Below are 72,089 nucleotides of genomic sequence, written 5' to 3' on the forward strand. Positions count from 1 at the left end.
GTCCCTACGCGCATACATAAAACATGACGCTGCAGCACAACACAGGAACAATAAACATAGCACAGCCACTTAGAGATCATAATTGTTGCACGCCCTGGCGGGGCCCCATACTTGTCTCTCTCTCTTAAACGCAAGAAGGAAAGGAGGAACGAAACAAAAGCGGAACGTGCTCCCGCGGCAGGTCGCGAGGACGGGCCCATGGCGCTCTCTCGAGCTCAGCTAGACCCCTCCTCACGCTTCACCGGAGTGCGGCGACGAGATGACCTATTGCCGCCTTCAAAGCGGGCACGGCGGCTGGTCGTAGCCGCCGCTTCTAGAGCTATCGCTGAAAGAAGAGTCGCCGTAGCTGGATGAGACATGGCCTACGCCGAAGGCGGGCGCGCCGTCACTCCCGCCGCGGCCGTCGCCAAGGCCGAGCACCTCGTCGCCATCATTGTCCTCGGGGCAGCATCCGACGCGGCGACCATCTTCCCCAAATACCCTCACGGAGAGGGTCGCATCACCGTCTTACTTGAAGTGGAGGGCACACTGCCTGCCTAGTGCGCACGCGCGGGCGAACGTCTGCCAACTGGGAGCCAGGACTGCGTTGCCTGCGGCAGAGACCTCGACCGCGACCCAAGAAGCCTTGCTGCAATAGCCGTCCGCCTGCAGCCAAAGACCGCCTGCACCAGTGGCTGGCAGCTCGCTGACAAAGAAGCATGGGAGCTGAAGCCAAGTGCCGGACGGATTCTCAGACCACACGATGAACTCCGGTAGCATTCCCGCCGAGTGGAAGTGCGGCCTGGGAGGCCGCGCGGCCATGACGCGCCTCCCTTCATCGATAGGGCTACCGTGACTTGGGCGGCCACCACCGCACGAAGAGGCGCCACCGCGGCCGTGAGGTTCCGCGGCGCGGGTCGTAGGGTGTTTGCGGGGGCGGCCGCGCCCCCTCTTGGGCGGTGGAGAGCCAGGTCCCTCCTGGCGAGCCTTCCCCTTCTCCGCCGCTGAGGGCCTCTTCGTAGGCGCCATGGGTGTCACTGCTGGCAGTGAAGCGAGGAAGAAGGAGCCATAGCCTATCGGCGCAGATGCGCCTAGCTTGCTCTACGGTGTGCCATCGATCAAGTTGTGCGGCGAGCTGCAGCCTGTCGGCGCTGACATGCCTATATTGATCCGTGGCGCTCAAGCGCCATGCGCCAAAGGTCTGCTCAACCCTGGCGATGATGCGCATTATGGCATCGTCCATCGCATAGCGGGGGAGCGCCTCGGCCTCGACGGGCCGTGGCGCCTGCTCATTTTCCTTGTCAACGAGGTTGATGGCAGAGACATAGCTTTGGTGGCTTGGCATGCTTGGAAAAGGTGGATGTGCTACAGGCTGCTCTTGTCGCCTCCGTGCGTCGCACGCCGCCTATGTGCAATATAGCTGGGTGGCGAGAAACAGGTGAGGAAATGGCGGGAAACGGTGGCGTGTTAATAAAATGCCATCAATTAATGGAAACTTAGCATAGAAGGCACATCGACCTAGCACAAGAAGTAGATGATGATCAGATGAACATGGACCACACTAGGGAACCCGGTAGTGATGAATTCATCAATCCCAAATGGTTGAATACTAGCAAGCGTTTGCCCACAACACACACGGCCTATTCCATCACAAGCAGGTCGGATGGATCAACTGTATGCCACGTATCGCACATTATCAAAAAGTAATGCAATAGCCCTTCTTTAACATGTGTTAAAAATAATAATAAAATAAAAAACAAGGACCTCGAGGTTAAATTAACTCATGGATGGGTCGTATCAGTCATTTAATTTGACAGATATGACCCATCCTATCAGTTAATTTAACATCAACATAACTTCCCGCCCAGTCACCCATCTGATGGCTACTCCAGCCCGAGCACACTTAACTTGAGAGTTTTCTTAGATGAGCTACTGGTGGAACAGCTAGTCCTTACTGATAGGATGCCTCTTCGGATCCTTATAGTGTATCCGGATCACCGCCCGTCCCCCAATGGCCAATAGATGTTGTGTAGACAGAGCATATCACATACGTCTTATTAGAAGCAATCGTCTGTGTTATTATCGGCCTTCGCACACATTTCTGATTACAGACCTGTTTGTCGCGTATCACACACATCTTGTTATATTGAACCGGTGTTGTTCTCTTGTCTCAACGCAAATAGTTCATCTGAGTGAACCGCATGCCGTATATTGCAACCACACCTTCATCTGGCTGCCCGTTTCTTTTGTGTTTCCTAATCACAAACAGTTCATTCGAGTGAACCGTATGCTATATATCGCACACACCTTCATCTGGCTGCCCGTTTCTTTTGTTCCTCCTCATCGCAAACAGTTAATTGAGCTGAACCGTATGCCCTGCATCGCACAAGCAACTAAAATCTGAACCGTGTTTGATGCATCCTCCATCGCAAATGTTTTGCACCTTTTTTGTCGGTTATTTAACACCATCGTTTGAGATTATGGTATCACAGACAGTTTCGCCGAACGGTGTCTGATCGTAGTGTCGCGTTAGCAGCAACCTGCAGTAGTGAATGACATGATGTAGAAAAGATCTATTCATGTAGGAATAGACCCCATCTTGTTATCCTTAATAGCAACGATACATACGTGTCACATGCCCTTCTGTCACTGGGATTAAGCACCGTAAGATCGAACCCATCACAAAGCACCTCTTCCCATGGAAAGAAAAAATGATCTACTCGGCCTAACTAAACCAAAGATTCGAACAAGAAATACGAGGATATAAGCAATCATGCATGTAAGAGATCAAAACTCAAATAACTTTCGTGGATAAAATAGATCTGATCATAAACTCAAAGTTCATTGGATCCCAACAAACACACTGCAAAAAGAGTTACATCAAATAGATCTCCAAGAGACCATTATATTGAGAATCAAAAGAGAGAGAGGAAGCCATCTAGCTACTAACTACAGACATGTAGGTCTACAATGAACTACTCACGCATCATCGAAGAGGCACCAATGAGGATGATGAACCCCTCTGTGATGGTGTCCAGATTGGATCTGGTGATTCTGGAACTTGTGGCGGCTGGAATTGTGATTCGTCGACTCCCCTAGGGTTTTGGATTTTCAGGGTATTCATAGAGAAAAGAGGCGGCGCGGGAGGCAACTGAGATGGGCACAACCCACCAGGGTCCGCCTGGGCCCCCACGCGCGCCCAGGTGGGTCGTGCTCCCCTCAGAGCCCCCCTCTGGTACTTCCTTGGCCCAACTTGTGTCTTATGGTCCAGAAAATATCTCCAAAACATTTCGCTGCTTTGGACTCCATTTGGTATTGATTTTCTGCAAAGTAAAAAACAAGCAAAAAACAACAACTGGCACTGGGCACTATGTCAATAGGTTAGTCCCAAAAAATGATATAAAGTTGCTATAAAATGATTGTAAAACATCCAATAATGATAATATAACAGCATGGAACAATCAAAAATTATAGATACGTTGGAGACGTATCAGCATCCCCAAGCTTAATTCCTACTCGTCCTTGAGTAGGTAAATGATAAAATAAAATTGTTGATGTGGAATGCTGCCTAACATGTTCATCACATATTCTTTTCTTTTGTAGCATGGACATTTGGACTTTTATATGATTCAAAGCAATAGTCTAGTTTTGACATGAAGATTTCAATACTCAAGCATATCAATAGGCAACCATGTCTTTCAAAATATCAACACTAAAGCAAGTTATACCTAGCCTATTATGCTCAACCATTGATCCATTCATGAAACACACTCGCATATTAGCTACACCCAATGCTCAAGTACGATCATAGTGCCCCTTAGTTGGTGCTTTATAAGAGAAGATAGAGACTGAAATAAAAATAAAAATTGCATAAAGTAAATAGAAAGGCCCTTTGTAGAGGGAAGTAGGAATTTGTAGAGGTTCCAGATCTCAAAGAGAAAAAAGATAGAGATAAAACATTTTGGGTGGCATGCCTTTCCTATCAACGAAAACGATCGAGTAGTTCCCAATACTTTCCATGCTAGATATATCATAGGCGGTTCCCAAATAGAAAATAAAGTTTATTCCTTCTTCCACCATACTTTCACATTCCACGGCTAACAGAATCCACGAGTGTCGTCCATACCAACACTTTTCAAGGAATTTATTATTTGACAACATAAAGTAAATTCATTTTTCATTTCGGGACTGGGCATCCCTAACACCTTTGTCATACTCTCGTGCAATGACAAGTGAATAAACACTCATCTTGAGAATAACACATCTATCATGGAAAGATATCAGCCACCCCCTACCGTTTCATGAGTGGTACTAGCACACAAAAGGAAATTTATTTTGAAGATTAGAGATGGCACATACAAATTTGCTTAGAACGGCACGGAAATACCGCATATAGGTAGGTATAGTGGACTCATATGGAAAAAACTGGGTGTAAGGATTTTGGATGCACAAGTAGTAATTCCACTTTGTACAAGTGAAGGCTAGCAAAAGATTGGGAAGCATCCAACCAAGAAACGAAAAATATCATAAGCGAGCATTAAGCATAACTAACACCGAATAATGCACCACAATTAGGATGTAATTTCATTGCATAACTATTGACCTTCGTGCTTGCGTAGGGAATCACAAACCTTAACATCAATATACTTACTAAAGCATAATTACTCATCAACATGACTCACATATTATATCATCATATCGCAAAACTATTACAAAGAATCAAGTTTATTTAGTCCAATGATCTTCATGAATGTTTTGATTATATCCCTCTTGAATATCTATCACTTTGGGACTAATTTCATATGTTTCTTTTGATAGCTCAACAAATCTAAGTGAATAACATGAGCATAAAAGTTTCTTCTCTCAAAATAATGTACATGAAGCATGAGAGAATTTCTTCAAAAATACTAAAGCACAACGTGCTAAAAAATATATAAGTGAAGCACTAGAGCAATTCCATAGCTCAAAAAGATTTAAGTGAATCATAAAGAGCAATTCTAACAAATCGAAGCATAATTTTGGCTCTCTGAAATAGGTGTGTCCAGCAAGGATAGATGACACAAAATAAAAAGCAAAACAAGCAAAGACTTGTATAATACAAGACACTCCAAGCATTACTCATGATATGTGATGAATAAAAATATAGCTCCAAGTAAAATACTGATGGTCGTTAGAAGAAAGAGGGGATGCCACTCGAGGGCATCCCCAAGCTTAGTTGCTTGCTTCTCTTTTAGATAATAGCATGGGATGCCATGGGGCATCCCCAAGCTTAGCCTCTTCTTATTCCTTATTCCTTCATCCATCGTGATCTCACCCAAAACTTGAAAACGTCAATCACACAAAACTACACAAAATCTTCGTGAGATCTATTAGTATAACAAAGCAAATCACTACTCTAAGTACTGTTGCAAACCCATTCATATTTTATTCTTGCATTATATCTACTGTATTCCAACTTTGTTATGGCTCATATGCCCCGATGGAGTCCATTCATTCATCAAAATAAGCACACAACGCAAAGAAAACAGAATTTTTCAAAAACAGAACAGTGTGTAGCAATCTAAAAACTTTGTATACTTATGTAACTCCAAAAATTCTGAAAAATTAGTATGATGTAGGAAATTTCTATATCAATCTTTTTTAAAAAAGTCAGAAGCTTTCGACAATTCTGTGATTTTTCAAAATGGTTTCACTGGATGCAAAAGTTTCTGTTTTCCAACAAGATCAAATCAACTATCACCCAACATGATCCCAAAGGCTTTGCTTGGTACAAACACTAATTAAAACATAAAAACACAATCATAATAGATGCATAATTGTTTAAACACTCAAGAACAGATATAAAAAGAAAAAAATAAATTTTATTCATTGGGTTGCCTCCCAACAAGTGCTATCGTTTTACGCCCCTAGCTAGGCATAAATCATAGATCTAAGTGTTGTTGTATTTAGTTTCCAACTCCTCAATCAAACACTTAGAATTCTTCAAGGATTTGGCATAAAAAATTTCAATAACAATACTCCTAGGAAAAAGTTTGAAGAATTCATTTTTGCAAGTAGGGTCTTTTATCACTTCAACAAAATTAGGGTGAATACTAATCATTTTAAGATCTTCTTTGTTAGAAGTTGTACCCTTGTTTTTAGTGACTTGAGTACTCTTGCAAATTTTTACGTGAGTTTTTTCAATAGTTTTAGCGGAAGAAAAATCCATGCTTAAATTACTAAAAATTTCTTCCAACTTATCAATTCTAGTGGGGCTCTCCTCTATTCTTTTGTTCAATGCGGGTTCTTTTTTTAGTATTTTAAGAGCATCGCCCGCTTTTGACCCGATTCTATTAGCAAGATTGTGCATCCTTTTATCTAATTTTTCAATATTTTCTTCGATGAGCATTTTCTTTTCAATAGCATCAAGCTTTTCCATAACATTCTCGAGAGTTATAGTTGTTTCATTAATCATAAGAGGTGGTGAACCCACTAAATTCCCCATGGCATTAAAATCATGTAAAGAAGGACACATCAAGAAATTCCCTCCAGTAATCATATCAAGGACGAATCTATACCAAGTGGTGATGCCCACATAAAAATAGCGAAGAAGAACAATGGTAGATTGCTTACGAATAGATCTATTACTAGCATTGCAATCCTATACCAAGCATCTTTTAAATTCTCCCCTCCCCTTTGTTTCGAGTTGAGAACCTCGTTCTCGGAGGTGCACGCAATAGAGGGAGAACTATCCATAGCAACAAAAAGTGACAAACAAAATTGCACACGAAAAAAAGATCTGACGAGAAAATGGCGAACGAGAAAGAGGGCGAATAAAACGGCAAATTTCTGTGAAGTGGGGGAGATGAAAACGAGAGGCAAATGGAAAATAATGTAAATTGCAAGGAGATGAGATTTGTGATTAGGAACCTGATATATGTTGACGATGTCTCCCCGGCAACGGCGCCGGGAATTCCTATTGATGCGGCTTGAACTACATCGATATTTCCCCAAAGAGGAAGGGATATCAGCACAGCTACGGTAGGTATTTCCCTCAGTGATGAGACCAAGGTTATCGAACCAGTAGGAGAACCACACAACACTATGTAAACGGTACCTGCACACAAAGAACAAATACATGCAACTCGACGTGTAAGAGTGGTTTCAATCCCTCCCTAGTAAAAAGATAGAGAAAGTTGTGGCAGATTGGATAAATAGATCTCGCGGGAACGCGAGATAAAATAAATAATAAAAAATTACAGCAAGTTATTTTGGGGGTTTTGGATTAATAGATCTGAAAATAAAGGCAAATAAAAATAGATTTCAAAGGCAAATATGATAAAGAAGAGACCTGGGGGCCATATATTTCACAAGTGGCTTCTCTCGAGAAAAATAGAATACGACGGGTAAACAAATTACTGTTGGGTAATTGATAGAACTTCAAATAATTATGACGATATCCAGACAATCATCATTATATAGGCATCACGTCCAAGATTAGTAGACCAACTCCTGCCTGCATCTACTACTATTACTCCAAACATCGACCGCTATCCAGCAAGCATCTAGTGTATTAAGTTCATAGAAAAATGGAGTAATGCAATAAGAACAATGACATGATATAGACAAGATCTATTCATGTAGGAATAGACCCCATCTTGTTATCCTTAATAGCAACGATACATGTGTGTCATGTCCCCTTCTGTCACTCGGATTGAGCACCGTAAGATCGAACCGATCACAAAGCACCTCTTCCCATGGCAAGAAAAATCGATCTAGTCGGCCTAACTAAACCAAAGAATTGAAGAAGAAATACGAGGATATAAGCAATCATGCATATAAGAGATAAAAACTCAAATAACTTTCATGGATAAAAGAGATCTGATCATAAACTCAAAGTTCATCGGATCCCAACGAACACACCGCAAAAAGAGTCACATCAAATAGATCTCCAAGAGGCCATTGTATTGAGAATCAAAAGAGAGAGAGAGAGAGAGAGAGAGAGAGGAAGCCATCTAGCTACTAACTACAGGCCCGTAGGTCTACAATGAACTACTCACACATCATCGAAGAAGCACCAATGAGGATGATGAACCCTTCCGTGATGGTGTCTAGATTGGATCTGGTGATTCTGGAACTTGTGGCGGCTGGAATTGTGTTTCTTCGACTCCCCTAGGGTTTTGGATTTTCAAGGTATTTATAGAGAAAAGAGGTGGTGCGGGAGGCAGCTGAGGTGGGCATAACCCACCAGGGTGCGCTTGGGCCCCCACGCGCGCCCAGGTGGGTCATGCTCCCCTCGGAGCCCCCCTCTGGCACTTCCTTGGCCCAACTTGTGTCTTATGGTCCAAAAAAATCTGACAAAAGTTTCGCTATGTTTGGACTCCGTTTGGTATTGATTTTCTGTGAAGTAAAAAACAAGCAAAAAAACAGCAACTCGCACTAGGCGCTAGGTCAATAGGTTAGTCCCAAAAAATGATATAAAGTTGCTATAAAATGATTGTTAAACATCCAAGAATGATAATATAACAGCATGGAACAATCAAAAATTATAGATACATTGGAGACGTATCAGGCGCCCTTGCATGTGCCCCTGTCCAGAGGTAGGGGAAAAGGCTAGCCATGTGGGCTGGGCCTTCCACAGTGTAGGTGCTGGGCTTCACACTGTAGCACTAGGCTTTAGGTGCACAGTGCATGCTTTTTTTCCTTTTTGTAATTTAAATAGTTTTTGCTTTGCATTTAATTTGGGCACCATTTGATTTTTGTTAGATGTTATATTTACCACAAAAATACTTGGCTACATTCTTGGCTAGCACAAAAAGTTTGCGGCTAAATCGAATTCATCTAATTTATGTTTGTATTTACATGGGCAAAACAAGTGTTGTTAGCACTGTTTTAATGAGGTCAAGGGCATTTTAAATATTCAAAAATGTTGGATTATGGATGACAAATAGTTAATGAATATTTGAAATATTATGAACTATTTTTCTTACATGTTTGAAGATCTAAATATTTGACTTGCAATTTAAATTTGAATTTGACTTGGGTTTGGATCAAAGTGATTTTTAGAAGAAAAAAAAAGTGCGATGACATGGCACCATTAGTATGGGACCATTAGCATGATTCTCGGGGTGTTACAAGTATTCTCCACTACAAGAAATCTCATCCCGAGATTTAGGAGGTAGATTTAGGGGGGAGAATTAGTTATGAAATCCTAACGAGTCTTCTCGGTCTTGGTTGCTCTTATCAAAGAGGTCGATCCATTGCGTTCATGTCTTCATTTTCTCTACTTCGGGTCATCATGATGAAGTCGTCATCCTTTCTTCGGGAACTCCATCGTACTTATGAATAGGTAAGGGGCAGTTCGACAATGATAGAATGCTAGGGGTAAACATAAGGGGTTATCCCATGAATGAAAACATGAGTATCTCTTGAGCTGGAACTCAGGAAATACATCGAGAGAAATAAAAAGTAGGCATGAGAAGTTTCAAGTGGGTAGGCAATTGTTCGATGCCTAAACCAGAGTGTGAAAAGGGTTTAGAGCAACATGGAATAATATTGCATCTGATACCAGAATAGATCTCAAGGAAGGTGGCTCATGATTTACATCTGAAGCCAAGTGCAAAGGATACTTCAGAATCAAGGATGTACAGGAGAGTCAGGTTTTGATCCTGTGGAACTGTGGTGAGTGTGGATTACAAGTAGGAAGGGTGGCAACATCTTGCACGGTCATGATAGCAAGGCATGGCAGAGGAAAGTCTATCAACTACGTTGGCAACGACGTCGGTACCAAGGGCGGGGGATGAAGAGAACCATTTAGGTAAAGGGGCTAGGAAATTCATGATATTAGCCATACAATGGTGCTTGGATAGCTGGTCAAGAGACATTTAGCATTGCGCTCCCAATGTTCCTTTAGATGTTTGGTGTACCATAGTCATGCTTCAGGGTAGCATCGACATGGCCATCAGGTAAAGGTCGGACTTCGGGAACACAAAGGATGCATCGGGAACAACTTATAAAATAAGCCATACAATTTCTTCATGGAAGAATGGCTAATATTGCTAAACAAGGTACTATGACAATAGGTCCTTCGGCCAGCTGCGCTAGACATGACATCACCTTACCGGGTTACATAAAGATCAAGGTTATAATTCTTGGAAAATGTTCCAACCATCATATCTGACCGAGATTCAGATCTGATTGGTGTCAGGATACCTTAGACTCAGGATGCCTAATAAGAAAAGGGTGCAACATAATTTGACGAGATGATGTTGCAAGATACTCGGGAAATGAACTATGGAAGCAATTTCCAAAAATGAGCTGGATTGCAAGACACACATGGGCACACTGCCCAAGACATTCATGACCACATGGAACTCTTATAGCGAAAAGGCACCCGAGTTCTAGTTAGGAACCATCATCGAGGATATCAAAGTCCATGTGTAAGTTTGGATTAGCTATTACGAATGAACTCCTTTTCCTCGAACAAATCAATCAGTGGCTTGGTGTGCTAGGAAATAGATATGGAGTGAAGGTAGCAAATCTATCAACCATAGAATACTTCGCACATGCACGAATGAATTGGGACGATTCCAGAGGAAGCAAAACAAAACTTTCTCATATTCACGGTGACAACTTGCATCAAATGCACACGAACTTAGAGAAGACACTCCTTGCATCAAATATATTCTTCATGAGCTAGGCACAAAAATAATGCTTTCAAAAGTTTCCAATGCTAGCTTAAATGTTCATCATGACACATGGAGAAGATGAGGATGTGGCCGACGGGCTCAGCAACAATCCATCGACATTTCAATAAGGATGTATTTCCAAAATTATATGAACAAGGAGATAGCATTTTCTAGATCAAATGATATACTGACATATGCTCGAGGAAAACTTCCATAGTTAAACATTGATCGAAAGTGCACCTGGAATTATGGACTAAGTAGCACAATCAATGTTAGAATGATGGTTCAGTAACCAATAGACTTAGAATGAAACTATCGACCATTAACTTCAAAGAAATAGGGTTGCTAGAAGTTTTGAATTCACACATCATCGTTCATTTGTTGGTATTCTGGTTAGAAACAACACTGGGACCAAGAAATGAATGGAGATGGTGAGCAGCATCACTATATCAAAAATTCTAAGAGGCGGAGAAATTCTCACGATATTGTTGACATAAAAGATGGTAGTACTCCAAGGTAGAACATAACATAAGCTAGATAGCAAGGAACTTATGGTTCAACCAACACAAAACCCAGTCTGTGTTTGGAAGGAAGGCATGGATGTGGTCGATGAAAACACAGATCATCGAGGGGAAAGCATGGAATTTCTCATCATGAATCCAATTGATATCTCAGAATAAGTTAAAATGTTGACTATGATCACAACACATTTTGTCGAAAGGTTTCATTAAGATGTAAACGATTAGTAAGATGATCAAAGTAGATGGAATGGTGAAGCTAAAGGTCAATGGAACCACGGATATGACACAAGCTCGAATTCTGTCATGTTGTGTAAGCAAAACGATATGATGATGAAAGTTTGACACAAGCTTAGCTCATTGTAGAAAATGTGCACTCGGAAGAAGGACCAGGTAGCGCAGTTAAAAATTAGTACGACAGTGATGTAGCTGATCAGGCTAGGAATGACTTAATGGAGTATTAAACTTCCCTACAACAAAGTACTAGGAGTATTGAATTGCAGTGTGGATTCAATTCACTATTTGGTCTGCTCGGTTGATGACAACCCAGAACCCATGGAGTGACTGTGAAAGGGAAGGTATTACTCCATCAAAATTTCATAGGATGTAGTGTAATGGCATGATATCCTCAAGATACCAGGGGGTAATACTCGGAGGTAGAACATAATTAAAGGTTGGACTGGCGTATTATTCTACAGAGGACAAGTACTTTAACTTGTCTGAGAAATGGGATCAAAGAAGAATAACATGGTCGGAACGACGGTTGCAAAGGACCAAACCACATATTCAAGATGAACTTATAACAAGGGGATAATTATTATGATGAGAAGCTTCCATGATAAGATCTACATCGTGTCCATGCGCATGAGCATAAAGTTCAAGGTCATCCCACTTCTTCAATGCATAACCTTTCATTCACTTGTCATTTTTGCAGAAGTTGTAGTGTTGAAACTTTATCCGACGTAAAACCAGTAGAGTATGACCCATGGAAGTTTTCGGGTTCACACAGATTAGGGAAGGCATAGGTTCAACCCATCGGGGCATCTTAGTAACATATACCATAATCTTTAGGAGCAAATATACACAAGCTCGATAGTAGAGCACGGTTGACAAAAGCAGAGGATACAATCTACCAAATGCATTAAGTATTAGGGAAGCACTCCAAGGTTATTGAATAGGAAGGACAAGTTTGGATAATAATCCAACAAAGGATTTGGAGGTCCTCAAAGGATCTGATGTGAGTATCGATACGCAATCAGAGGAAGAAAGAATGCAAAGGCATCAGATAATAAAAACATCTGAATAGTTTGATGCTTAAATACAAGGGAATTGTGATGTCCAGATTGGTGTATCAGAATCAGATGCTCTGATCAAATACGAATAAGTTGAATAGAGTTAGAGGCACAATCGGGCAAGGTTTGATTGGCTGAAAACCAACTCGTGCCCAAATGGAGTCTAAGCCGGAAGGATGACTTCTAGTTTCGATTGATGATTGCGAGCATTCGTAACATATTGAATCAAGGGACTCAAAATGATAGTGACAAATAATGCCAATAAGATTACAAGACATATGGGGTTTACCATAATGCAAGCAAGGAAGAATGTCAAGAGCAAAATGTTGTAGAGGATTTTCGGCAGATCAAAGAGTATTTGAAAGAATTTTGTGAAACACATGAACAACTGGGATGAACAGATCACCGGTAAGTGTGTGGAATTATCCCTAGGTGTATTCATGCGGAAATGGAGTTGCAAGGCAGCAGGCCCCATAGATTCTCGGAATATAATAAAATGTTTTGGGGTATCTTGAAATAACAAAAGCAATGGGAATGATTGTACGAATGGAAAGTGTATGTAGTTATCCATAGGGATTTATCGGTGGTAGGGAATTGCAAAGGCGATGAGCACAAAGGTCTTGGGAAAAAATCGAAGAGTATCTTCAGAATCTTCTGGTGAAGCAGACGATCATCTGGAATGAAGAGGCTCTCCAGTAGGAACTGGTTATGACAACCTAGAGTTATAGTTGGTAAAATCTTTAACCCAAATAGAAGAAAGATCGGGAACCCAGAGTAAATATGCGGAATAAAAGATCCTAACCCCATCCATTTGTGATGTGGGCCCGTAAGCCACACAATAATGTTAGTAAAATAGTTTTCAAAGACTAGACTCGACTTCGGCCAAGGAGTTGGAAAGGGGCTTCCTACATGCAGTCGGCTCTAATACCAACTTGTGATGCCCCAACTTAATTATGCACCAATCATACACGCAAATGTGCACGATCAATATTAGAGACTCACGGGAAGATATCACAACACAACTCTAGACACAAATTAAAATAATACAAGATTGCTATTATAAACCAGGGGCCTCGATGGCTCGAATACATAAGCTTGAGTTACACAAGAGTCTGCAGAAGCAATAATATCTGAGTACAGACATAAGTAAACAAGTCTGCCTTAAGAAGGCTAGCAAAACAAACGACATATGGATCAAAAAGGTGCAGGCCTCCTGCCTAGGAGCCTCCTAACTACTCCTGGTTGTTGGTGATCTCCACGTAGTACTAAGCTCCATCGGGTAGTAGTAGTTATTAGCGGGATCAGCTGGCTCCGGGGCTCCATCATCTGATCGCAGCAAATTGGGTAGAGGGGAAAAGAGGTAGCAAAGAAACCGTGAGTACTCATTGCTAACTCTTGAGCTTGCATTGGTTTTTCCCTTGAAGAGGAACGGGTGATGCAGCAAAGTAGAGTAAATATTTCCCTCAGCTTTTGAGAACCAAGGTATCAATCCACTAGGAGACAACGCAATCCACCGAATACATGCACAAACAAACACCAACTTGCACCCAACGCGATAAAGGGGTTGTCAATCCCTTCACGATTATTTGCAAAGTGAGATCTCATAGAGATAGATAACGGTAAAGTAATGTTTTTGGTATTTTTGGTTTATGGAACGGAAAGTAAAAGATTGAAAAGAATGTAAATAGGAAACTAAAATTGTAGATCGGAAACTTGTATGATGGAAAATAGAAGATTATATGATGGAAAATAGACCCAGGGCCCATAGGTTTCACTAGAGGCTTCTCTCAAGATAGAAATTATTATGGTGGGTGAACAAATTACTGCCGAGCAATTGATAGAAAAGTGCAAAGTTATGACGATATCTAAGGCAATGATCATGAATATAGGCATCACGTTGGTATCAAGTAGACTGAAACAATTCTGCACCTACTACTATTACTCCACACATCGACCGCTATCCAGCATGCATCTAGAGTATTAAGTTCATAAGAATAGAGTAATGCATTAGCCAAGATGGCATGATGTAGAGGAATTAACTCAAATAATATGATGAAAACCCCATCTTTTTATCCTTGATGGCAACAATACAATACATGTCTATTCCCCTTCTGTCACTAGGATCGACCACCGCAAGATTGAACCCAAAGCTAAGCACTTCTCCCATTGCAAGAAAAACCAATCTAGTTGGCCAAACCAAATCGATAGTTCAAGGAGACTTGCAAAGATATCAAATCATGCATATAAGAATTCAGAGGAGATTCAAATAGTATTCATAGATAAGCTGATCATAAATCCACAATTCATCAGATCTCGGCAAACACACCACAAAAGAGTATTACATAGAATAGATCTCCAAGAACATCGAGGAGAACTTTGTATTGAGAATCAAAGAGAGAGAAGAAGCCATCTAGCTTCTGGCTATGGACTCGTAGGTCTGTGGTAAACTACTCACGCTTCATCGGAGAGGCAATGGTGTTGATGTAGAAGCCCTCCATGATCGAATCCCCTACCCCTTGGGTATGCCCTCCACCCTTGTGGCCACCTCATGGCTCTTCTGACTTGCACTCCAAGTCTCTTGGGTGTCTTCTAGTCCAAGAAGAATCATCGCGAAATTTTTATTCTGTTTGGACTCCGTTTGGTATTTCTTTTCTGCGAAACTCTAAAACAAGGAAAAAAACAAAAACTGGCACTAGGCTTTAGGTTAATAGGTTAGTCCCAAAAATCTTATAAAATAGCATATTAATGCATATAAAACATCCAAAACAGATAATATAATAGCATGGAACAATAAAAAAAATTATAGATACGTTGGAGACGTATCACTCATCCAAAGTACTCGCAAGATTTACATCGGATCCATTCTGAGTATGCATTAGTATCAAAGGAATGGGAGTATATCTTTGGACTGGACTGCAGAAGTGCCAGAATAGGAGGGAAGGCCTAGCCTCTCAAAGATTGGCATCTTGCAGCATCTTCAGCATTAGATAAAGTAATAATATAATGTAGTAACGCCCTAAGATCCTTCCTCGACTCCCTATGAGAAAGCGATCCCCGAGCCATCATATCCATTTGGTGTCACAAGTATCTAGTTCTAGTTGTAGTAGATCGGGATACAACTCCGAGCATCCGTTACCGTGGACACGGCTATTCGAATAGATAAACTTCCCTGCTGAGGTGCACCAACTTACCCAACACACTCGATTAACTCCGGTCGGACACACTTCAACGGGTCATGCCCGGCCTCGGCTGATCAACACACCGTAGTCCTACCTAGGCTCAACAGAGAGGCCAAAACGCCGGTCTACATCCAAAGCGCTAAGGGCTCTTAGGCCCATCACCCTTTGCACTCCTACACATTGCATACATGGCCTAGAGCAGACCCATCCCCTTATACAAGCACATGTGGTTACCGTCCAACTGGGCGTGCGTCGCTCAATTGCTAACGTCTGAAGAGCTTTCGGAGAATCGTACGACGCTGAGTGCCCATACTTATTCCTGCATGGTGTTTACTGCGAAAATGCCAGAGGCCTACTCAGATCACATATCCAAACCCGTTAATGTCTTGGGAGCACGCAGTGACGATCAGTGCTCCTGTCGCCTCGTCTCAAGGACTTACGGCAAGGGTCTGGCCCATCCCTCTCTAGGACAGTCTTCCTGCCTGACCGTGCCTTGTAATTATCTCGTGGGTACCCTCTAGGTCAACTTGACTCACAAGAGACTGTCGGGAACTCAGGTCCACCTCTACCGGGGTGGCACCGCCTGTCCCTTCAATCCCACAATGCCAGTAAAAGGGGCAACATGTAAAGGTAACAGTGTGTCTATATCATCAAGGGGGAATCCAAGGAATCACCCTCGATGGATTCCCACTCGATGAAACCGAGGTGAACTTGGGGGAATCACCCTCGATAGGTTCGCACTGGTGGGGCTGCATGATAGAGGCATCATCGGAGGTGGTGAAAGAGGAATCATGCTCGGTAACCCACAACCAACAAGCTATGCTACGGAGGTATCAATAGGAGTGAGGTAGTAGGTATCACCCTCGGCACTCAATAGTAGCTCTGTAGAGTCGTACAACTAAAGGGGAGTGTGCATTCATGTGTCGGTCTCTGCACGTCGATCATGTTGATCGTGTCATCGATGAGGAAGCGAGGCAACAAGGACAAGGGCGAGGGTTACTGATGGATCACTAACCAACCAATACTAAGCATATACGATAATAGGTAAAGTAACAATAGTTGGTTACAAAAGCAGGCTATGCATCTGTCGGTGCAACAAACCCTGGGTCAGTTGCCCAGACTATGCATAGGCACGGGAACAAGATTGAAGCACCAACCCAAGTCAGAATACAAGGAATCAAGAGATTCAAAGGATCAGCATGCAGATCAGAGAGACCAAGATTGAGCAAGAGAAGCAGGATATCGCCAAGAGAAAGGCCTCCCTTGCTGGGCAGGCAAAACCGGCAAGGGGTGAGGCCACCCCAGAAGAAAATAACCGAGGCACCCCGGCAGGGCCTGCCGGGGCTCACGGAGGCAAAAACACCTCACCACCCACTCAGCCATGACCCATGTCTTTAATCAGTGCGGTTTCAAGCCGCAAAGTTACTGAGTGGCAGTCATTCGCCACATGGCTGCCTCTCCTTATAGAAGGAACACACAGATGACACTCGTCCTGCGACGTGTCAAGAGAACAAGCGTGGAGCTGGCAAGATAGCCCGGCAAGCCTTGACGGGCAACCAGTGATTTGACACTAAGCGGTGCATTTAATGCGCCCTGTCAGCCTACAGAGTTAGGTATGATAGCACTGTTTGCTATCATATCAATGCATAATGACTACTTTGCCATTGTGGTGACCCCTTGATCTATAAAAGGAGGCCCATGGCAACCGTAGAAAGGGTTAGAAGATTGGATAACTCACACCCCCATACGCGCGTGTAGTCACTGCTGCCCCAAGGCAACCCATGTCGGGCAAGTGTACTACGCTTGCCACCACCTTTTCCACCATCAATCCACCAAAGAAGGAGTAGGGTTTTACACCTCACGGTAGCTCGAACCTGGGTAAATTGCCTATGTGATCTTCTGCCGTGCTGCCCCACACCCCTCTGCTCTTTGTGCAACGCGTCGCCCCCCTGCCGATCCAGCAAGGGACCTCCTAGTCCCATAGGTGGTCGTGGTTTTACCCCGACATCTTTGGCGAGCCAGGTAGGGTGCTTACTTGTGCGAACCCGAAGGCGCGCGCAGCGCGTCTTCTTCATCGCCATCTTTGTCTTTGACGATGCCATCAACCATGGCGCCCAAGAAGAAGTCTGGTCCTGCACCTCAGCCATCCACCTCGAAGGCTCCGCCGCCCGCGGCCTCCAATGTTGCGGGGGGTGCAGAGGTGCAGGAGGACGCGGACACTGCTGGGGAAGTGATCGGAGCAGGCGGCGTCATCTCCACTTCTCCCATTGCCGACACAGGAGTAGGAGGCACCAGAGGAGAGCAGCATCAGCAACACCATGACGGCCATGCTTCCCAAGGTACGGGCAAGGGGGTTACTCCATCTGCGCCCTCTCCCCCATCAATGGGCACAGCCACAGCAACGGCGCTCGGACCGGGATGAACCGCTGCCCTCCGGCCTCCCCCACCACAGGTGCGGTCATCACGCGTGCACCTCCCCCTGGACGAGCCGACCAAGCCACTGAACCGGCCGGAGCCACTGGCCCTCAAGCGCCTTCCCCACACCATGCCTAGGTGGTCGCCCCGCAGTGACAGTAGGGGCACAGTTCTACCACCGCCGGCAACGTAAGGAGCCGCACGACAGTACGATCAACTTCATCGACGTCCATGCCAAGCACTGCTTCAGAGGCCATGACGCGAGCTCAGCTGCTGCTGAGGTTTCCGCTAGCGGCTAAGCTGATGGATGAATGGCATGCCACCATCTAGTCTGCTCGGTTTCGCCGAAGCTGGGGGCTTGGGGCGAGCTGGCCCATCACCACCTCCCCAAGCAACAGCAACAGCTCGTGCTGCTGACCGTACGGAAGGGGCCATCCCCACGGTGCAGTCCCCACCACGGCAGCCAGCGCGAGTGCACCCGAATCAAGATCACGACAACGTCTTGATGGCATCTTCTGACCCTCGAGTACGTCGAGGCCAACGTCGAGCCCCGGAGGATGGGTGGAGAGGAGACGCGCGCGTCGTCATCGAGCAGCGTCGCGACGACCTCCGTCGGACCGACGGGTGTGACGGCCTCAACATCGATGAGCCCATGCTCGGTGTTGGCGGGTGCGTACCTTTCGGGGTTGGCTGCCCTGCCTTTACACGAGAGCTGCGGCAAGTCTGTTGGCCGTCCGCTCGCACGTTCGAGCTAGAGATACCTAAGAAGTACGATGGAAGGATGAACCCGACAGAGTTCCTGAGCATATACACCATTGTTGTTCAGGATGTCAGGGGAACAGATGAGAAGGTGTTTGCCAAGTACTTCCCTTTAGCCGTCAAGTTCAATGTGAGGTCTTGGCTGATGCACCTACCCGAGAACTCCATTTCGTCGTGGGCTAACCTATGCCACGAGTTCATTGGTGCCCTCACTAGCGGTCATCAGGAACCTGGCAGGCCCAGCGATTTGTAGCTTCTCCAGCAGAAGGAAGGAGAAACCCTCCATAAGTATTTACAGATATTCAGCAAAGTTCATAGAAATATCCCAAATATTCATCCGACAGCCGTAATAGCTGCCTTCCAGTCCAATGTGCGCAACCATCGTATTCATTCCAAGGTGAACGTGCGGTTGCCCAAGACTGTGAATGAGCTTTACACATTAGTGGATAAGTGTGCTCGGATGGAGGAGGGAAGGAGATTGCCCAGAGAGGAAGATTGCACCAATGTTTACTTAGAGGATGAGGATGAATCAACTAGTCAGAAGAAGAGCAAGAAGCGCAGTAAGAAGCGGAGAGATAAGGCAGTAATGAACTCATTCTTTATTTAAATTGGTGTTAAAACTACTGTATTCCAACTTCTCTATGGTTCATACCCCCCGATACTAGCCATAGATTCATCAAAATAAGCAAACAACACATGAAAAAACAGAATCTGTCAAAAATAGAACAGTCTGTAGTAATCTGTACGTTTAGAATACTTCTATAACCCCAAAAATTCTGAAATAAATTCGTGGACGTGAGGAATTTGTCTATTAATCATCTGAAAAAATAATAAACCTAATCCCACTTTCCAGTAAAAAATGGCAGAAAATCTCGTGAGCGCTAAAGTTTCTAGTTGTTACAGCAAGATCGCAAAGACTTCCCCCAAGTCTTCCCAAAGGTTCTACTTCGCACAAACACTAACTAAAAACATAAAACCACATCTAAACAGAGGATATATGAATTATTTATTACTAAATAGGAACAAAAAACAAGAAACAAAAATAAAATTGGGTTGCCTCCCAACAAGCGCTATCGTTTAACGCCCCTAGCTAGGCATAAAAACAAGAATAGATCTAGGTATTGTCATCTTGGGTATGTAATCCATATGATGATCTCATAATAGATTCATAAGGTAATTTAATTTTCTTTCTAGGTAAGTGTTCCATGCCCTTCCTTAACAGAAATTGGAATCTAATATTTCCTTCTTTCATATCAATAATTGCACCAATCGTTCTAAGGAAAGGTCTACCAAGAATAATAGGACATGTAGGATTGCAATCTATATCAAGAACAATGAAATCTACGGGCACATAATTCCTATTTTCAACAATAAGAGCATCGTTTATCCTTCCCATTGGTTTCTTAATGGTGGAATCCTGAATATGCAAATTTAAAGAACAATCATCAAATTCACGGAAACCTAACACATCACACAAAGTTTTTGGAATCGTGGAAACACTAGCAACCAAATCACATAAAGCATATCATTCATGATCTTTAATCTTAATTTTAATAGTAGGTTCCCACTCATCATAAAGTTTTCTAGGGATCGAAACTTCTAATTCAAGCTTTTCTTCATAAGATTGCATTAAAGCATCAACGATATGTTTGGTAAAAGCTTTATTTTGATTATAAGCATGAGGAGAATTTAACACGGATTGCAACAAGGAAATACAATCTATTAAATAAGATTTATCATAATTAAATCCCTTGAAATCCAAAATAGTGGGTTCATTGTTATCTAAAGTTTTGACCTCTTCAATCCCACTTTTACTAACTTTTGCATCAAGATCTAAAAACTACGAATCATTGGGACACCTTTTAGCTAAAGTTGACTCATCTCCAGTCCCATCATTATCAAGATTCATATTTCAAAACAAAGATTTAATAGGAGACACATCAATCACTTTTAGATCTTCATCCTTATTATCATGAAAACTAGAAGAACACACTTTTATAAAGCAATCTTTTTTAGCACGCATCCTAGCGGTTCTTTCTTTGCACTCATCAATGGAAATTCTCATAGATTTGAGAGACTCATTGATATCATGCTTAGGTGGAATAGATCTAAGTTTCAAAGAATCAACATCAAAAGAAATTTTATCCACGTTCCGAGCCAACTCATCAATCTTAGGCAATTTTTCTTCCAGCAAAGCATTGAAATTCTTCTGAGAATTCATAAATTCTTTAACACTAGTCTCAAAATAAGAGGGCATCTTATTAAAATTTCCATAAGAGTTGCTGTCGGAATTACCATAATTATTAGAGGAATTACTAGGGAAAGGCCTAGGATTAAAGTTTCCTCTATACGCGTTGTTACCAAAAATTGTTCCTACCAACAAAATTCACATCCATAGATTCATTATTATTCTCAATCAAAGTAGACAAAGACATATCATTAGGATCAGAAGAAACACTCTTATTAGCAAACAATTTCATAAGTTCATCCATTTTTCCACTCAAAACATTAATTTCTTCTATAGCATGAACCTTTTTACTAGTAGATCTTTCGGTGTGCCATTGAGAATAATTAACCATAATATTATCTAGGAGTTTAGTAGCTTCTCCTGAAGTGATTTCCACAAAAGTGCCTCCCGCGGCCGAATCTAAAAGATTTCTAGAAGCAAAATTCAATCCAGCATAATTTTTTGTATAATCATCCATAAGTTTAATCCATGAGTAGATCAATTACGTATCATTAATTTCATCCTCTCCCAAGCTTGTGCAACATGCTCATGATCAAGTTGCTTAAAATTCATAATATCATTTCTAAGAGATATGATCTTAGCGGGAGGAAAATACTGAGAGATAAAATCATCTTTGCACTTATTCCATGAATCAATACTATTTTTAGGCAAAGACGAAAACCAAGTTTTAGCACGATCTCTAAGAGAAAATGGAAATAGCTTCATTTAACAATATCATTATCCACATCTTCCTTCTTTTGTATATCACATTAATCAACAAAGCTGTTTAGATGGGTAGCGGCATCTTCACTAGGAAGGCCAGAAAACGGATCTTTCATGACAAGATTCAGCAAAGCAGTATTAATTTCACAAGATTCAACATCGGTAAGAGGAGCAATCGGAGTGCTAATAAAATCATTATTTTTTGTATTGGAAAAGTCACACAATTTAGTATTATCCCGAGCCATCGTGAAAAATGATCCAACACACAAGCACACAGGAAGCAAGCGAAAAGAGACAGATGGAAAGAGGCGAGCGGAAAAGAGGGCGAATAAAACGGCAAGGGTGAAGTGGGGGAGAGGAAAACGAGAGGAAAATGGTAAATAATGTAACGTGAAGGATAAGAGTTTGTGATGGGTACTTGGTATGTCTTGACTTGTGTGTAGGTGGCGTAAAAAATGACTAGTTGCTGGTAGATCAAGTCTTTGACTTGACTTGGTGCAACCTCCCCGGCAACGGCGCCAGAAATCCTTCTTGCTACCTCTTGAGCATGCGTTGGTTTTCCCTTGAAGAGGAAAGGGTGATGCACCAAAGTAGCGTAAGTATTTCCCTCGGTTTTTAGAACCAAGGTATCAATCCAGTAGGAGGTAACACGCAAGTTGCCTAGTACCTGCACAAACAAACAAGAACCTCACAACCAACGCGATAAAGGGATTGTCAATCCCTTCACGGGCACTTACGAAAGTGAGATCTGATAGAGATAATAAGATAAATATTTTTGGTATTTTTATGATATAGATTGGAAAGTAAAGATTGCAAAATAAACTACGATAGAAATAGCAAATAGATATGAAAATAATATGATGGAAGATAGACCCGGGGGCCATAGGTTTCACTAGTTGCTTCTCTCAAGATAGCAAATTCTATGGTGGGTGAACAAATTACTATTGAGCAATTGAAAGAAAAGTGAATAATTATGAGAATATCTAGGCATGATCATGTATATAGGCATCACATTCGTGAAAAGTAGACCGAAATGATTCTGCATCTACTACTATTAATCCACACACCGACCACTATCCAGCATGCATCTAGAGTATTAAGTTCATAAGAATAGAGTAACCCATTAGGCAAGATGACATGATGTAGAGGGGTAAACTCAAGAAATATGATATAAACCCCATCTTTTTATCCTTGATGGCAACAATACAATACATGCCTTGCTGCCCCTGCTGTCACCGGGAAAGGACACCGCAAGATTGAACCCAAAGCTAAGCACTTCTCCCATTGCAAGAAAGATCAATCTAGTAGCCCAAACCAAACTGATAATTCGAAGAGACTTGAAAAGATATTTAAATCATGCATAAAAGAATTCAGAGAAGAATCAAATATTGTTCATAGATAATCTTGATCATAAACCCACAATTCATCGGATCTCGACAAACACAGCGCAAAAAGAATTACATCAAATAGATCTCCAAGAGAATCGAGGAGAACTTTGTATTGAGATCCAGAGAGAGAGAAGAAGAAGCCATCTAGCTAATAACTATGGACCCGAAGGTCTATGGTAAACTACTCACACATCATCGGAGAGGCTATGGTGTTGATGTAGAAGCCCTCCGGGATCGATTCCCCCTCCGGCAGAGCGCCAGAAAAGGCCCCAAGATGGGATCTCATGGGTATAGAAGGTTGTGGAAGTGGAAACAGGGTTTCGTGGTGCTCCTGGATGTTTTCGGGGTATATGGGTATATATAGGAGGAAGAAGTACGTCGGTGGAGCTGCGAGGGGCCCACAAGGGTGGGGGGCGCGCCTACCCCCCTAGGCGCGCCCTCCTGCCTCGTGCCCTCCTCACTTCTTTCTTGACGTCCACTCCAAGTCTCCTGGATCACGTTTGTTCCAAGAATAACTCTCCCGAAGGTTTCATTCCGTGTGGATTCCGTTTGATATTTCTTTTCTGTGAAACACTAAAATAGGCAAAAAAATAGCAATTTGCACTGGGCCTTTGGTTAATAGGTTAGTCCCAAAAATAATATAAAAAGGTATATTAAAGCCCATTAAACATCCAAAACAGATAATATAATAGCATGGAACAATCAAAAATTATAGATACAATGGAGACGTATCACCAGCCTTGGTTAAGTTCATGGCAGCATCCCACTATGCCTACTACACCTTGAGATGCCTGGGCCACTGGGAGTCATCACCATCCCATCAGATGAGAAGGATGCAATTATTTTTGTGGACAAGATGTACTGGGACGCTATCACGGCAGAGGCAGAGGCAGCAGCAATTCCCACCAAGGAAAACAAAGGAAAGAAGAGAGGCTGTAAGGCCTCCGACAAAGAGTCCAGGAAGCGTGCCCCCACCGAGTGCACAACACCCGTTGACGACATGCCGCAGTGTTGTAATAGCAAGAGATCCAAGGTTGCCGCAAGTTGATGACTAATAGGAAAGTGCGCCCGTTGCCTTCCTTTGGGTGAATATCAATGTGTTTTCCTGGCAACCATCTTATATCCCCGGTGTTCCCAGGGAGGTAATCACGCACCACCTTGCTGTATGCCCACACGCGCCGACCTGTCAAGCAGAATGTCCGAAAGCAGGCCTTGGAGAGGCAGCAGTTCATTGCAGAAGAGATCAAGAAGCTTGAGGCATCTGGTTTGGTCAGAGGAGTGATGCACCCCACATGATTAGCAAGTACAATGGTAGTCCAGAAGGCTAACGGGAAGTGGAGGCTTTGCACAGATTTCACAGATCTCAACAAAGCTTGCCCGAAAGACCCATTTCCCTTGCTGCGCATATTGTGGACTCCACTTCAAGTTGTGATTTGCTCTCCTTTCTGGACGCATACTCTGGGTATCACCAATCTTCATGTCCAAGGAAAATAAAGAGAAGACATTGTTATCACTCTGTGTGGTACGTACTGTTTTGTCCGCATGCCGTTCGGATTAAAGAGTGACGGGTCCACTTTTGCAAGGGCAATCCAAATTGGTTTTGAGCCACAGCTACACAGAAACATAGAGGCCTATATGGATGATATTGCGGTCAAGACCAAAGATAAGTTCCTGATATCAAGTAATTGTTTTCTTTGTCCCGCAGGGTTTGGAGAAAATTCACCAGAAAAGTTCCGGGACTGCCGAAGGAGCTGGAATTTAGACACCCGAAAGTAAGTACTATAGTAGCATGTTCCGCGCATCTCCTAGTGATTCAAGTGCTAGTTTCATCAATACCATTTAGCATTCTTGCTTATCAGTTTGATTGACCTCTATTTCTTGTAAATTGGTTGTGGCAGGAACAAGGGAATGATTTCTGTGGATACTACGTCTGCGAGTCCATCCGCCACACGACCTGTGAGCGGGGCGGGTACTCTGACGAACAATATGAAGTACGTAAATAACAACATTCACAATTTTATTTTATTACCATCATTTGTGTTGAGTTTCATTCATTCATATATATATGTATTGACCCCCTTCTTCAAATTAGATGTTTCGGAAGCGGGATGAACTCCTAGCACCAGCTCGCATGCGAGCAATTCAAGAGGAATTGGCGGCATTCTTTCTTGACCACGTGATCGCTGAAGACGGAGAATACTATGTGGACCATGAGTCCGTATGATTATATTTGTAAGAGATAATTATTGTATATATGTAGCCGGTAGTGTCGGATAGATATACGAGAACTTGTTGTTCGACCAATCTCTCGGAGAAGGAGAGGTGGTCGATATCACTTCTCTCTGTATGCATATATGTTCATGACGATCTTCTGTTTCCTTCGTTTGCTTACTAGCTAGCTAGCGTGTCTAGTCCTCCCTATACATATTTATAGTACGTAGCGTCGACCAAGCACGGACATAAGAGAGGACACTTCTCTCTATTAATTATAGCTAGCTAACACAATATATGAAACACCTAAATTAACCCCCCAAAACCCCCAACCCCCCCCCCTTTCAAAAAAAACAAAAACCCCAGCCACAGAAATGCTGACGCGTGGATGCCTATTGGTCCCGGTTGGTGCTACCAACCGGGACCAAAGGGTCTCCTGCCTGGGCTCCGCGCACAGGCCATGTGGAGGCCCATCAGTGCCGGTTCTGGATTGAACCGGGACTAAAGCGCCGTGGCATTAGTACCGACCCTTTAGTCCCGGTTCAGGAACCGGGACTAAAGGCCCTTACGAACCGGGACAACAGGCCCTTTTTCTACCAGTGTTATTCAAGATTTGGAGGAGACGTTTGATAATCTATGCAAGATCAATCTGAAGCTCAACCCAGAGAAGTGTTTATTTGGTGTTCCCTCCGGCAAGCTTCTAGGGTTCTTTGTATACCATCGCGGGATCGAAGCCAACCCCAATAAGATCAAAGCCATCGAGCAGATCCAAGCGCCAAGGACAGTTAAAGATGTGAGGCGCCTGGCAGGATGTGTTGCCATGCTTAGCAGATTCATCTCCAAGTCTGCCGAGCGTGTCTTGCCGTTCTTCAAGATCTTGAAGAAGGCCGGCCCTATGAAGTGGACCCCAGAAGCAGATACATCTTTGCAAGAGTTGAAGGCCTACTTTTCCCCTGTGCCTTCTTGGTTTCTCCCAAACCCCAGGAACCGTTGCTGCTATACTTAGCGGCAACCAACCAAGTGGTCAGTGCGGCCTTGGTAGTGCAGAGAGAAGTGGATGAGGCGGAAAGTGAGCAGAGACCGGCAGGGTCCAGGAAGGATCAGGACAGCAGTGATCACGGCAACGATAGCAACCCCAAGGACGCGACAAGGAAGAAAGTGGTTCAGCGCCTAGTGTACTTCGTCAGCTCCCTGTTACAGGGGGCTAGATCGAGGTACTCAGGTGTGCAGAAGTTGATCTTTGGCCTCGTTATGTCCTTAAGGAAACTTTGCCACTACTTCCAAGCCCATGAGATCACGGTTGTTACTCGTTTCCCGTTGCAAAGGATACTCCGAAACCCAAAGGCTACCAGCAAAATAGTGGAGTGGGCTTTGGAGTTATCCAGCTTTGTTTTGGAGTTTGAGAGCACATCAACTATCCAGAGTAGGGTGTTGGCAGAGTTTATTGTAGAATGGTCGCCAACCCCTGATGAGGAAGTTACAGAGACAGCTATCCCCGGCAAGGAATCACCCCAAGAATGGATTATGTATTTTGATGGTGCCCTTTCCCTTCAAGGTGCAGGAGCTGGCGCGCTTCTTGTCGCCCCCTCGGGGGAGCACTTGAAGTACGTCGTCCAAATGCATTTTGCATGGGAAGAGGCAACCAACAATACAGCTGAGTATGAAGGACTCCTTGCCGGGCTCAGAATTGCAGTTGAATTGGGAATCAAGAAGTTGATCATCCGAGGAGATTCACGGCTAGTGGTGAGACAAGTCAACAAGGATTACCAAAGTCCATTGATGGAGGCATACGTCGAGGAAGTGAGGAGATTGGAGGAGCACTTTGAAGGATTACAAACAGAGCATGTACCCCGTGCGAAAAACAGCATTGCTGGTCATGTGTCAAAGTGTACTGCGCAGAAGCTTCCTGTGGAACCAAGAACTTTTGTTCTCCATCTCGCTCAGCCTCCATATCCCCGACAAAAATGGCCCAAAAGAGGAGAAAGTTGGACACCGGAAAGCCTCTCCCAGTCGAGCCGTCTGCTCCTAGCACATTCCCTGCCAGAAACAACTCCTCATAGCCTACCGGACCACCCCCTCCAGCCGGGTCTACGAACCCTGCGAATGAGGCTGGTGCTCCCGGCGCAGAGGAGGTGCCGTTAGTCCTCGTTTCCGAGCCCCAGGCTCTAACTTGGGCAAGGCAGATTGTCCACTTTCTCCAAATCGGAGAGCTTCCCGGCGACCAAGATGAATCTGAAAAAGTAACCCAGAGGGCCAATATGTATCATTTTGTCAATGACACTCTGTACAGAAGACGCCCCAACGGTGTGAAATTGAAGTGTGTCTGCTGGGAAGAAGGAAAAGAACTGCTGGCTAAGATTCACATTGGATCAAGGGCATTAGTTGGGAAAGCATTCCGGCAAGGATTCTATTGGCCCACAACCCTCCAAGATGGAGTTGAGCTAGTCATGACAAGTGAAGCCTGCCAGTTCCAATCCAAGAAAACACACCTGCCTGCCCAAGCTCTTCAAACAATCCCTCTATCATGGCCATTTTTGGTCTGGGGCTCGACATCCTCGGTGTGACGCCCCAAGACCGACGCTCCAGGAGACTTCCAACTATTCCGAGTTTCATCATGTGATTTTTTGTTTGTGCGTTGCATCATGTCATCATGTATCATATCATTAATTTTTTTTGCAACTCAACTAAATAAATCGTATGGATCTTCGGTCCATTTAAATCGGGGGATATTCACAATGGTGATTTCTCTTTAGAACATATACTCCCAATATTATTAGGGAGCTATAATAAATATTCCATTCTTATGGATTCAACCAAAACACACTTGCATCTTTCTGTTGCCACCAAATCCCTCATCTGGTTGAAACCCAATCACTAGCTTCCTTCTTTCAATTTGCCCATTCATTGCAGGTGACATTTTTCTGTCACATAAAAATGTTCATTCTTTTCCTATAATTATTGGACCATGCCACTTACCTCTCTGCCAAATCTCATCTATTTCTGAGTTGTTTTGGTTGGGTTAAAAATGCGTCAAGTTTCAATTAATCAAATTGGATTATTTTTCTACCTCTAAAAGATTCCCAAAGCGTTTTATTCAAATATCTCAGAAACCTAGGATCCCAGGGATATTTTTATATACTCCATACCCTTCTCCTTACCCCCGTGATCTTTTCTTGTAACTTCTGGTCATTTTTTTAAACAGAATATGAAAATTAAGAGGGGGAAGAGAGTGCACAACCCATCTGGCCCTCCAACCAGCAGTAGTAACTCGGCCGGCCTCTAAGGCCCATTTGTTCCTGGAGGCATAGCCGAGTCCCTCTCCTCTAACCCTAGCCCGCACCTACACACCCTCCAGCGCTCCCTCGATCCCATCTCCCATCGATCTCTCCCTCCTGTGCTGCCACACGCAACACACATCGCCAGGGAGAGGAGATCCTCGTGCCTCGACCCGCTCCCTTCTCCTCATTCCCTCATGTCGCCACGAGACCCTGTTGCCGCTCTGGTCGGCGAGCCCATGCTCCGGCGCCACGCTGCTGCACCCTTGCTACTCTGCTCGAACGCCAGGAGGCCGCCGCCTCACATCGCCCCGTCAATGAGCCACCGCCTTGTGCCGCCCCTCCCCCTCGCGTCCTCGCTGTGGTCCCGCGCGCTGCCCGGCGACCCTGCTGCTCGCTGGTGAGCCGTGCCCCGCCGCCTCCTCCACCACTTTGCCTCACAACCATGGCCGCCGCCCGTTCATCGCCTTCGCCGCAGGAGCCTCATGCCCGACCCCCTCGTCGAGGCCATGGTTGCCCGCAGCCCCGCCTTCTGCTTCGACCACCATTGCCGCGGCCGCTCCATGCTTCTCCACTGACCGACGTCGCCGCCTGCGTGCTCCGCCAGGATCCGGTGGATCTCGGCTTCCCCTGCGGCTCGGCCGCCCCACCATGTTCACAGAGCCGCGACACCCTGCTTGCGTTGAGTTGCTGCATCCGCCACCGCAGTCCCGTTTCGCCCGTTGACTGATTCAACACTCCGTGTGGGCCCCGCGTCGCTTTTGCCAGCCCCGTGCTGCCGCTTGCATCCGCCAAGCTCCTCTGTCCCGATTCGTCGCCTCTGCCTACATGCACCTATGATGCTTGTTGTTGTTTGAACCGAAGTCCACCAAGTTTGACTACGCTTTGCTGTCCCGATCGAGACCGCCAAGTACCACGACGAACCGTGAAGTCTCACGAGATACCTATTACCGCGACGACACTGGATTCGTCAAGTCCCTCTTCGACTAGTGCACCACTACCGTCGATGAAGACAGGTGTAACACAAGCGTCAAGTTTGACTACAACGTGTGTACGCCTACTATCACCGAAGACCCGTGCACGACTACCGTCGACCGCGAAGGGCTTGGAGTCATCAAGTACCTCTCCGAACGAATGTGAATGACTACCGTCGCAAGAACAAGACTGCCAAATACCCCTTGGATCAGCAAGTTCAACTACCATCGTCGTAAACTACTTCCCGGTCGTGAACAACTACTTCCGTCTACACCGCATCGAACCCATGCGCTTTGAAAATGCACGCTTCGAAGGTATAACTGAGGGAGTCCAGGACTAAGGGGTCCTCGGCTGTCCGATCTATTGGATATGGGCCGGACTGATGGGCCGTAAGGATACAAAGACCGAAGACTCTACCAGTGTCCGGATAGGACTCTCCTTGGTGTGGAAGGCAAGCTTGGCGACCAACTATGAGGATTCCTTTCTCTATAACCGACCTTGTGTAACCCTAGATCCCTCCCATGTCTATATAAACCGGAGAGCTAGGTCCGTAGATAGATCCGAATTCTCATAATCATAGCAAGAATAGACTTTTAGGGTTTAGTCATTACGATCTTGTGGTAGATCAACTCTTGTAATAATCATATTCATCAATCTCATTTAATCAGGAAGTAGGGTATTACCTCCATAGAGAGGGCCCGAACCTGGGTAAACATTGTGTCCCCCGTCTCCTGTTACCATCGATACTTGACGCACAGTTCGGGACCCCCTACCCGAGATCCGCCGGTTTTGACACCGACATTGGTGCTTTCATTGAGAGTTCCACAGTGCAATCCTCAAAAGGTTTGATGGCTCCTTCAATCATCTACAACGATGCTGTCCAAGGAGGAGTCTTCCTCCCCGGACAGATCTTCGTGTTCGGCGGCTTCGCACTGTGGGCCGACTCGCTTGGCCATCTGGAGCAGATCGAAAGCTACGCCCCTGGCCACCAGGTCAGATTTGGAAGCCTCAACTACATCGCGGATATCCGTGGAGACTTGATCTTCGACGAATTCGAGACCACGGCAGCCGCTTCCAGCCACCACGATGAACATGACTTAGATCTGTCATCGGGCCATACACAGGAAATTGCACCTGAAACCGCTCTGGCCTTAGATCCGGAGCAGGTCGCGCCATCCGAGGACAGGAAGCTCCACCCCGCCATGGAAGTCGCAAACCCCACGGCGTTGGAGCCGCACACGGACTTAACTTCAAGTAACATCTGTGTCACCATAGCTGCGGACTCGTTTCCGGTTATAAGATCCGAACTATGTATGTCCGCGCATGTCGAACAAGATCGGTCATCGATCGCCGAAATCAGTGCCACGGACATCTTACGGCACTCGCCTCTGGGCGACGTGCCAAACTCGTTAAGAGCACTATCTTTAGCGGGAGGCTCACAACCGAATTATGTCCGGCTCGAACCGGAGGCTGATGATGGAGAATTTCCCTTCCCACCCACCGCCCACTTCATAGCCACTGTCGAAGACTTAACTGACATGCTTGATTACGGCTCCAACGACATCGACGGTATGGACGATGATGCCGGAGAAGAAGAGGTCCAGAACCTGCCGTTCACCGGACGCTGGACCGCCACTTCCGCGTATGATGTATACATGGTGGATGAACCAAAGGAGAATAGCAGCAATGACAAGGAAGATCCAGCTGAGGATAAACCTTCCGAGATACAATCAGAGTGCTGGCGTCAGCGACGCCGCTCTAAGTCACGCCGCAGTAAAGACAGCAACACCAACACATGAGAAGATAACACTCCGGAAGGTGCCGAGGACAACGAACACCCCGTTGACGTAGCTACTGAACAGGATGAATGGGAGGATGGGCAGGTTAGCCCTGGTAAACATGCCACACACGAAGACTCGGAGGAGGGTAGTTATCTTCCGCTATCCGAGGATGAGGCGAGCCTCGGCACTAAGGATTTCATCGTGCCTGAGGAACCTCTTGAGCAGGAGCACTTCAAGCGCCAGCTAATAGCCACTGGAAGGAGCCTGAAGAAGGAGCAGCAGCAGCTTCAAGCTAACCAAGATCTGCTCAACAACAAATGGACCGATGTCCTAGCAGCCGAAGAATAAGGCCTCAAGCGCCCAGCCAAAAGCTACCCGAAGCGCAAATTGGTGCCTCAGTTCGACGACGAGGCGCTGGAACACATACCACCATCGCGCAATGCGGCTGACCGACCACCACGTGGTTGGGATAAAGCGGCAACTCAAGCCGAATACTAGCCCGCCCCGCCTCATCACAAAGGCAGAGGTAAATCAGCTCACGGTCATACATATGACCTTCGACAGGACCTGAACAATAAAGCATGACATACCAGATCGATCTACGAATCGCGAGGATGTGCCCCGACACGCGACGACGGCCATCTATCCGGACGTGACAAACCTAGTCATGCGCGGGCTGAAAGCCACAGACGGACCCTCATCAGAACTATGTTGCGATACGGCCTGATATAGAGGCGCCGCACACCCTCATTGCTTCACAGACGAAGTCATGGAACATGAATTCCCAGAAGGGTTCAAACCCGTGAATATAGAATCATAGGATGGAACCACAGACCCCGCGGTATGGATTGAAGACTTCATTCCCCACATTCATATGGCCCACGACGATGACCTTCATACCATCAAATACCTCCCCGTAAAACTCAAAGGACCAGCCCGACACTAGTTGAATAGCCTGCCCGAAAATTCCATCTGCAGCTGGGAGGACTTGGAAGAATCCTTCCTTGATAAGGTACATATGTTCGACCTACGGACGCTGATGACTTAAGCCATATAGTTCAACAGCCTGGAGAGTCCGCCAGGAAATTCCGGACTAGGTTCTTAACTAAAAGGACCAGATCGTCGACTATCCGGATGCCGAAGCCCTAGCGGCCTTTAAACACAGCATCCGCGACGAATGGCTCGCCCGTCACCTCGGCTAAGAGAACCAAAGTCCATGGCGGCCCTCACGGCACTCATGACCCGCTTTTGTGTGGGCGAGGATAGGGTGCTGGCCCGTCGCAAAAACAATGCAAGCAACGCCAGCAGCCCTGAAGCTAAAAATAGCACCGACAACTCTCGACGCAACAGATACAAGCGTCGAAACAACAATGACAACACCGAGGATATGACGGTCAATGCCGGATTCAGTGGCTCTAAGTCCGGTCAGCAGAAGAAGCCATTCAAAAATAACAGTTCAGGCCCATCTAGCTTGGATCACATACTTGATCGTCCGTGCCAGATTCATGGCACCCCAGACAAACCACCCAATCATACCAATAGAGATTGTTGGGTTTTTAAATAGGCCGGCAAGTTAAATGCCGAAAACAAGGATAAGGGATCGCAAAGCAAAGACGACAACGAGGGGCCCCGACCGCCGAACACAGGGGGACAGAAGAAGTTTCCCCCTCAGGTCAAAACGCCACCCACATCCCCAAGAGGGAGCACAAGCGCGCGCTCAGGGACGTCTACGCGATAGAGCCAGTCGTCCCAAAATTTAATCCATGGTCGTCATACCCGATCACTTTCCATTGTCGGGATCATCCGACCAGTATCTGTCATGGCGGATCAGTCGTACTCGTCCTGGACCCAATAATTGATGGGTTCCACCTGACACGAGTCCCGATGGACGGTGGCAGGAGCCTCAATTTACTCTATCAGGATACAATGCACAAAATGGGCATTAACCCATCGCAGATCAAGCCCACAAAGACTACCTTTAAAGGAGTCATACCGGGCGTAGAGGCCCGCTGCACGGGCTCAATCACACTAAAGGATCTCTTCGGATCTCCGGACAACTTATGAAGTGAGGAGTTAATCTTCGATATCGCCCCCTTTCGCAGCGGCTACCATGCACTGCTCGGACTAACTACATTTGCTCGATTCAATGCGGTGCCACACTACGCTTATCTCAAACTCAAGATGCATGGACCACGCAGCGTCATAACAGTTAGTGGAAACACGAAACGCTCCCTCCGCACCAAGGAGCACACCGCTGCCTTAGCAGTAGAGGTACAGGGCGGCCTTTTCAGGCAGAAACTCAATTCGGCGGCCGATCCCCCGGACACTGTCAAGAGAGTCCAAACTATTCCGCAGAAGGACAGCTCGGCTTGTCAGGAGCTCGACTAGCAATTTAGCCTCCGTCCCAGTCCCGACCAAGTGGCGTCAACTGTACCGCACGTACATAATTACGCACTAAAAGTACCATGGGCACGGGTGGAGGCATAACCAGCTTGTGTTCCGCAATACGGCTCAACCGCTCCAGACACACATAATTTCACTATTTCCTTTTTCTTTTTTTATCGGCCTTTTCTGACGCTTTGACCATCTATTCTTTTCGAAGGATAAAAATACAAAGGCGACAAGAAGCATAGACGTACTGGGGAATCTTTAGGTGGTCTCTTTAACGATCGCTCTACCTAATTTTAGGACCCACACACAACTCTCTCTTGGTTAAGGCATAGTAAATTGCCTAATGCTTATTGCACTACTTGTATAAATACGCTTTAACGCAACAATGAAATTATAATAGAAGCAATTCGTGGCCCAAATTTTTACGGCTCTAGCTTACCACTTGTTCTTCTTTTTCTTACTTTTTTTTCTTTTCTTTTTCTGGTAACTCTATCAGGTAAACCCGTACACTCTGGTGCGTTTCAATTTTCCAGGGGCTTGATAGTGCCCCACAGCATGGCAACAAAAGTCCGAACACTTTTACAGTACAGTTCGACACCCCGAATTTAGCACTATGTGCATTGGCTCCGAATCATGTCTTTGGTCAAAAGTTGGGTTGCCCGGCTCCTATGCTTACTACCTTACGTTCCGCTATATCGGCTAGGGTAGTAAAGGGAGCACTACTACGATTGTGCCCTGGTTTACCCAAGTGTGCACCTCAGTAGAGAAAGCCGAAAACTAACTTTCATGATGCGGCGAGAGCCGGTCAGCTCTTCGGAGGTCTCAAATCCTTAGAGATTTTTTCCGCATTACGCGAGGGATCGGTACTTACCCGATCAAGTGTTTATAGCATCCTAGTCCGGATACTAGGGGATGCACCTATATTTCTGTCTGTCAAACTCCTATGGCTAAGTGAGGGTGCTAAAGCCACATAGTCCGATTGTCTAGTTCGTCGCGCTAAACACCTCCTTCAAGGACCAAACAATTGGATGAAGAGTGTTTAGATTACATCCGAACACCCCCGTATTTCTTACGTGGGGGCAGAAGCCAACAACTGGCCAACTCTCAGATTTCACTTAACACAGCCGCATAGGAGGAGAATTTTTTTAACTAAACATTATATTACATAACGATTTTGTTTCATCATACAGGGCAAAGAACATGATTGTATTCATTCGAAAATAGTGTCTTGCGCACATTGCGTTGCTACAATGTGCGACCCCTCCAGAACATCTGCAAAATACCACTCAAGCGTGCGGTGCTCCTTGCCCCCTGGTGGCCCCTCGGTCGTTAGCTTGACGGCGTCCATCTTCGCCCACCATATCTTGATGCGGGCAAAGGCCAGGCGCGCACCTTCAATGCAGGCCAATCGCTGGACGACGTCCAGCCGAGGACATGCGTTCACCAGTCGCTTCATGAGCCCGAAGTAGCTGTCGGGCATAGCTTCGACTGGCCACAGCCGGATTATCAAATCCTTCATGGCCAGTTCGGCCACCCTATGTAGCTCCACCAGCTGTTTTAGCTGTTCGGTGAAGGGCACGGGATGCTCTGGCGCAAGATACCGCGACCAGAACAACTTCTTTGCCGAGCTCCCTTCTTTGGCTCGAAAGAACTCCGCGGCGTCGGACACAGTACACGGCAGATCTGCAAATGCCCCTAGAGAACTCCGAATCCGGCTTAGTAGGAGATATTTCTTATTCACATGCTTGCTTCACATACTAATTGCCGTACCCACTGCGATCTTCTTGGCCTCCTGGATCTCCTGGAGAGCACCCTGGGCTTCAACCCGGGCCGCTTCCGTGCTTTGGCGAGCCTTTGAGAGTTCAGCCTCTCGAGCCGAAATATCTCTGTCCAAGGCCTCATACTTCTTGACAGCATCTTGGAGCTCTTACTGGACCTCGTTCAGCATGGCCTAAAGCTTTTTATGAGTAGCCTGCTCCTTGACAGCTCTTCCCTCGGCTTCGGCCAGGGCCTTTTTCAGGGCCTCGATCTTGGTCGTCGCCCCTACACATATCATGACACTACGGTCAGTATACATGATTTATTCTTTCCGAATACATAGCAAGTCACTACATACCTTGCTGGTCCTCCAGCTGCTTCCTCGCCTGGCCGAGCTCTTCTTCGGCCCGCTCCAGTTTCTGCTTTAGTCTGGAGACTTCAGCAGTGTGAGAGGTCGCGGCCAGCAAGTTCCTGTGAAATTTAATTGATCCTCTGCCTGACTTTTCTTTCCGAACACCGGACAGTGTCTCAGGGGCTACTGTCTATATTGGGATTTTCTCAGTTAAATGCTACTTACCTCAGAACCTGTCGGCCGGCCGTTGCAGGCTTTGGTCAGTCTGCTCTTAACGGACTGAACCTTCTCAATCACCGTACCCATAAGGATACAGTGTGCTTCCACAATGGAAGCGCCTCGTAGTGCTTCCAATAGATTATCCGACGCCTCTGGTTGCACAGAGGTCGCCGGCGGGACGGGCACGCCTCCTTCTCTTGAAGGAGGTTGCTTGTTGGACTCCGGGGCCATGGGTCTCCGGATCCGTGCTCAGAGGGGGGCCGAATTGAGCACAGCCCCCATCATCAGTCTCCATGGCGGCCTGTTCCCCCATGTGTCCGGCGGCCGAGGTGTCGCCTTCCGGTGCTGCCTTGATGTCCTCCCGGACCTCTCCCTGGCATGGGAAGGTCCTTTGGGACAGCACCTCGTCGTCTCCCGTGGCATTGGGAGAGTAAGCGGCTGGTGGTGTCTCAATGGCCATCTCCTTTGAGACCAACGGGCCTCTTGATGAGGACCGCTGGGAGCTGTCGTGTGCCGGACTGCAATGACATGATTAAACCATGTAAAATACCATAAGGTGGAAAGGCTGGATAATTGGACGTGTATGGGTTCTTAGCACTCACGATGCGGCCAGCGGCTTGTTCTGGGGGCGTCGCTCTGGACTGTTGTCGACGTCCCATGCGGAGCTGCCCACGAGTGGGCCTTTCCCCTTCTTGGGCGCCTCCGCCTCCAGAATTGTGGAGGCTGCCCTCTTCTTCCTCCCCCCATCAGGGGTAGAATCGCTCTCCTCATCATCATCATCATCGTCGCCGTCTTCGGCGGCGGAGGAGCGGGTCTTGTCTTCGGACAACGCGTCCGAAGCTCCCTTGCGGCAGGGGCCAGTCCGGACCCCCTTGGCCTTCTTCTCCGGCGCCTTATAGGGCGCCGACACCAGCATCTTCACTAAAAACGGGATGACTGGTTCTTCAGGCAGCGGAGCCGGACACTGGATCCGCTTCACCCTCTCCATCCATTCTTGAAGAAGCAATGATAATAAAAACTTAGATATCGTCCTTGAAACAAACAAGTAGGGGATGCGTTAAAAATAATATACGTCGTTGGCGATGTGGTTAATGTCGTGCCCACGGTCCGAGTCTGTGGCCGGCGGTGTCTCGTTGCCCTTGAAGAGCAACTTCCAGGCGTCTTCGTGAGTGGTTTCAAAGAGCCTCTTCAGGGTATGGTGCTTCTTCGGATTGAACTCCCATAGAGGGCGGCTTCGGCTTTGGCATGGGAGAATCCAGTGAACTAGCATCACCTGGATTACATCGACAAGCTTGATATATTTGTCCACCATGCTTTGAACGCGTGTCTGTAGCGCTATCAGCTTATCTGGCGAACACCAGTTCAGGCTCTTCTCAACCCGGGAGGTGAGTCGCATGGGAGCGCCGGAGTTGAATTCGGCCGCTGCAGCCCAAGTGGCGCTGCGGGGTTCTGTGATGTAGAACCACTGTTTCTCCCATTCCTTGACAGTCTCCACGAAAGTCCCTTTTGGCCAGGAGACATTGGTCAGCTTGCTCACCATGGCGCCTCCGCACTCCGCGTGCTGGCCATCCACCACCTTCGGCTTCACGTTCAAGACCTTGAGCCACAGCTGCTACCTCTTGAGCACTTGAATTGGTTTTCCCTTGAAGAGGAAAGGGTGGTGCAGCAAAGTAGCGTAAGTATTTCCCTCAGTTTTTGAGAACCAAGGTATCAATCCAGTAGGAGGCTACGCGCGAGTCCCTCGCACCTACACAAAACAAATAAATCCTCGCAACCAACACGATAAGGGATTGTCAATCCCTACACGGTCACTTACGAGAGTGAGATCTGCTAGATATGATAAGATAATATTTTTTTGGTATTTTTATGATAAAGATGCGAAGTAATATAAAAGGCAATGAAAATAACTAAGTGTTGGAAGATTAATATGATGAAGATAGACCCGGGGGCCATAGGTTTCACTAGTGGCTTCTCTAGTGGGTGAACAAATTACTGTTGAGCAATTGACAGAATTGAGCATAGTTATGAGAATATCTAGGTATGATCATGTATATAGGCATCACGTCTGAGACAAGTAGACCGACTCCTACCTGCATCTACTACTATTACTCCACACATCGACCGCTATCCAGCATGCATCTAGAGTATTAAGTTCATAAGAATAGAGTAACGCCTTAAGCAAGATGACATGATGTAGAGGGATAAATTCATGCAATATGATAAAAACCCCATCTTGTTATCCTCGATGGCAACAATACAATACGTGCCTTGCTGCCCCTACTGTCACTGGGAAAGGACACCGCAAGATTGAACCCAAAGCTAAGCACTTCTCCCATTGCAAGAAAGATCAATCTAGTAGGCCAAACCAAACTGATAATTCGAAGAGACTTGCCAAGATATCCAATCATACATAAAAGAATTCAGAGAAGATTCAAATATTGTTCATAGATAAAGTTGATCATAAACCCACAATTCATCGGTCTCAACAAACACACCACAAAAGAAGATTACATCGAATAGATCTCCACAAGAGAGGAGGAGAACTTTGTATTGAGATCCAAAAAGAGAGAAGAAGCCATCTAGCTAATAACTATGGACCCGAAGGTCTGAGGTAAACTACTCACACTTCATTAGAGAGGCTATGGTGTTGATGTAGAAGCCCTCCGTGATCGATGCCCCCTCCAGCGGAGCTCCGGAACAGGCCCCAAGATGGGATCTCGTGGATACAGAAAATTATGGCGGTGGAATTAGGGTTTTGGCTCTGTATCTGATCGTTTGGGGGTACATAGGTATATATAGGAGGAAGGAGTACGTCGGTGGAGCAAGAGGAGGTCCACGAGGGTGGAGGGCGCGCCTGGGGGGGTAGGCGCGCCCCCTACCTCATGGTCTCCCTGTTGGTTACTTGACGTAGGGTCCAAGTCTCCTGGATCTTGTTCGTTCCAAAAATTACGTTCCCGAAGGTTTCCTTCCGTTTGGACTCCATTTGATATTCCTTTTCTTCAAAACCCTACAATAGGCAAAAAAACAACAATTCTAGGCTGGGCCTCCGGTTAATAGGTTAGTCCCAAAAATAATATAAAAGTGGATAATAAAGCCCAATAATGTCCAAAATAGAAGATAATATAGCATGGAGCAATCAAAAATTATAGATACATTGGAGACGTATCACAGCCCGAAGTCGGGTTGGATGCGGAGGAAGGCCTCACACACGATGATGAACGCCAAGATGTTGAGGAAGGAGTTCGGGGATAGATCATGATAAGTCTAGGCCGTAATAGAACATCAGCCCATAGACGAAAGGGTGGAGTGGAAACCCTAGCCTGCGGAGGAAATGGGGGATGAATACCACCCTCTCATTGGGCTTCGGTGTGGGGACGACTTGCCCCTGGGCTGGAAGACGGTGGGTGATTTCCTTCACTAGGTACCCGCCCCCCCGAAGCTCAGTAATGTCCTTCTCCTTGACGGAGGAGGCCATCCACTTGCCTTGACCTCTGGATCCGGACATGGTTGAGTGCTTGCTCGAGTGGGAAAAAGATGAGATCTTCGGTGCTAGAGCTCAAGAAAGGAAGGGCAGAGTAAGAGAGAAGGCGTGGGAGAAGAAGGGGGAGTCCTTATCCCCTTATGAAGGCAGTGAATATCGAATGCCTCCTCACTCTCCCCAAAACTCTCCTATTCCCAAGGGATGTGTAAATGGCACGGTTGGGTTACCCACGCCCGTATTGATGAGAATCCCGCAATAAGGGGACACGATCTCTGCTTTGACAAGACGTGCCAATGGAAACCGCATCTCGAAGCACGGAACGGCGGTAAAAACGGTTCGATATAGCGACCGAACAGACGTGATGTCATCTTGCAAAAAGTTGTCAGTAGATGGGACTCATGAAATATTATAATCCCTGCAATCGTGTGTGGTACTTGTGTTGTAGATCTGGACACCTTCGTTTTATCCGAAGACCATCTTGGAGTATTCGGGAAGTGGAACCCACCTTGCAAGGCCGAAGACAATTTGCGCGCCGGACACATCATCATTGAAGCCTGGTTTAGGGGCTACTGAGGGAGTCCTGGACTAAGGGGTCCTAGGTGTCCGATCTATTGGATATGGGCCAGGCTGATGGGCCGTAAGGATACAAACACCGAAGACTCTACCTGTGTCTGGATAGGACTCTCCTTCGCGTGGAAGGCAAGCTTGGCGACCAACTACGAAGATTCCTCTCTCTGTAACCGACCTTGTGTAACCCTAGATCCCTCCTATGTCTATATAAACCAGAGGGCTAGGTCTGTAGATAGATCTGAATCCTCATAATCATAGCCAGACTAGACTTTTAGGGTTTATTCATTACAATCTTGTGGTAGATCAACTCTTGTAATACTCATATTCATCAATATCAATCAAGCAGGAAGTAGGGTATTACCTCCATAGAGAGGGCCCGAACCTGGGTAAACATTATGTCCCCCGTCTCCTGTTACCATCGATCCTTGACGCACAGTTCGGGACCCCCTACCCGAGATCCGCTGGTGTTGACACCAACAATAACCACCTAGATGTTGACTTGTGGATGAATGCATGTTGTATGAGATGAAACCGTATGTGTGCACCATGTCTGAATTGGCACTCATTTCCATGCCACTAACCCGTGGGAACCCGGTAGTCGGGAGCACCCCATCATCTTGCTCAACTCGTTGACGCCATTTCTTTTGCCACCGACATCTCAATCGAGTTGCCAGATCATGGGAATGTTGGTGTGGCACCATTTCCATATTCACCGCCATGGCACCATTTCCGTTTCGCCATCGTGGCACCTTTTTCCTTCTGTCACGGCGACAAATGCCTCACATCATATTATACCAACATTTTCTTAAAATTGCATAAAAGTTGTATATGTCATCCCCATCATGATAACAACATTAAAATGTTGAAAATTGTTGTTCGCTTTGAATTGCTATATGCACATGAGGATTTACCGAAATTGTTGTTTGATATTTCCGGCCTCATTTAAACTTGCCTAAATAGTGAGTTTACTTATGCCTCACCTCTTGCCATGTTAACCAACATTTAATATTGTTGAGTACCTAACCGGGAGTGAACTAAATAATTGAATGTGGTGTTTTGTCAATATGCATCTCGTTGCATATTGAGCTCCACTTAACTTGTTTGTTTGTGCACTTTGCCATGCCATGCATATTTAAATTGGACATGCATCATACTTGTTTGTGCATCATGCCATGTTCATGCTTGTGTGTTTACCGTGTTGTTTGCTTCTTTCCGGTTTGCTTCTCTCGTTAGCTTCGGTTTCGTTCTGGAGTTGTGAGGATTCGTTCAACTCCGTCTGTTTGTCTTCTTCTTGGACTCGTTCTTCTTCCTTGCGGGATCTCAGGCAAGATGACCATTACCCTCGATATCACTTCTATCTTTGCTTGCTATTTGTTCGCTCTATCGCTATGTAGCGCCACCTACCACTTGTTTATCATGCCTCCCATATTTCCATGTCAAGCCTCTAACCCACCTTCCTAGCAAACCATTGTTTGGATAAGTTACCGCTTTTGCTCAGCCCCTCTTATAGTGTTGCTAGTTGCATGTGCCTTGTAGGTTGTTCCATGTTGGAACATGGATATGTTGGGATATCACAATATGTCTTATTTAAATTAATGCATCTATATACTTGGCAAAGGGTGGAAGGCTTGGCCTTTTGCTCGGTGATTTGTTCCACTCTTGCCGCCCTAGTTTCTGTCATACCGGTGTTATGTTCCTTGATTTTGCATTCCTTACGCGGTTGGGGTTATGGGACCCCCTTGACAGTTCACTTTGAATAAAACTCCTCCAGCAAGGCCCAAACTTGGTTTTAACATTTGCCTAATAACAACCTAAAATTTTCCCTTGGGAGTTATAAACTCGAGGGTCATCTTTATTTAAACCCTCGGGCCAGTGTTCCTCTGAGTGCTGGTCCAACCTGGGCGATGTCCGGCGCCCCCTGGGCAACCAGGGTCTCAGCTAACCTGACGTCTGGCCCATCAGGCATGCCCTGAGAACGAGATACGTGGGACTCCTATCGGGATTTGTCGGCACATCTGGCAGTCTTGTTGGTCTTGTTTTACCATTGGCGAAATGTCTTGTAACCGAGATTCCGAGACTGATCGGGTCTTTCTAGGAGAAGGAATATCCTTTGTTGATCGTGAGAGCTTGTGATGGGCTAAGATGGGACACCCATGCAGGGTATAAACTTTCAAGAGCCGTGCCCGCGGTTATGTGTGATACGTCTCCGTCGTATCTACTTTTCCAAACACTTCTGCCCTTGTTTTGGACTCTAACTTGTATGATTTGAAAGGAACTAACCCGGACTGACGCTGTTTTCAGCAGAATTGCCATGATGTTGTTTTATGTGCAGAAAACAAAAGTTCTCGGAATGACCTGAAACTCCATGGAATATCTAACAAGAAATAATAAAAAAATCCTCGCCAAAGATGAAGACCAGGGGGCCCACACCCTATCCACGAGGGTGGGGGCGCGCCCCCCCAAGGCGTGCTGCCCTACCTCGTGGGCCCCCTGGAGACCTCCCGACTCCAATTCCAACTCTATATATCTGCTTTCGGGGAGAAAAAATAAGAGAGAAGATTTTGTCGCGTTTTACGATACGGAGCCGCCGCCAAGCCTAAAACGTCTCGGGAGGGCTGATCTGGAGTCCGTTCGGGGCTCCGGAGAGGGGGATTCGTCGCCGTCGTCATCATCAACCATCCTCCATCACCAATTTCATGATGTTCACCGCCGTGCGTGAGTAATTCCATCGTAGGCTTGCTGGACAGTGATGGGTTGGATGAGATTTATCATGTAATCGAGTTAGTTTTGTTAGGGTTTGATCCCTAGTATCCACTATGTTTTGAGATTGATGTTGCTATGACTTTGCTAGGCTTAATGCTTGTCACTAGGGCCCGAGTGCCATGATTTCAGATCTGAACCTATTATGTTTTCATCAATATATGAGAGTTCTTGATCCTATCTTGCAAGTCTATAGTCACCTATTATGTGTTATGATCCGTTAACCCCGAAGTGACAATAATCGGGACACTTACCGGTGATGACTGTAGTTTGAGGAGTTCATGTATTCACTATGTGCTAATGCTTTGTTACGGTTCTCTATTAAAAGGAGGCCTTAATATCCCTTAGTTTCCATTAGGACCCCGCTGCCACGGGAGGTTAGGACAAAAGATGTCATGCAAGTTCTTTTCCATAAGCACGCATGACTATATTCGGAATACATGCCTACATTACATTGACGAATTGGAGCTAGTTCTGTGTCACCCTATGTTATGACTGTTACATGATGAACCGCATCCGGCATAATTATCCATCATTGATCCGATGCCTACTAATACGTCTCCGTCGTATCTATAATTTTTGATTGTTCCATGCTAATATTATTCAACTTTCATATACTTTTGGCAACTTTTTATACTATTTTTGGGACTAACATATTGATCCAGTGCCCAGTGCCAGTTCCTGTTTGTTGCATGTTTTTTTTTCACAGAATATCCATGTCAAACGGAGTCCAAACGGGATAAAAATTGACGGAGATTTTTTTTGGAATATATATGATTTTTGGGACGAAAAATCCACGCGAGACGGCGCCCGAGGTGGGCACGAGGCAGGGGCGCGCCCCTGACCCTCGTGGGCCACCCGTAAGGCGGTTGATGCCCTTCTTTCGCCACAAGAAAGCTAATATCCGGATAGAGATCGTGTTAAAATTTCAGCCCAATCGGAGTTACGGATCTCCAGGAATATAAGAAACGGTGAAAGGGAAGAATCTGAGAACGCAGAAACAGAGAGAGACAGAGAGACGGATCCAATCTCGGAGGGGCTCTCGCCCCTCCCACGCCATGGAGGCCATGGACCAGAGGGGAAACCCTTCTCCCTTCTAGGGAGAAGGTCAAGGAAGAATAAGAAGGAGGGGGTCTCTCTCCCCCTCGCTTCCGGTGGCACCGGAGTGCCACCGGGGGCCATCATCATCACCGCGATCTACACCAACACCTCCGCCATCTTCACCAACATCTCCACCACCTTCCCCCCTTTATCTACAACGGTCCACTCTCCCGCAACCCGCTGTACCCTCTACTTGAACATGGTGCTTTATGCTTCATATTATTATCCAATGATGTGTTGCCATCCTATGATGTCTGAGTAGATTTTCGTTGTCCTATCGGTGGTTGATGAATTGCTATGATTGATTTAATTTGCTTGTGGTTATGTTGCTGTCCTTTGGTGCCCATCATATGATTGCGTGCATGGATCACACCCTAGGGTTAGTTGTATGTTGATAGGACTATGTATTGGAGGTCAAGAGTGATAGAAGCTTCAACCTAGCATAGAAATTGATGCATACATGATTGAAGGGGGACCAATAAATATTAATGCCATGGTTGGGTTTTACCTTAATGAACATTAGTAGTTGCGGACGCTTGCTAATAGTTCCAATCATAAGTGCATAGAATTCCAAGTCAGGGATGACATGCTAGCAGTGGCCTCTCCCACATAATACTTGCTATCGGTCTAGTAAAGTAGTCAATTGCTTAAGGGACAATTTCACAACTCCTACCACCACTTTTCCACACTCGCTATATTTACTTTATTGTTTCTTTATCTAAAAGCCCCTACTTTTTATTTACATACTCTTTATTATCCTGCAAACATATCCGACAACACCTATAAAGTACTTCTAGTTTCATACTTGTTCTAGGTAAAGCGAACGTCAAGCGTGCGTAGAGTTGTATCGGTGGTCGATAGAACTTGAGGGAATATTTGTTCTACCTTTAGCTCCTCGTTGGGTTCGACACTCTTACTTATCGAAAACTGTTGTGATCCCCTATACTTGTGGGTTATCAAGACCTTTTTCTGGCGCCGTTGCCGAGGAGCAATAGTGTGGGGTGAATATTCTCGTGTGTGCTTGTTTGCATTATCACTATGTAATTTTATTTGCTGTTCTTAGTTGTTTTCTATCTTTAGTTATGGGTAGGAGACGCAAAATACCAAAAAAAATTAGTTGTACCTACTAAACCAATGGTTGAAGAACCACTCAAAATCTATCACATTGCTGAAGCTTATTACTTGGATCATCTTCGATCTCTATGTGCTCGTGCTGAAACCCCAACTAGCTTAGTTGAGGGCAAATCTTTAGATGAGAATGCTTGTTATGTGCGACACTGAATATCTGAAAAAGGGAAAACTTTACTGGATCAAATTCATCGTTTGCAATGCTATGCTTGAAATTTATGTGAAATATATAATTATACTTGTTGTTTTGAAGACCCTAAGAAACACCTTCCCTACCAATGTTTGTTTAGTGATAATGGAATCTATCCTCTTATGCTAAGGGTGTCTATAGTTACTATGATGTTCAACAAATTGAAGAGTTTGTTGCTTTTAAGGGTTCTTACGAAATTTCTTCTTTGATTGAAAAGTATGATGCTAATCTTTACAAATCTGAAAATTTTGCCATACTTAAATATTGCTATGACAATTATGATTCTAATGCCTATATTGAATCATATATTGAGTACTACTCCGCTGTCCAAGAAGAGACTAATATTTTGCAGGAGTCTATGGAAGAAGAAATTGATAAAATTGTGAGCTCATTGGATGAAAAAGATGAGGAGGAGAGCAAAGAACAAAAGGAGGAAGAGCGGATTAGCTACCTGTGCCCACCTTCTAATGAGAGTAACTCTTCAACTCATACATTGTTTAATTTCCCTTCGTGCTTATCGAAGGATGATTGCTATGATGATTGTTATGATCCCGTTGATTCTCTTGAAATGTCCCTTTTTGATGATGCTTGCTATGCTTGTGGTCAAGATGGCAATATGAATTAAGCTTATGGAGATGAACTTGCTATAGTTCCTTATGTTAAACATGAAATTGTTGCTATTGCACCCACATATGATAGTCCTATTATCTTTTTGAATTCTCCTGACTACACTATATCGGAGAAGTTTGCCCTTATTAAGGATTACATTGACTAGTCGTCGACCCATGCATCTGCACGGGCTAGCATTATACATAATTTTAGTTAAAATTCCTGAAAAACATTGATTCTACTTGTATTTTATGGGAACATGCAATACGTATAAAAAAATCAATTTTACTCAAAATTTTGAGACATATATTAAATATAAATAATATTCCTTCAATCCTTCAAAATTATGTGATAAAATGCATGTAGAATTTTTTAAGCATTATCGTGTTCATTTATGGACAGTCTACAGTGGGTTTATTGTGTTGTGATATGACGATATTTTATAATAGGCTGTGAAAAAATAACAACCAAAGTATGAAAAAAGTGTGTCAAAAAACACTAAAATAGACAAAAGGTTAATGGGTAAATGGGAGGATGAAAATCCACATTTCCAAAGGTAGGTTTAATCCTGTTAGTTTTACTAATAGCTGAGATGTTTATTGACTCCGCATGGAATCAAACATGTATAGAGAAATATAATCATACAAATTCGATAAAAATCACGAACCTGTAGATTTATATGATAAATTTGATTATCAAAGTGACCTTAACTCGAGTGATTTTAAAAAACAACTCCCATTTATGCGATGGAAGTGCGTGGTCATGGAGATCTACCAACAAAAACCAATTATGTGATGTGCCAAAAGTTTGCACACTGAGTAATGTGCAAACTGTTCTCTAGTTTTTGCAAACAGAAATAGAATTAAGAAATAAGCATTTAAGTGTGAAGATTCTACAATATAATTTTTTCAGAAGTACAAATCATAGAGAGGAAAACTACTATATTTATGCGATGTCAAAATCCCTGACGCTTGCCTTGCCTTCAACGCTCCCATAATTAAATACAATGAAGGAAACTGGCCAAATTCAGTTAATAGTATATACTATATTTAAAATATTGTATTATATAATTGTCTTGTCCGATCAACTAATTATAAGAAATGCACAATTCTTGAACCATAATATATTAACCTCATATTCGAAGATTTTACATGTAGTACTCTTCCCCCTTTACGCAAATAGAGATGACACGAAAACCTCAGCATTTCCTCCTTGAAAAAATGAATCAAGAATTAGAATGCACTCAAGTTGTTTGATGATAAAAAGAAGATTAAGCACCGGATTATCGGTTCGGTGCTTCTGTTCGAACATACAGTATCTGAAACCAAACACATGAACTTGTGACATAGTTTGCCGAATTTGGTTACAAAAGGTATTGCACAGAACTAATATACAAAAAAATAATGTAGATAAGGTACAAAGTCAAGAAACACTTTATTTAATTTATATTAGGTACAATATAAAAACGTGTTCGCTTTCTCCTCTTTGTACGACGGAGAAATCAAGCACCACAAAAGAAAAAAAAAATTATGTTCTAATATGTAATGATGGGACACTACAAATAGATTATAACAGAACGACATCATTCATGTAATTGTATCTAATTATTTTGTATCATATTGTAGGTATATATCCCATACACGCAGTTAACAAATTATACATGGCAATGGTGGTGACATAAAGTGTTCTTAAGGATCGCAGCGTACATACATATTCAGCCGACCTGTTGTAAAGCTAGCTCGCCTCAAACAGAATCGATGCAGTGGCCTCTGCCTTAGAGCCCCCTGCACTCACATCATGCATCCGTGCTAGGTCATGATGGGAGAGGCAAGCCTGCATTACCGCGTGGGAGGCCATACAGTCCAGGATGTACGTCAGCCGCCAGGCCGTCCATAAAGCTTCAAATTTAAGGATGCCATGAAGAGAACGGCGCTAGGATTTCTTAAGGATGCTTAGGCTCCTGGGTGGAACAGAGATATCTTCTTCCATCACACGTGGAAGAGTTTTTTTTAGTAAATATTGTTCCAGTAAGACACCAAGTGAGGACTCTTGTCTTGTATTTTATCCGGCGAATGTAAATTACTAATCGGGACATCGGATGGATGATTTTTGCCAGAATATAAGATATAAGATGTTAAAAGAGAAATTAAATTTATTTACCAACATGGTCGAATAACCCACAAAGCAACGCCTCCTTTAAGATCAAAATTAGATTGAAGTAGCACCTCCTTTATGATAAAATTAGATTGAGTTAAAAACGCACAAAACAGCATCAGTTTTTAAAAAATCCAGAAATATTAGTCATACATATGAACATTGTCCGTTGCTTTGAGCTAAAAAGGTATTTTCCACCATGCCCAAGTGAAAATCCAATGGAAAACTGACCTCAAAAGGTGCAGCAGAGGAAGCCTGTAGAAGTGGAAGGCATGCCGATTAATAGCCTCCTTGATCGTGGACGACGGTGCACTGGTACTCCATGTCATCATCGATGACGTGCGGCACCTCCTCCATGGCGGTTCGCCTGCGGTGCATCCGGCAATAATAGTTCTAGGACGACTTTACGGTGGAATTGAAAGGGTGCAACACGCGGCATCTCCTCCGTGGCGGTTAGCCAGCGGTCTGGGCTACATCCGGCAAGACATCCCGAGGACGGCGGCTCGATTGAGTTGCTGCGGCATGAGTATCATGTGGATCGGCAGACATCCATGGTGAAAGGGCAAGAGATACTGGGCGTTCTGTTTTCCTATATACCTAACTAATCAACCTAGGCACGGCAGGATCTACTTTTGCAGGTTACGGCAGAACTATTTGCCTATCGTGACCAGATTGGACTTGTTCCCTTTTTTAAACGATTGGACTTCTGGTTCATGGATGCGTGCAACATTTTATGTATTGGTGGCTGCGCAACATGGATTCTAATGATCTGGACGAGTACAGAGGCTCGTTAGTATATAGTTATAGTAAAAAAAATCTAGGATCAATCTACACCGTAATAATTCGGCCTCACCAGATTAACGGCTCCTAATTACTGATTAACATGGTAATTTCTAGGGAGTCTCTAATTAGTATAGGTATAGATAAATGGGTTGCGTTTTACTATTACACATGATAATTTTGATAGATATAATATGCATGTGCTTGCTGCTCCTACTTGCAATTATTATGAGAGAGGAACTATATCTCCACCTCTCTATGTTTCTAATATGATAAAATTGCAAGAAACTGTTTATACTATGCATTGGCCTTTACTATGTGTGCTTGAATTGTTCTTTTATGACATGGCGATGCATAGGAAGAGAGTTAGACTTTGTCAATACATGATATATGTTACCTTGTGCTCACCACTAAATTACAAATCATTGTTAATTAAAATTGGCTTTGATATACCTTGGGATCCGGGTGGATCCATTACTTGAGCACTACATGCCTAGCTTAATGGCTTTAAAGAAAGCGCTGCTAGGGAGACAACCCGGAAGTTTTAGAGAGTCATTTATTTCTGTGGTGTGCTTTTATAAAGTTTAAATATAAAAATAATGTGCCAAGGTTTGCCTTTAGGATGTTTACATTTGCTTGATGGTTTGTACGGTGCAGGACATAAACTTTGGCTGCAGTGCGTGATTTTACATTTTTAACTGGAACGTCAAATGGTTCTGATTATTTTTTCACTGTATTCCTGTACAAATTTTTTATTTTTCCTAATTTTGGTAGAATTTTTCAAGTATCAGAAGTATGGTGAATGTTCAGATTATTACAGACTGTTCTGTTTTTGACAGATTCTGTTTTTGATGCATAGTTTGCTTGTTTTGATGAACCTATCAATTTATATCAGTGGATTAAGCCATGAAAAAGTTATATTACAGTAGACACAATGCAAAAACAAAATATGAATTGGTTTGCAACAGTACTTAGAGTAGTGATTTGCTTTATTATACTAACGAATCTTACCGAGTTTTCTGTTGAAGTTTTGTGTGGATGAAGTGTTCGATGATCGAGAAGGTCTCGATGTGAGAAGAAGGAAGAGAGGCAAGGGATCAAGCTTGGGGATGCCCGAGGCACCCCAAGTAAATATTCAAGGAGACTCAAGCGTCTAATCTTGGGGATTCCCCGGAAGGCATCCCCTCTTTCTTCAACAAGTATCGGTATGTTTTCGGATTCGTTTCGTTCATGCGATATGTGCAATCTTGGAGCGTCTTTTGCATTTAGTTTTCATTTTTCTTTTATGCACCATGCTGGTATGAGATAGTCCTTGGTTGATTTATAGAATGCTCTATGCACTTCACTTATATATTTTGAGTATGGCTTTAGAGAATGCTTCATGTGCTTCACTTATATCATTTGAAGTTTGATTGCTTGTTTCTCTTTACATAGAAAACCGCCATTTGTAGAATGCTCTTTTGCTTCACTTAGATTTGTTAGAGCACGGGCATATCTTTTGTAGAAAGAATTAAACTCTCTTGCTTCACTTATATCTATTCAGAGAGATGACAAGAACTGGTCATTCACATGGTTAGTCATAAAATCCTACATAAAACTTGTAGATCACTGAATATGATATGTTTGATTCTTTGCAATAGTTTTGCAATCTAAATATGGTGATATTAGAGTCATGCTAGTGGGTGGTTGTGAATTGTAGAAATACTTGTGTTGAGGTTTGTGATTTCCGTAGCATGCACGTATGGTGAACCGTTATGTAACGAAGTTGGAGCATGAGGTATTTATTGATTGTCTTCCTTATGAGTGGCAGTCGGGCACGAGCGATGGTCTTTTCCTACCAATCTATCCCCCTAGGAGCATGCGCGTAGTAGTTTCGATGACTAATAGATTTTTGCAATAAGTATGTGAGTTATTTATGACTAATGTTGAGTCCATGGATTATACGCACTCTCACCCTTCCACCATTGCTAGCCTCTCTAATACCGCGCACCTTTCGCCGGTATCTTAAACCCACCATATACCTTCCTCAAAACAGCCACCATACCTACCTATCATGGCATTTCCATAGCCATTCCGAGATATATTGCCATGCAACTTCCATCATCATCATATACATGACTTGAGCATTTATTGTCATATTGCTTTGCATGATCATAAGATAGCTAGCATGATCTTTTCATGGCTTGTCCGTTTTTTGATGTCATTGCTACGCTAGATCATTGCACATCCCGGTACACCGCCGGAGGAATTCATATAGAGTCATATCCTTGTTCTAGATATCGAGTTGTAATATTGAGTTGTAAGTAAATAAAAGTGTGATGATCATCATTATTAGAACATTGTCCCATGTGAGGTTAGCAAAATAAAAGTGGCCAAAGAAGCCCCAAAAGAGAGAGAGAGAGAGGCCAAAGAAGCCTACAAAAAAAGAAGAAAAAACAAAAAACAAAAAAATGAGAGAAAAAGAGAGAAGGGGCAATGTTACTATCCTTTTACCACACTTGTGCTTCAAAATAGCACCATGTTCTTCATATAGAGAGTCTCTTGACTTATCACTTTCATATACTAGTGGGAATTTTCATTATAGAACTTGGCTTGTATATTCCAACGATGGGCTTCCTCAAATGCCCTAGGTCTTCATGAGCAAGCAAGTTGGATGCACACCCACTTAGTTTCAGTTTGAGCTTTCATATACTTATAGCTCTAGTGCATCCGTTGCATGGCAATCCCTACTCACTCACATTGATATCTATTGATGGGCATCTCCATAGCCCGTTGATACACCTAGTTGATGTGAGACTATCTTCTCCTTTTTGTCTTCTCCACAACCATCACTCTATTCCACCTATAGTGCTATGTCCATGGCTCACGCTCATGTATTGCGTGAAAGTTGAAAAGGTTTGAGGACGTCAAAAGTATGAAACAATTGCTTGGCTTGTCATCGGGGTTGTGCATGATGTGAGTATTTTGTGTGAAGAAGATGGAGCATAGCCAGACTATATGATTTTGTAGGGATAACTTTCTTTCGCCATGTTATTTTGAAAAGACATGATTGATTTATTAGTAGGCTTGAAGTATTATTGTTTTTATGTCAAATGATAGACTATTGCTTTGAATCACTCGTGTCTTAATATTCATGCCATGATTAGATATGTGATCAAGATTATGCTAGGTAGCATTCCACATATCTTTTTATCATTTACCTACTCGAGGACGAGCAGGAATTAAGCTTGGGAATGCTGATACGTCTCCGTCGTATCTATAATTTTTGATTGTTCCATACCAATATTATTCAACTTTCATATACTTTTGGCAACTTTTTATACTATTTTTGGGACTAACATATTGATCCAGTGCCCAGTGCCAGTTCCTGTTTGTTGCATGTTTTTTGTTTCGCAGAATATCCATATCAAACAGAGTCCAAATGGGATAAAAATTGATGGATATTTTTTTGGAATATATATGATTTTTGGGAAGAAAAATCCACGCGAGACGGTGCCCGAGGTGGCCACAAGGCAGGGGGTGCGCCTGCCCCCCTGGGCGTGCCCCTGACCCTCATGGGCCACCCGTAAGGCGGTTGATGCCCTTCTTTCGCCACGATAAAGCTAATATCCGGATAGAGATCGTGTTAAAATTTCATCCCAATCGGAGTTACGGATCTCCGGGAATATAAAAAATGGTGAAAGGGAAGAATTTGAGAACGCAGAAACAGAGAGAGACAGAGAGACAAATCTAATCTCGAAGGGGCTCTCGCCCCTCCCACGCCATGGAGGCCATGGACTAGAGGGGAAACCCTTCTCCCATCTAGGGAGAAGGTCAAGGAAGAATAAGAGGGAGGGGGGCTCTCTCCCCCTCGCTTTCGGTAGCACCAGAGTGCCACCGGGGGCCATCATCATCATCGCGATCTACACCAACACCTCCGCCATCTTCACCAACATCTCCATCACCTTCCCCCTCTATCTACAGCGGTCCACTCTCCCGCAACCCGCTGTACCCTCTACTTGAACATGGTGCTTTATGCTTCATATTATTATCCAATGATGTGTTGCCATCCTATGATGTCTGAGTAGATTTTCGTTGTCCTATCGGTGGTTGATGAATTGCTATGATTGATTTAATTTTCTTGTGGTTATGTTGCTGTCCTTTGGTTCCCATCATATGATTGCGCGCGTGGATCACACCCTAGTGTTAGTTGTATGTTTATAGGACTATGTATTGGAGGGCAAGAGTGACAGAAGCTTCAACCTAGCATAGAAATTGATGCATACGGGATTGAAGGGGGACCAATATATCTTAATGCTATGGTTGGGTTTACCTTAACGAACATTAGGAGTTGCAGATGCTTGCTAATAGTTCCAATCATAAGTGCATAGAATTCCATGTCAGGGATGACATGCTGGCAGTGGCCTCTCCCACATAATACTTGCCATCGGTCTAGTAAAGTAGTCAATTGCTTAAGGGGCAATTTCACAACTCCTACCACCACTTTTCCACACTCGCTATATTTACTTTATTGTTTCTTTATCTAAACAGCCCCTACTTTTTATTCACATACTCTTTATTATCCTGCAAACCTATCCGACAACACCTACAAAGTACTTCTAGCTTCATACTTGTTCTAGGTAAAGTGAACGTCCAGCGTGCGTAGAGTTGTATCGGTGGTCGATAGAACTTGAGGGAATATTTGTTCTACCTTTAGCTCCTCGTTGGGTTCAACACTCTTACTTATCAAAAACTGTTGTGATCCCCTATACTTGTGGGTTATCACCTACGAGCTTTCCATATACTAGTTTACGCTTATTTACTTTCCCGTTGCTATTGTTACAATCACTACATAATACCAAAAATATTACTGTGCTTTCATTACTCTTTTGTTACCGTTACCACCACTATCATATTACCTTGCTACTAAACACTCTGCTGCAGATACTAAGTTTCCAGGTGTGGTTGAATTGACAACTCAGCTGCTAATACTTGAGAATATTCTTTGGCTCCCCTTGTATCGAATCAATAAATTTGGGTTGAATACTGTACCCTCAAAAGCTGTTGCGATCCCCTATACTTGTGGGTTATCAATGTGGCAGGTGGGAATTTGTTAATATCCGGTTGTAGATAACTTGACACTTGACTTAATTTAAATGCATCAACCGCGTGTGTAGCCATGATGGTCTCTTTTCAGCAGAGTCCGGGAAGTGAACACGGTTTGGGTTATGTTTGAACGTAAGTAGTTCAGGATCACTTATTGATCACTTCTAGCTTCACGACCGTTGCGTAGCTTCTCGTCTTACTCTTGTATGTATATGTTAGCCACCATATTTGCTTAGTGCTTACTGCAACTCCACCTCATTACCTTATCCGACCCATAAGCTTAAATAGTTTTGATCTCACGGGTTTTGAGATTGCTGAGTCCTCGGGACTCACAGATACTACCAAAACAGTTGCAGGTGCCGATGATACCAGTGCAGGTGATGCCACCAAACTCAAGTGGGAGTTCAACGAGGACCTTGGCCGTTACTATGTTTCGTTTCCTGATGATCAGTAGTGGAGCCCAGTTGGGACGATCAGGGATCTAGCATCTGGGGTTATCTTCTTTCCATTTGGATTGGTCCCTAGTCGGACTACATGTGTACTCTGAATGATGTATGAATTATTTTGATCATTGTGTGATGTGGCGATTGTAAGCCAACTCTATTTATCCCTTCTTGTTCATTACATGGGATTGTGTGAAGATGACCCTTCTTGCGACAAAACCACAATGCGGTTATGCCTCTAAGTTGTGCCCCGACACGTGGGAGATATAGCCACATCATGGGCGTTACAAGTTGGTAATCAGAGCCATCCCCGACTTAGGAGCCCCCTGCTTGATCGAATCGCTGACGTTGTTGATTCTAGAACAAAATGTTTTGAGTCTTAGGATTATATATATCGGAGAGTAGGATTCTTTTTACTCCTCGGTCCCCTTCGTCGCTCTGGTGAGGTCTCCTGATGTAGATGGTTTGTCTTTCCTCTCCTCAATTTCACTAAAAAAATTTTAAGATCACGCGGGTATCTTGGAATTGTTCCGATATTCTTGTGACGAGATCATTGTTCTTGGTGCCTCCTGACATTTAGGGGTTGTGGTAGTGTCCCGGGGAGTTGAGCTCCGAGGTGTTGTCGTCACAATTTTATCGTTGCAGTTCATGAATACCTGAGTTCGCCGACATCGAAAATCTCTTTTATGTAGTTAGTGGTGAGATAACCTCGACGCCACCCAGTACTGGGGAAGGAGTTCGGGAGTATTGCCATAGCTCGTATAACGGATGCTTTTCGAAGGTTGAGGTACATGATTTCTGGAGTTTTCTTGGTTATGTGTTGACGGATGGATACATTTGGAGCGTAGGGCTTGTTAGTTGTGTGATATATATTGTGCCTCCCTGTATCCCCAACAACAGATTGCATAACCAGAAAGTTTCGGGAGTTAGTAAATGGGAATTCAAGTAGCTCCTAGAATATATTTCCACCAGATGCATGATATGGGATTGGGTAAGTCTCTATCATATGTATTTGTTCCAGCTTATTCTGCAAGCCAAATCCTTTGTTTTGTTTTGAGTTGTGGTATTCGAGTTGCTTCGAAGTCAAATGTGGATTCCATACCTTTTACTAAGAGGAGTTCTCATATTTCTATGTGAATACTAATCCTTTTGATGATCGAGGTTGTCATGTTAATTCTTTTCCAACCGGCGTGCTTCTCTTTAAGTGGATCCGATCATTTGAACATTCGCGAGATCAATTCTAAGTTATCTCAATGGTGTTTGTTTCATCCATCCCAAGTTGGCTTTGTTTTTCCCCCCCTCCCCCCCTTTTGTTTAAGGACTCAGATTTCTTAATTAAGTATCCTTTTTATTGATGGGAAGTCTCTCTGTTCTTTTCCGTCAATGTTCTTATCCGGTGAATCTCAGGAAGATACTAACGAAGCTTCAAGTTTATCGTTCTTCGTTCTCTTTTCTTCCTCAGAGGAGTCAAGTCAAGCTTCGATGTTGATCATATCTCTTCCTCTTGTTTCACATGTTTTCCCATGTTGGAAGTTTTTATCTAAGCCTATCTTGTGTTCACCTCTCTCTATTCTTCTCTGGAGTGTTGAAGATATCTCAGAAGATTCACATTTCCATTCTTAATCCGTTCAAGCTATTCCAAGCTGTTATTTCATTCAAGCCATTTAATTCAACCGGTGCAATATCTTTCAAGCAATCATTTCGAAAGGTGTTTCTTTTGAGTGGGCCCTAACCCACAGGTATTTTCCCACAATATTACCTGACTCTTCTAATTCTTTCTGGAGTTATTCTCAAATTCATTTCAAAGTTGATGTAAGAATGAATTATCATCAGTCATATGCCTTTCCAAGATTGATTCCAAACTATTTTCAACTTGTTGGTTCAACCTCTTCGCTTTACATTCTCCTAGAGCATCTCAACAATGTTGGTGGTGTTTCTCGTGGTCATTCTCAACATTTGAAGACCAAAGAAGAATTTTTACTAAATCTTGGTCTGTTCTCTCGAAGATTCGTAGTTCAAGCTTGATGCCATCCTCTCAAATCAGTTTTGATTGTGAGAAATTCTTTTCATACCCATCCAGAGAATTTCAAGAGTTGCTTTCTTTTCTCGATCATCGGAAGGCCATTATCTCTAAAGATTCTCTTCGTTCTAAGTTTTCAGCTATTGTTCCCCGGTTCCTACCGATGCATCATTCAAGTATTCTCCAGTCAGCTTGTCATCTCTTCATTCTCTTGTATCTAAATTCCCTTAAGTATTTTTGTTAGTTTTCTAATTCTTCCTGGTGTTTCGTTCTCTTTTCTTCAATCGTTTTCAATTCTTACGTTGGTTCATTCAAGATTCATATTCCTTTGTTTTTCATATCAATTCATTCATTCGTTCTTCCCAAATCCTACGGATGGTTCGCTGGAGACCTTCCGAAGATTGCACTATATCTCTCTTAATCCTTTATATGAGAATAAGTAGTATGTCAGATCCATTGCTGGTCATCAATTTAAGTAGATGAAGGATAAGCATAATGTAATTCTTATTCTTGTTTCATCGAGTGAATTCAATTCCTTATTCCGGAGGTTCATCAAAATTCTCGTTTTCAATTCTTTCACCTTTCTTTTTCTGGAGTTCCATGTTTTCTCGGTTATATCATCGCGAAGCTCCATCTAATCATTGTAAGGCTTCACCTTGTGTTTTCAACTTCTCTTTCCTTTTGTTTGATCATTATTTTGTTACCGGAGTTCTTCATGGAGGCTATACATGGTGGTTCGTCAAGGATTATTTTCATTCTTCAATTGTTCTTCAAGTTTTGTCTCGAAGTTATGATCTGCCAAGCTATACTCAAAATTAAACAGGGTGCTCAACACATGTTTTGTTTTGAGGAGCTCAAGTATTCTTCATCTTGCATTCCAGAGTGCAATTCTTTCTACCTTATATTTTGATATGGCGTTATATCATTCTTGACAATTTCCATTCATGTTTCGCATTTCAGATATTGTCAGGAATGAGGTATTTTAAATCCATCAATCTCTTCGTTGGAGTTATCTTGTGTCATATTTCACCTAAAGCTTTCCCTAAGGAATGTTGCTATTTTGGTGCTTATCAATGATCCAAGTTTTCTCCTATCCTCTCGGTGAAAGAATTTTTCATCTCTTCGTTGATCTCAAGCAAGCAATTGTTTTTCGTTAGTGGCATAATTTCACCTCAAGTTTTGAGATGCTTCCTTAAGCCCACAACAAGTTTATTCTTTTCATTGTTCATTTCCCAAAAAATCCGTCCAATCGTCTATGGAAGGATGCTTTCAAATTCATTTGAGGTAGAAGATGTTGTTTTCTTCTTCTTTACTTTCAGCCTGTTCTACCTTTTGTTCCGGAGGCATTGTGATGTTGCACTCTTCGAGCATCATCCCATTTGTGTCAATGATCATGTTCTTTCCTTTTCTTATCCATTCAACCGGAGTGTCGTGCCCTCCATTCAAGTTCTCTCATCTAATCAAGTTTTGCCCCCTTCTCAACTGGAGTGCTGTATGAAATCTTTCTTACCCCTTTGTCATTCCTTCAATAGTTTCGGAGGAAGTGTGTTGTTGATTTCATCAAGTATCCTCTCATCTTGTCAAGTTCATGTTCAATTCTGTCCATTTACAGTCGGAGTGTTGTCCAAATTATATTATTCTTATTCCTTCTCTATCTTATTTTAACCAGAGTGGTTTCAATATCTATCTTATCACTTAACCTCTTGGTTCTCGTCGTATCCCATGCTCCTCTTTTATAACGGAGTGTTCGCAATCTTGTTCATCTCCATTGTATTCTTCTTTCAATTTTTTCAATCTCTCAAGGTTCATGGTTTCACTCACTTGTCGAAGAAGCAACTTTGTTTTACCCCTTCCTTTCTCGTTTCTCTCCGGTGCCATCCATAGGATCTCGGGTCGAGATCCTCTATTAGTGTGGGAGAGTTGTGACGCCCCAAGACCGACGCTCTAGAAGACTTCCAACTATTCCGAGTTTCATCATGTGATTTGTTTGTTTGTGCATTGCATCATGTCATCATGTATCATATCATAAATTTTTTTGCAACTCAACTAAATAAATCGTATTGATCTTCGGTCCATTTAAATCGGGGGATATTCACAATGGTGATTTCTCTTTAGAACATATACTCCAAATATTATTAGGGAGCTATAATAAATATTCCATTCTTATGGATTCAACCAAAACACACTTGCATCTTTCTCTTGACACCAAATCCCTCATCTAGTTGAAACCCAATCACTAGCTTCCTGCTTTCAATATGCCCATTCATTGCAAGTGACATTTTTCTGTCACATAAAAATGTTCATTCTTTTCCTATAATTATTGGACCATGCCACTAACCTTTTTACCAAATATCATCTATTTCTGAGTTGTTTTGGTTGGGTTAAAAAATGCGTCAAGTTTGAATTAATTCAAACTTGGATTATTTTTCTACCTCTAAAAAATTGCCAAAGCATTTTATTCAAATATCTCAGAAACCCAGGATCCCAGGGATATTTTTATATACTCCATACCCTTCTCCTTTCCCCCCCCCCCCCTGATATTTTCTTGTAATTTCTGGTTATTTTTTAAACAGAATATGAGAATTAAGAGGGGGAAAAGAGTGCATAGCCCATCTGGCCCTCCAACCTACAACAATAACTGGGCCGGCCTCTAAGGCCCATTTGCTCCTGGAGGCACAACCCAGTCCCTCTCCTCTAACCCTAGCACGCACCTACACATCGGCGTTTCCTAAACGGCGCCTGTTGCGCCCGTTACAGGCATGTGCGCAGACGGGCGTACACCCCCGCGATGCTATGGGCCGGCCCATCTAAAGTGTTTTCCTTTCTGTCTTAATCTGCAAAAAAAATCGGGTACCACCGCTAGGATTCGAACCAGCAACCTCCCGCATCAAGGACAGCTAGTCAAACCACTAGGCCGCCGCACGGCATCTGGTTCCAACTTACTTTTTCCTCTGTTATTCGTTCTTCTTCCTTTTCCCTTTTTTAGTTTTTCCTTTTTTAGTTTTTCCTTTTTTCTTTTGTCTTGGTGTGATGAATTGGTTTGCAAATACATGGACGTTTTTCTTCAAATCGATCAACTTTTTCTGAATTACGATGAACTGTTGTTCAAATTCGATGAACTATTTTTCAAATTTGATGAATTTTTTTTGAATTTTGATGAACTTTTTCCAATTTTGATGAACTTATTCCAAATTTGATGAACTTTTTTCCACTTTTTTCTGAACTTTTTTCAAAATCGATGAACTTTTTTCAAATGCATGAACTATTTTTCAAAATTGATGAACTTTTTTCAGAATCAATGAACCATTTTTGAATTTTGATGAACTTTATTCAAATATGTGAACTTTTTTCTCAAGATTTGTGAACTTTTTTTTGAAATGGATGAACCCTTTTCAAAATCGCTAGACATTTTTCTCAAAATCATGAACTTTTTGTGAAAATCGATTAAATTTTTTCAAAACAAATGAACTTTTTTGTTATTCGTGAACCTTTTCCAAAATGTTTTCAAAAAATTTAAATCAAAGCGCGACAGTAAACGTTTGCGGGGGTACAAATGTACTTACAAAGTTGTCCTTGTGATTGGTTAGTATAGCGTGGTAGGTGAGGCGGTTAGTCTTACTAGCTCGGTGTTGTCATGGCGCGAGTTAGATCCTTGCCGATGACCAATTTTGCGCTGTCTTTTTGGCGTTTCCTCTGTAGCGATTGAATCTTGCTGGGCCGGCCCAGTCGAATGGCCTTCGGGCGCCAGTACGAGAACCGATGCTGAGAGCTACACATCCTCCAGCGCTCTCTCGATCTCATCTCCCATCAGTCTCTCCCTCCCGCGCCACCACACGCAATGCAAATCGCTAGGGAGAGGAGCTCCTTGTGCCTCGACCCGATCCCTCCTCATTCCCTCGCGTCGCCCCGAGACCCCGCTGCCGCTCTGGTTGGCGAGCCCATGCTCTGGCGCCGCGCCGCTGCACCCTTGCCGCTTGGCTCGAACGCCAGGAGGCCGCTTCCTCGCATCGCCCCGTCAACGAGCCACCGCCTTGCGCCGCCCCTCCCCCTCACGTCCTCGCTGTGGTCCCGCGCGCTACCCAGCGACCTTGCTGCTCGCCGGTGAGCCGTGCCCCACCGCCTCCTCCGCCGCTTCGCCTCACAACCATGGTCGTCGCCCGTTCACCGCCTCCGTCGCAGGAGCCTCGCGCCCGACCCCCTCGTCGAGGCCATGGTTGCCCGCGGCCCCGCCTTCTGCTTCGACCACCATCGCCATGGCCGCTCCGTACTTCTCCACCGACCATCGTCGCTGTCGGCGTGCTCCGCCAGGATCCGGTGGATCTTGGCTTCCCCTGCGGCTCTTCCTCCCCGCCATGTTCCTGGAGCCGCGGTGGCATGCTTGTGTCGAGCCGCTGCATCCGCCGCTGCAGTCCCTCTTCACTCGTTGACTGATTCAACCCTCCGCGTCGGCCTCGCGTCGCCTCTGCCAGCCCCGTGCTGCTTCGACCACCATCGCCATGGCCGCTCCGTACTTCTGCTTCGACCACCATCGCCATGGCCGCTCCGTACTTCTCCACCGACCATCGTCGCTGCCGGCGTGCTCCGCCAGGATCCGGTGGATCTTGGCTTCCCCTGCGGCTCTTCCTCCCCGCCATGTTCCTGGAGCCGCGGTGCCATGCTTGTGTCGAGCCGCTGCATCCGCCGCTGCAGTCCCTCTTCACTCGTTGACTGATTCAACCCTCCGCGTCGGCCTCGCGTCGCCTCTGCCAGCCCCGTGCTGCTGCTTGCATTCGCCAAGCTCCTCTGTCCCGATTCGTCGCCTCGGCCTACATGCACCTGTGATGCTTGTCGCTGTTTGAACCGAAGCCCGCCAAGTTCGACTACGTTTTGCTGCCCCGATCCAGACCGCCAAGTATCACGACGAACCGTGAAGTCCCACAAGATACCTAGTACCGCGACGACCCCAGACACTGGATTCGTCAAGTCCCTCTCCGACTAGTGCACCACTACAGTCGACGAAGACATGTGTAACACAAGAGTCAAGTTCGACTGCAACGTGTGTATGCCTACTGTCACCGAAGACCTGTGCACGACTACCGTCGACCGTGAAGGGCTTGGAGTCATCAAGTACCTCTCCGAACGAACGTGAACGACTACCGTCGCAAGAACAAGACTGCCAAATACCCCTCGGATCAGCAAGTTCAACTACCATCGTCGTAAACCGCTTCCTGGTTGTGAACCACTACTTCCGTCTATACCGCATCGAACCCATGCGCTCTGAAAATGCACGTTTTGAACATATAACCGCCGAGATGTTGACACGTGGATGAATGCATGTTGTGTCGGCGTCCTGGAAATGGGGGTCCCCAGACTTGCCTGCCTGCGGCCCACGGCTTGGCTCCACCAGCGGCCCTGTACGGCCCATCTTCACCAGCAAACACTCAAGACCCTCACGAGAGGCCAAGCCTCGCAAGGTGGACGATGCAAGACCTCCTCGGGGGTGGTCTCACCAGGCTAGCTCGCGAGGGGCAAAGAGATCAAGGCAAGGGGCGCCTCGCGTGGTTCCTATGACGCAAGTCATGATGACCGGGGCCAGGCGGGCGCTATCATGCGCAGTGTCCTCATTTCCTCTTTGGTGCTAAAGAGACAAGCGCATTCGCGATGTCCCGAGGCGTCAAGCAAAGGTTTCCATATTGGTGCAATGAGACCAGGACCAGCAGGATGGCGGGACGGAGGTCACCGTGGAGCCCAGGACGACGTCATCACCAGAGCCTTTGGCAGGCGAAGACCATCTTTTGTGAGGATAGCTTGTACTAGCTGTCCCCCTTCAAATTGGCCGTTGTGGGATCCCTTCCCGCCTAATAATCCCTCCGTTCCAAATTACTTGTCACAGGTGTGGATGTATCTAGATGTATTTTAGTTCTAGATACATCCATTTCTACGACGAGTAATTTGGAACAGAGGGAGTATTTGAGAGGAGGACCCGGGCCTCTATATATAGGACTAGCCACCATCGTAGTGAGGCATCACATCTTGGACCAGATCTATCCCACCAAGGCAACCATACAAACTCGCCAAGCACAAGAGCACCTCTCCTCAGGAGGCTGTTCTTTCCTTGTAACTGTTCATCCTCAGTCCAAGAGGAAATCGACCACACCACACTGGAGTAGGGTATTACACCACATAGGTGGCCCGAACTGAAGGAAATATGCCCGAGGCAATAATAAAGTTATTATTTATTTCCATATATCATGATAAATGTTTATTTTTCATGCTAGAATTGTATTAACCGGAAACATAATACATGTGTGAATACATAGACAAACAAAGTGTCACTAGTATGCCTCTACTTGACTAGTTCGTTAATCAAAGATGGTTATGTTTCCTAACCATGAACAATGAGTTGTTATTTGATTAACGGGATCACATCATTAAGTGAATGATCTGATTGACATGACCCATTCCATTAGCTTAGCACCCGATCGTTTAGTACGTTGCTATTGCTTTCTTCATGACTTATACATGTTCCTATGACTATGAGATTATGCAACTCCCGTTTGCCGGAGGAACACTTTGTGTGCTACCAAACGTCACAACGTAACTTGGTGATTATAAAGGAGCTCTACAGGTGTCTCCAAAGGTAAATGTTGGGTTGGCGTATTTCGAGATTAGGATTTGTCACTCCGATTGTCGGAGAGGTATCTCTGGGCCCTCTCGATAATGCACATCACTTAAGCCTTGCAAGCATTGCAACTAATGAGTTAGTTGTGGGATGATGTATTACAGAACGAGTAAAGAGACTTGCCGGTAACGAGATTGAACTAGGTATTGGAATACCGACGATCGAATCTCGGGCAAGTAACATACCGATGACAAAGGGAACAACGTATGTTGTTATGCGGTCTGACCGATAAAGATCTTCGTAGAATATGTAGGAGCCAATATGAGCATCCAGGTTCCGCTATTGGTTATTGACCGGAGACGTGTCTCGGTCATGTCTACATTGTTCTCGAACCCGTAGGGTCCGCACGCTTAAGGTTACGATGACAGTTTTATTATGAGTTTATGCATTTTGATGTACCGAAGTTTGTTCGGAGTCCCGGATGTGATCACGGACATGACGAGGAGTCTCGAAATGGTCGAGACATAAAGATTGATATATTGGAAGCCTATGTTTGGATATCGGAAGTGTTCCGGGTGAAATCGAGATTTTACCGGAGTACCGGGAGGTTACCGGAACCCCCCGGGAGCTATATGGGCCATAGTGGGCCTTAGTGGAAAACAGAAGGGGCAGCCCAAAGTGGGCCGCGCGCCCCTCCCCTCCCTTGGTCTGAATAGGACAAGGAGAGGGGGCCGGCCACCCTCTCCCTTTTCCCCCCTCAGCGAATCCTATTCCAACTAGGATTGGGGGGGGGGGAATCCTACTCCCAGAGGGAGTAGGACTCTCCTGGCGCGCCTCTCCTAGGCCGGCCGCACCCCCCCTTTAGTCCTTTATATACGGAGGCAGGGGCACCCCAGAAAGACACAAGTTGATCCACGTGATCATATTCTTAGCCGTGTGCGGTACCCCCTTCCACCATAGTCCTCGATAATATTGTAGCGGTGCTTAGGCGAAGCCCTGCGACGGTAGTACATCAAGATCGTCACCACACCGTCGTGCTGACAGAACTCTTCCCCGACACTTTGCTGGATCGGAGTCCGGGGATCGTCATCGAGCTGAACGTGTGCTAGAACTCGGAGGTGCCGTAGTTTCGGTGCTTGATCGGTCAGGCCGTGGAGACGTACGACTACATCAACCAAACGCTTCCGTTGTCGATCTACAAGGTACGTAGATCACACTCTCCCCTCGTTGCTATGCATCACCATGATCTTGCGTGTGCGTAGGATTTTTTTTGAAATTACTACGTTCCCCAACAGTGGCATCCGAGCCTAGGTTTTATATGTTGATGTTATATGCACGAGTAGAACACAAGTGAGTTGTGGGCAATATAAGTCATACTGCTTACCAGCATGTCATACTTTGGTTCGGCGGTATTGTTGGACGAAGCGGCCCGGACCGACATTACGCGTACGCTTACGCGAGACCGGTTCTCCCGACGTGCTTTGCACATAGGTGGCTTGCGGGTGACAGTTTCTCCAACTTTAGTTGAATCGAGTGTGGCTACGCCCGGTCCTTGCGAAGGTTAAAACAGCACCAACTTGACAAACTATCGTTGTGGTTTTGATGCGTAGGTAAGATTGGTTCTTGCTTAAGCCCGTAGAAGCCACGTAAAACTTGCAACAACAAAGTAGAGGACGTCTAACTTGTTTTTGCAGGGCATGTTGTGATGTGATATGGTCAAGACATGATGCTAAATTTTATTGTATGAGATGATCATGTTTTGTAACCGAGTTATCGGCAACTGGCAGGAGCCATATAGTTGTCGCTTTATTGTATGCAATGCAATCGCGCTGTAATGCTTTACTTTATCACTAAACGGTAGCGATAGTCGTGGAAGCACAAGCTTGGCGAGACGACAACGATGCTATGATGGAGATCAAGGTGTCGCGCCGGTGACGATGGTGATCACGACGGTGCTTCGGAGATGGAGATCACAAGCACAAGATAATGGCCATATCATATCACTTATATTGATTGCATGTGATGTTTATCTTTTATGCATCTTATCTTGCTTTGATTGACGGTAGCATTATAAGATGATCTCTCACTAAATATCAAGAAGTGTTCTCCCTGAGTATGCACCGTTGCGAAAGTTCTTCGTGCTGAGACACCACGTGATGATCGGGTGTGATAGGCTCTACGTTCAAATACAACGGGTGCAAAACAGTTGCACACGCGGAATACTCAGGTTATACTTGACGAGCCAAGCATATACAGATATGGCCTCGGAACACGGAGACCGAAAGGTCGAGCGTGAATCATATAGTAGATATGATCAACATAGTGATGTTCACCAATGAAACTACTCCATCTCACATGATGATCGGACATGGTTTAGTTGATTTGGATCACGTAATCACTTAGAGGATTAGAGGGATGTCTATCTAAGTGGTAGTTCTTTAAGTAAATTAACTGAACTTAAATTTATCATGAAACTTAGTACCTGATAAGTATCTTGCTTGTTTATGCTTGTTTGTAGATAGATGGCTCGTGCTGTTGTTCCATTGAATTTTAATGCATTCCTTGAGAAAGCAAAGTTGAAAGATGATGGTAGCAATTACACGGACTGGGTCCGTAACTTGAGGATTATCCTCATTGCTGCATAGAAGAATTACGTCCTGGAAACACCGCTGGGTGCCAGGCCTGCTGCTGGAGCAACACCGGATGTTATGAACGTCTGACAGAGCAAAGCTGATGACTACTCAATAGTTCAGTGTGCCATGCTTTACGGCTTAGAATCGGGACTTCAACGACGTTTTGAACGTCATGGAGCATATGAGATGTTTTAGGAGTTGAAGTTAATATTTCAAGCAAATGCCTGGATTGAGAGATATGAAGTCTCCAATAAGTTCTATAGCTGCAAGATGGAGGAGAACAGTTCTGTCAGTGAGCATATACTCAAAATGTCTGGGTATAATAATCACTTGATTCAATTGGGAGTTAATCTTCCAGATGATTGCGTCATTGACAGAATTCTCCAATCACTGCCACCAAGCTACAAGAGCTTCGTGATGAACTATAATATGCAAGGGATGGATAAGACTATTCCCGAGCTCTTCGCGATGCTGAAAGCTGCGGAGGTAGAAATCAAAAAGGAGCATCAAGTGTTGATGGTCAACAAGACCACTAGTTTCAAGAAAAAGGGCAAAGGGAAGAAGAAGGGGAACTTCAAAAAGAACGTCAAGCAAGTTGCTACTCAAGAGAAGAAACCCAAACCTGGACCTAAGCCCGAAACTGAGTGCTTCTATTGCAAGGAGACTGGGCACTGGAAGCGGAACTGCCCCAAGTATTTGGCGGATAAGAAGGATGGCAAGGTGAACAAAGGTATATGTGATATACATGTTATTGATGTGTACCTTACTAATGCTCGCAGTAGCACCTGGGTATTTGATACTGGTTCTATTGCTAATATTTGCAACTCGAAACAGGGACTACGGATTAAGCGAAGATTGGCAAAGGACGAGGTGACGATGCGCGTGGGAAACGGTTCCAAAGTCGATGTGATCGCAGTCGGCACGCTACCTCTACATCTACCTTCGGGATTAATATTAGACCTAAATAATTGTTATTTGGTGCCAGCGTTAAGCATGAACATTATATCTGGATCTTGTTTGATGCGAGACGGTTATTCATTTAAATCAGAGAATAATGGTTGTTCTATTTATATGAGTAATGTCTTTTATGGTCATGCACCCTTGAAGAGTGGTCTATTCTTGATGAATCTCAATAGTAATAACACACATATTCATAATGTTGAAGCCAAAAGATGCAGAGTTGATAATGATAGTGCAACATATTTGTGGCACTGCCGTTTAGGTCATATCGGTGTAAAGCGCATGAAGAAACTCCATACTGATGGACTTTTGGAACCACTTGATTATGAATCACTTGGTACTTGCGAACCGTGCCTCATGGGCAAGATGACCAAAACACCGTTCTCCGGTACTATGGAGAGAGCAACAGATTTGTTGGAAATCATACATACAGATGTATGTGGTCCGATGAATATTGAGGCTCGTGGCGGATATCGTTATTTTCTCACCTTCACAGATGACTTAAGCAGATATGGGTATATCTACTTAATGAAACATAAGTCTGAAACGTTTGAAAAGTTCAAAGAATTTCAGAGTGAAGTTGAAAATCATCGTAACAAGAAAATAAAGTTTCTACGATCTGATCGTGGAGGAGAATATTTGAGTTATGAGTTTGGTGTACATTTGAAAAATTGTGGAATAGTTTCGCAACTCACGCCACCCGGAACACCACAGCGTAATGGTGTGTCCGAACGTCGTAATCGTACTTTACTAGATATGGTGCGATCTATGATGTCTCTTACTGATTTACCGCTATCATTTTGGGGATACGCTCTAGAGACGGCCGCATTCACGTTAAATAGGGCACCATCAAAATCCGTTGAGACGACGCCTTATGAACTGTGGTTTGGCAAGAAACCAAAGTTGTCGTTTCTGAAAGTTTGGGGCTGCGATGCTTATGTGAAAAAGCTTCAACCTGATAAACTCGAACCCAAATCGGAGAAATGTGTCTTCATAGGATATCCAAAGGAGACTATTGGATACACCTTCTATCACAGATCCGAAGGCAAGACTTTTGTTGCTAAATTCGGAAACTTTCTGGAGAAGGAGTTTCTCTCGAAAGAAGTGAGTGGGAGGAAAGTAGAACTTGACGAGGTAACTGTACCTACTCCCTTATTGGAAAGTAGTACATCACAGAAAACTGTTTCTGTGACACCTACACCAGTTAGTGAGGAAGCTAATGATGATGATCATGAAACTTCAGAACAAGATACTACTGAACCTCGTAGATCAACCAGAGTAAGATCCGCACCAGAGTGGTACAGTAATCCTGTTCTGGAAGTCATGCTACTAGATCATGATGAACCTACGAACTATGAAGAAGCGATGGTGAGCCCAGATTCCGCAAAGTGGCTTGAAGCCATGAAATCTGAGATGGGATCCATGTATGAGAACAAAGTATGGACTTTGGTTGACTTGCCCGATGATCGGCAAGCAATTGAGAATAAATGGATCTTCAAGAAGAAGACTGATGCTGACGGTAATATTACTGTCTACAAAGCTCGACTTGTCGCAAAAGGGTTTCGGCAAGTTCAAGGGATTGACTACGATGAGACCTTCTCACCCGTAGCGATGCTTAAGTCTGTCCAAATCATGTTAGCAATTGCCGCATTTTATGATTATGAAATTTGGCAGATGGATGTCAAAACTGCATTCCTGAATGGATTTCTGGAAGAAGAGTTGTATATGATGCAACCAGAAGGTTTTGTCGATCCAAAGGGAGCTAACAAAGTGTGCAAGCTCCAGCGATCCATTTATGGACTAGTGCAAGCCTCTCGGAGTTGGAATAAACGCTTTGATAGTGTGATCAAAGCATTTGGTTTTATACAGACTTTTGGAGAAGCCTGTATTTACAAGAAAGTGAGTGGGAGCTCTATAGCATTTCTGATATTATATGTAGATGACATATTACTAATTGGAAATGATATAGAATTTCTGGATAGCATAAAGGGATACTTGAATAAGAGTTCTTCAATGAAAGACCTCGGTGAAGCTGCTTACATATTAGGCATTAAGATCTATAGAGATAGATCAAGACGCTTAATTGGACTTTCACAAAGCACATACCTTGACAATGTTTTGAAGAAGTTCAAAATGGATCAAGCAAAGAAAGGGTTCTTGCCTGTGTTACAAGGTGTGAAGTTGAGTAAGACTCAATGCCCGACCACTGCAGAAGATAGAGAGAATATGAAAGATGTTCCCTATGCTTCAGCCATAGGCTCTATCATGTATGCAATGCTGTGTACCAGACCTGATGTGTGCCTTGCTATAAGTCTAGCAGGGAGGTACCAAAGTAATCCAGGAGTGGATCACTGGACAGCGGTCAAGAACATCCTGAAATACCTGAAAAGGACTAAGGATATGTTTATCATATATGGAGGTGACAAAGAGCTCATCGTAAAAGGTTACGTTGATGCAAGCTTTGAAACTGATCCGGACGATTCTAAATCGCAAACCGGATACGTGTTTACATTAAACGGTGGAGCTGTCAGTTGGTGCAGTTCTAAACAAAGCGTTGTAGCAGGATCTACATGTGAAGCGGAGTACATAGCTGCTTCGGAAGCAGCAAATGAAGGAGTCTGGATGAAGGAGTTCATATCCGATCTAGGTGTCATACCTAGTGCATCGGGTCCAATGAAAATCTTTTGTGACAATACTGGTGCAATTGCCTTGGCAAAGGAATCCAGATTTCACAAGAGAACCAAGCACATCAAGAGACGCTTCAATTCCATCCGGGATCTAGTCTAGGTGGGAGACATAGAGATTTGCAAGATACATACGGATCTGAATGTTGCAGACCCGTTGACTAAGCCTCTTCCATGAGCAAAACATGATCAGCACCAAGGCTCCATGGGTGTTAGAATCATTACTGTGTAATCTAGATTATTGACTCTAGTGCAAGTGGGAGACTGAAGGAAATATGCCCTAGAGGCAATAATAAAGTTATTATTTATTTCCTTATATCATGATAAATGTTTATTATTCATGCTAGAATTGTATTAACCGGAAACATAATACATGTGTGAATATATAGACAAACAAAGTGTCACTAGTATGCCTCTACTTGACTAGCTCGTTAATCAAAGATGGTTATGTTTCCTAACAATGAACAATGACTTGTTATTTGATTAACGGGATCACATCATTAAGTGAATGATCTGATTGACATGACCCATTCCATTAGCTTAGCATCCGATCGTTTAGTATGTTGCTATTGCTTTCTTCATGACTTATACATGTTCCTATGACTATGAGATTATGCAACTCCCGTTTGCCGGAGGAACACTTTGTGTGCTACCAAACGTCACAACGTAACTGGGTGATTATAAAGGAGCTCTACAGGTGTCTCCAAAGGTAAATGTTGGGTTGGCGTATTTCGAGATTAGGATTTGTCACTCCGATTGTCGGAGAGGTATCTCTGGGCCCTCTCGGTAATGCACATCACTTAAGCCTTGCAAGCATTGCAACTAATGAGTTAGTTGCGGGATGATGTATTACAGAACGAGTAAAGAGACTTGCCGGTAACGAGATTGAACTAGGTATTGGAATACCGACGATCGAATCTCGGGCAAGTGACATACCGATGACAAAGGGAACAACGTATGTTGTTATGCGGTCTGATCGATAAAGATCTTCGTAGAATATGTAGGAGCCAATATGAGCATCCAGGTTCTGCTATTGGTTATTGACCGGAGACGTGTCTCGGTCATGTCTACATTGTTCTCGAACCCGTAGGGTCCGCACGCTTAAGGTTATGATGACAGTTTTATTATGAGTTTATGCATTTTGATGTACCGAAGTTTGTTCGGAGTCCCGGATGTGATCACGGACATGACGAGGAGTCTCGAAATGGTTGAGACATAAAGATTGATATATTGGAGGCCTATGTTTGGATATCAGAAGTGTTCCGGGTGAAATCGGGATTTTACCGGAGTACCGGGAGGTTACCGGAACCCCCCAGGAGCTATATGGGCCATAGTGGGCCTTAGTGGAAAAGAGAAGGAGCAGCCCAGAGTGGGCCGCGCGCCCCTCCCCTCCCTTGGTCCGAATAGGACAAGGAGAGGGGGCCGGCCACCCTCTCCGTTTTCCCCCCTCCGCGAATCCTATTCCAACTAGGATTGGGGGGGGGGGAATCCTACTCCCAGAGGGAGTAGGACTCTCCTGGCGCGCCTCTCCTAGGCCGGCCGCACCCCCCCTTTAGTCCTTTATATACGGAGGCAGGGGCACCCCAGAAAGAGACAAGTTGATCCACGTGATCATATTCTTAGCCGTGTGCGGTACCCCCTTCCACCATAGTCCTCGATAATATTGTAGCGGTGCTTAGGCGAAGCCCTGCGACGGTAGTACATCAAGATCGTCACCACGCCGTCGTGCTGACAGAACTCTTCCCCGACACTTTGCTGGATCGGAGTCCGGGGATCGTCATCGAGCTGAACGTGTGCTAGAACTCGGAGGTGCCGTAGTTTCGGTGCTTGATCGGTCGGGCCGTGGAGACGTACGACTACATCAACCAAACGCTTCCGTTGTCGATCTACAAGGTACGTAGATCACACTCTCCCCTCGTTGCTATGCATCACCATGATCTTGCGTGTGCATAGGAATTTTTTTGAAATTACTACGTTCCCCAACACGAACCAGTATAAATCTTGTGTCCCTTTGTTCTGCGAGTTCGACGCGCTAAGCCTTGAGGTCGCAGTGAGGGCGTGAGCCAGAGGGAGGAGAGATCTTTGTGCGCACGCCAGTGTTCGAACCTCAAGGGTTTTGCCAGAACCCGAAATCCGACATGTGGCGCGCAGGTAGGGGTGTGCTGAAGCTTTCCTTCCGCTGATCCACGTTCCACCGCTCCACCACATCCATGTCGGACGCGCGCCGAGCGCCGGGCCGCCCTCGCCGACCATGTCGCTCAGACAGCCCCTGTTGGCGGGCCTCCCCGTCGTTCTCCATCTCCTGTTGCCAACGCCGCTACCGGCCCGACAGCAAATGAGCAGCAAGCGTCCTCACCGCACCCCTCCGTGCGGCGGGACGGCCGCACCGCCACACCATCGCTGACTCCGGCCGGCTCACCGTCTCATGCTCGCCGCGCACCCACGGACGCGCAAGCTGCGCTACTCATGGCACGCAAGCTCCTGCATTACCGCCCAGTCGACGACCTCTATGAGGACTGGTTGGACCGCATCGCCAAGCTCGTCAGCGCCGCTGGAGGCTCTCCTGCACCATCCCTCTCGCTGCCTCGCCCACCTCCAGCCGCGGGCGATGTAGCTCACGGAGCGCCTTCGCATCAGGACGGCGCCCTTGCGCCGAGGCGCGCAGCTCATGAAGCGCCATCGCCTCCTCCACATCAAGACGATGTCCTCGCCCCAATACGTGCGGTCCCGCGGCGTGATCCACCGCGCCGTGTGCCCGCGCACGAAGAAGGAAGCTGCCAA

This window comes from Triticum urartu, chromosome 1 (genome assembly GCF_003073215.2).
Source record: "Triticum urartu cultivar G1812 chromosome 1, Tu2.1, whole genome shotgun sequence".
Classification (NCBI taxonomy): Eukaryota; Viridiplantae; Streptophyta; class Magnoliopsida; order Poales; family Poaceae; genus Triticum; species Triticum urartu.